This window comes from Vicia villosa, linkage group LG7 (assembly GCF_029867415.1).
Source record: "Vicia villosa cultivar HV-30 ecotype Madison, WI linkage group LG7, Vvil1.0, whole genome shotgun sequence".
NCBI lineage: Eukaryota > Viridiplantae > Streptophyta > Magnoliopsida > Fabales > Fabaceae > Vicia > Vicia villosa.
Genome location: NC_081186.1, coordinates 116,948,909 through 117,009,856, shown reverse-complemented (window position 1 = coordinate 117,009,856; position 60,948 = coordinate 116,948,909). Strand labels below are relative to the sequence as shown.

The 60,948-nt window shown below is 35.0% G+C and overlaps 4 protein-coding genes and 1 long non-coding RNA gene across 5 annotated transcripts in view; 3 read left to right on the top strand and 2 right to left on the bottom strand.

Annotated features, from left to right (window-relative positions):
* Nucleotides 1–1,518: 1,518 nt before the first annotated feature.
* On the bottom strand, nt 1,519–4,267 carry LOC131620060 (uncharacterized). The gene is made up of 5 exons (XM_058891085.1): nt 4,022–4,267; nt 2,939–3,967; nt 2,593–2,841; nt 2,411–2,481; nt 1,519–2,167 (listed from the first exon to the last, which is right to left on the bottom strand). The coding sequence occupies exons 1-5, from the start codon at nt 4,265–4,267 to the stop codon at nt 1,519–1,521; spliced, it is 2,244 nt and encodes a 747-aa protein (XP_058747068.1).
* A 16,887-nt stretch (nt 4,268–21,154) lies between these two features.
* Nucleotides 21,155–26,810, bottom strand: LOC131616684 (peroxisome biogenesis protein 16). The gene is made up of 8 exons (XM_058888089.1): nt 26,545–26,810; nt 24,300–24,357; nt 23,768–23,984; nt 23,398–23,660; nt 22,966–23,234; nt 22,563–22,630; nt 22,387–22,448; nt 21,155–22,279 (listed from the first exon to the last, which is right to left on the bottom strand). Exons 1-8 carry the CDS (start codon nt 26,611–26,613, stop codon nt 22,218–22,220), a joined length of 1,068 nt encoding a protein of 355 aa, XP_058744072.1. The 5' UTR covers nt 26,614–26,810; the 3' UTR covers nt 21,155–22,217.
* A 26,008-nt stretch (nt 26,811–52,818) lies between these two features.
* On the top strand, nt 52,819–53,160 carry LOC131620059 (uncharacterized). Its single transcript, XM_058891084.1, has one exon. It carries the CDS (start codon nt 52,819–52,821, stop codon nt 53,158–53,160), a length of 342 nt encoding a protein of 113 aa, XP_058747067.1.
* Nucleotides 53,161–55,016: 1,856 nt separating this feature from the next.
* Nucleotides 55,017–58,003, top strand: LOC131618379 (uncharacterized). Its single transcript, XR_009288821.1, has 3 exons — nt 55,017–55,521; nt 56,848–56,935; nt 57,681–58,003. It is a non-coding gene; the product is annotated as an uncharacterized LOC131618379 (long non-coding RNA).
* Nucleotides 58,004–59,585: 1,582 nt separating this feature from the next.
* LOC131620058 (uncharacterized) overlaps nt 59,586–60,948 on the top strand; it is a 2,556-nt gene continuing 1,193 nt past the window's right edge. Inside the window, exons 1-4 of the mRNA XM_058891083.1 lie at nt 59,586–59,696; nt 59,895–60,123; nt 60,220–60,802; nt 60,924–60,948. The exon at nt 60,924–60,948 is cut by the window's right edge and continues 437 nt beyond it. Coding sequence (XP_058747066.1) covers nt 59,586–59,696; nt 59,895–60,123; nt 60,220–60,802; nt 60,924–60,948 — 948 coding nt within the window. The remainder of the gene's footprint in view (nt 59,697–59,894; nt 60,124–60,219; nt 60,803–60,923) is intronic.

Below are 60,948 nucleotides of genomic sequence, written 5' to 3'. Positions count from 1 at the left end.
GTAAATCCTTTCCGTCTATTTCATGGAAACGGCCGTTTGGAGTTGCCATCGTGGCATATGACGTGGAGCTTCTTCTCCTTCATTAAAAGGAATGTTACAGAGAGTAACACAAACCAAATTGGGGGCTAGGGTTTCTTGATTAAGAACCATCGTGTGAAGAAATTAGGGGCTGCTAGGGTTTTATAGAATTCTAGAACAATGACATCGTCCACTTCTTCTTCATCTATGTTACAAGGAAGCCATGAAAGTTTGATCTCCCAGCTCTGTACGACGGCGAATCTGCCATGGAAACCAGTTTGCTATTGTGGAGATAAGCCATTCTACGAAGGGCAAAGACGGCTAAGAGTTTTGGAAGACAATTTTGGGGGTGCCCTCATTTTAAGGTACGTTATTTGTTCACAGAGTGTTGGTTTTTTAGATTTATGAAATTGAACATGAATGTGTGTGACATGTAGGGACCTGTGCATCCTGGGTGTGGGTTTTTCGAGTGGTTCTACGAAGAATCTGAAGATAACAAACGGCAAATCATGATGGTTAGGTTGGAAAAGCTTGGAAAGAATATTGAACACATACAAGAGGAGATTGTCAAAATGAGATTGTCAACTGAAGAAATAAGGAAAGAGACTGATCACATACAGAGTCAATTGAAGAAGATGATGAATTTTGGAAAATATTGTAGCTTGATGATTGTCATAATTTTGTTTGTAACCTGTTTTTTTAAGGATTAGGTTATGTGTTAGTGAAAGAGTATTAGTTTGTCTGGTTCTCAGTACCAGTTATGTACCACTGTTATGAACAAATTGAAAGCAGTATGGAATCAATAGATTTTGAACAAATTGAAAGCAGTTATGTACCAGTTTTATGAACCAATTATGTACCAATAAAGTCTTGTAATTTTGAACAAATGGAATCAATAGATTTTGAACAAATTAAAAGCAGTTATGTACCAGTTTTATGAACCAGTTTGGTACCAATAAAGTCTTGTAGTTCTGAACAAATGGAATCAATAGATTTTGTCTACTTATAATGCATCCAAAACAGTTCAAAACAGTTACGCATTAAACCAGTTATGCATTAAACCAGTTATGCATTATGTACCAATTAAGACTTGAAGATTACATAAGACTACTTAAGACTTGAAGATACGCGTTCAAAATAGTGATGCATTAAACCAGTTTGGGTTCCAACATTACTTAAGACTTGCAGATTACATGTTCAAAAAGACATGTTTATAAACAACATGTTCCAAAAGTGGTTCCAAATGTGCTAAATAATCAAAACAGACAAATTACATAAACCCACAAGTGGTTCCAAAAGTGCTAATTAACCAAAACAAAATCTAAAGTGCTAGACATTCTTCTTGGATGTGGCTCTCTTTGTTGGTGTTGTCCTCCTAGTTGTTGGCCCAATTTTTGATGCACCTAATCTAGTGGTTGGTCCTGGTGGTACCCAAGGAGTGTGTGGCCTTCTCACACCCATATTTTTTGCCTTGATTGTTGTTGCCTTATTTGCAGGCCCTTATCTTGTTCTGGATGTCTGAGAAGCTGGTTGACTCTGTTGTGCAGCATGTGAAATAGCTTGACGTTGTTGAGTAGCTGGCTGTGAAGTAACTTGTTGAGTAGCTGGCTGTGAAGTAGTTAGTTGTGATGTTTGTTGAGTACTTGGTTGTGCAGGCCCTTGAGGAGTCTGTTGTGATGTTTGTTGACTAGTTGGTTGTGCAGGGCCTGTCACCTTACATGTAGCTTTGTTGTGCCATGACTTCTTGCATCTACTGCATTTCACAATCAGACCTGTCCTCCTAATTTTTTTGTCAGTCCCATCAAGTTCTCCTTGTTCAAGATTCCTCTTCTTCTTTGGTCTTCTAGGCATCTTTCTGTACTTTGGAGGATGCACATCTGGGTATTGTGTCCTTGCCCATAAGTTTGAACCATTCACAGGATATATAACTGGTTTGTAGAGTACAATGTACCTACTCTTCCTATAGTACTCTGGAACGAAATCTTCAAATTTAAAGTTCCTACTCTTCATACATGACAATGCATGAACACATGGCAAACCAGACAACTCCCACTTCCTACATGAACATATGTGGTCTTTCAAGTTCACAGTGAACATGTCAGTTGGATCTTGCACATGCTTAACTTCAAAAATATGTTCATCAGACATCCTACACAATAGAATAACCAATTGTTACATTACGGCTCATGCATAATGAAATACAAAAATTAGGCAAACATATTTATACCTTACAATCCATGTGTTGATGTAGGTACTTATTTTTTCCACTTGTTTTCTGATGTTTGGCAGCACTGCATCATCAGGCAAATTCTCAAACCTCATCCTATTCCTAGCTCATCTCTCCATAAAATAAGTCCTGATCTCTTCCAGCATTGTTACTAAAGGCATGGACCTTGACTCAAGGATCACATTATTGAATGCCTTAGACATGTTATTGAGTAGAGTATCACATTTGTTAGTTACCTGATCACAGCATATGTGCATGTTCAAATTTCAAGTTATAGCAAGTTACATGTTTCATATTATCAAACAGGTTCATATTTCAAGTTATAGCAAGTTACAAGTTCATATTACCTTAAAGTGTGATTTACTCCAGAATCTTGGAGATGTCTTCATCATATGTAAATATGCCTCATCACTAATAAGTCTCATAGACCTCATTTCTCTCTCCCAAGCTTGTACATATGTTGACCTTGCAGCCTTCCAGATAGCATCTTTCAACATTTTACCAGGATATTTCTTCCTAAAGTTATTATAAAGGTGCCTCACACAAAATCTTTGTTCAACACCTGGCAAAAGCTCATCCATTGCTGGTAGTAGACCCTGAAATTTCACATAACAATATAATGCATAACTAAACAATATAATTCAGGACCAAAGACATAATTATGAACAAATAATATAAACCATAACCTTCTACAACTGCAAATGCAACTGGGAGCATCTGGTCATTTGGATCCCTCCCTATTGCAGCCAGAATCTGCCCACCACACAACCCCTTTAAAAAACAGCCATTTAGACCAATGATGTGTCTAGATAACTTGAAACTTTCCTTACATGGTGCAAAGCAAACATACAACCTTTTGAAATATGGTTTTTGGTCCTCATTACCTTCTGGGACTGGATCAACATTAATCTTGATAGTAGACCCTGGGTTAACTCTTAACAACTCATGACAATAATCATAAATCCTTGTATAATCCCCTAAGAAAGATCCATCAACCATGTCTCTAGCTTTAAATCTTGCCCTTATAGCCTTAGTCTTGTTAACACCCACATTCCACTTCCTTTGAGCCTTTGCCTTAATGTCCTTAATCTTCATCCTTGGATTGTTTTTCAGAGAATTTTGAATTCTCTTGCTCAGCCATTTAGTGGTCAACATTTTCACATTATACTCTCTACTGCACTCATGCTTGTCAACCAATTTACTTAATTGCCATGTTTCTTCATTTGGCAATTTAGCATAATAGGCTTCCCATTGAAACCCTTCCTTGCATTTAACCCTCACCCTCACTTTGCCATTCTTTATAAACCTCATATTTCTCCCACTTTGCACAACATATGATGTTATAGCTTCTTTGAAGTCATCCTTTGACCTAAAGTACACTCCAACTTCCCATTTGTAATCTGCCATGTCCTTCTTCATATTAAACATTGGGTAACTTTTCTTTCTAACATCACCATCTTCACTATCACAACCACTTTCAAGTTCCTCACTGTCATTTACTATTTCCTCTTCCAAGCCATCATTATCCAATTGTTGTTTGCTTTGTTCCCCCTCTAGATCTTCAAGAAGATCATCCAAGTCTTCTTCCTCTAAATCATCAAAACCATCAAATCCCACTTCCATAGCACTCCCATAATTTTCATTAGCACTATCATCTCCAGTATCAGTAGTAGACCCATCATTCACCTCTCCCACATTGTCCTCATCCCTCACAACATTAGCCTATTCCCTCACAATATTCTCTTCATCCCTCACAACAATGCCCTCTTCCCTCACAACAGTTCCCTCTTCCCTCACAAGATTCTCTTCATCCCTCACAAGATTCTCTTCATCCATGAAAACATTTCCCTCTTCCCTCACAACATTCTCTTCATCCCTAACAACATTAGCTTCATCCTGACCAACCACTTCCTCATACATTTTTGACATTAACTCTTCTTCATCATGTGTAATATCATCCTTATCCCTAACAACAGTCTCTTCATCCCTCACAACATTCATTCCTTCTGCTTCTATAGGCATATCACAAAATTCCGGCTCAGCTACTGTGTGTTGAATATATATGTCAACCCTTAAATGCACCCTCTAAAGATCAGCTATATCTAAGGCTTCTTTATCATCAACTAATTCAAGCATGCCTTCAGTAGGATCTCTGTACCAAATTCTCTCAAACTCTCTATAACCTAACTCCTTAAGAACACCAACAAATTCAAAATAACCCCACGTGTCTGCATCTATTCTCAACTTTGCAATGTCTCCTCCTTCATACTGACCATTGTTAATATCAACAAATCCACCACTATGGTGTATGGTTAAATTCAGGAACTCGTCCATTACACCTGAAGCAAGGCAACCCCTAAATAAAGATCGTGTTTTAAAAACCCTGAATCAGAACAAACAAACCCTAAATAAAAATCGTGTTTTAAAAACCCTGAATCAGAACAAACAAACCCTAAAATAACATCCCTGAGATACGAACGAACCCTAAAAGCGAACCCTAAATACGAACCCTAAATACGAACCCTAAATATGAACCCTAAATACGAACCCTAAATACGAATCCTAAATACGAACCCTAAATGACATACCTGTTATGATTCAGTGGCGTCAATCCTCACTCTTCCTTGAGATTACAATGTACAAATGGTTTTGTTCTCAGAGCTGGTTTTGTTCCCAGAGCTTCTTGAACCTTTTTATCTTCTGTGGAAAAGAGAAATGAGACTATGTGTAAACGAGACTGTACAAATGAGACTTGTATAATATAAACATGTAATACTGTATTATCCACATCAGCATTCATAAAGGCCACATAGATAATAAAATAATGAGACAACTAACAGAACCAAATAGAAGGATAAACGTGAGACCATTTTAAAAGATAAAGGAGTTATTTGAACTTTTTAAAAATTGAGGGACCAAAATGGACCCAGAGTCAAAGTTAAGGGACGAAAAATGGTATTTTGCCAACTAAATATTATTAAACATATTTGAATGTTTTTTTTTAAATCAAACACCATATTTATTTCTCAAAAGTGAACTAAATATCACATACACACTCTTTTAGAAAATGATAGTAAGTTTTTTAAATAAGAGGATTGAAGTTGCCCTTAAACCTATTAATCTTTAATATATTTATATTATATTTTATGGAAAAATTATTATATATATATATATATATATATATATATATATATATATATATATATATATATATATATATATATATATATATATATATATATATATATATATATAATTGTAATGGGATGTCTTAAACTAATATAAATTAAACGCCTTAAATTAGATCATATCAAATTCTTTATTCAAATCATCCCAATCGGACAACAGGAAATTTTATTTTTAAATTTATTGATTTTTTCTCAAAATTGTTTCAAATTGCATTTTTATAGTTGTTGAAAAAATAACAAAACATAGAAAAAAAGGAACAAAATAACAACACAAGAGATTAACGTGGAAACTCTAAAACTGGAGAAAAACCACGGCCGTTGTCAATAGACAACCAAAGAATAACACTATGTGAAAATTGTTACAACACATAATATACCCTCAAATACACCATGCCCCCAGTACATTCACACCCTCCAAAACAAATATTTAACTACATCTCACAACACTATAATACAAGAGCATAAGGAGAACAAAGAAAGTCAAATAAAAGCTTAAAGTGCTTTTGACTGGTGCGTTTTGTAACGAAGAACTTGAATCCTATATATAGCCTTGGATTCCCACTTTCATCACTAAAATAAGCAAAGTGGGACTTAGAAGAACTTTTAGTCCTATATATAACCTTGAATTCCCTATTCATTCACAAAACTAAGCGATGTAGGACTTCTTCAAACATGTATATTTTTAACCAACCCCAAAAATCTCCATCTTGATTGAAAATAATACATAAGATTTCATTGTCTTCACCGACAATCATATTCCACCATAAAGAGTATCAACATGAATATTTTCAATCAATCTCAACAATCTCCACCTTGATTGAAAATAATACATCAAGTTTCATTATCTTCACTGACAATCATACTCCACCATAAAGAGTATAGTCACTTGAAACTACACCACTCTAAGAATTTTCTCATTGTCTTAACCGACAATCATAGTTTTAAAAACTATCATACTCTCTCGTGAAGAATATATTTCACTTGAAGATAAATCACTTCAAGAATTTCACATTGTCATCACCGACAATAATATACTTTATCATGAAGAATAAATTTCATTTGAAGTTAAACCACTCCAAGATTTTCACATGCCGAAAACCAGGTTGAAAACTTATGGTGTAACTTCCTTGTTGGCAAAAAACTCTTCAACCACCGACATAATCTTGCACCTTGTGTAATCTTGATTGTAGCAACACATATTAGACTTGAACTTTCCACAAGTCAAAAAATAATTCTTCCATCAATTTTCTCTAATCCAAATTGCACATCGGAACTTATGACTGCAGCTCAACAACTGTTTCACAACACCACCCTTCTTTTCTGATGTGGAAGATCAGACAAAACTGCAACCATAGAGCATACTAAGAACTCTTATCCCCGGATCGAACCAAAAGCTTTGATACCAGTTGTTGGGAAAATAACAAACATAGAGAAAAAAGAGAAACAAAATAACAACACAAGAGATTAACGTGGAAACTCCAAAACCGGAGAAAAACCACGACCGTTGTCAATAGATAACTAGAGAATAACACTATGTGAAAATTGTTACAACCTATAATATACCCTCAAATACCCTAGGCCCCTGTACCCTCACACCTTCTAAAACAAATATTTAATTACATCTCACAACACTCTAATACAAGAGCATAAAAGAACAAAGAAAGTCAAAATACAAGCTTAAAGTGATTTTGACTAGTGCATTTTGTAACGAAGAACTTGAATCCTAAATATAGCATTGGATTCCTACTTCCAACATTAAAATAAGCGATGTGAGACTTAGAAGAATTTTTAATCCTATATATAGCCTTGAACTCCCTCTTCCTTCACAAAACGAAGCGAGGTGAGACTTTTTCAAACATGTATATTTTCAACCAACCCCAACACTTATTTCTTAAGAAATTTTGTTTGATCCCCCTTGTATAGCTTTTTCTTTGTCTTTCAATATACTTGATCTATTTTTTGGCTAAAAAAAATTCAAGTCGATCAAAATTAAAATTGTGAACCGATAAAAAAACCTAACATAAAACTAAATATCATTAAACATATTTGAATGTTTTTTTTGGTCAATCAAATACCATTTTCATTTCTCAAAATTGAACTGAATCACATAGAGACACTCGATTTTAAAAAATGATAGTAATTTTTTTAAATAAGAGAATTGAAATTGCACTTAAACCTATTAATCTTTAATGTATTTTGTATTATATTTTTTGGAAAAATTATTATATATATATATATATATATATATATATATATATATATATATATATATATATATATATATATATATATATATATATATATATATATATATATATATATATATATATATATATATATATATATAAGAAGTGAATTAATGTAATATACATTGTCAACTTTGAATGTAGTCTTTTATTTTTTCTTAGTTGTAGAATCATTTATATTAAGTTTGGCAAAAATATATCAGACGTATTTTAAGTTATTTTATTGTAATATCAGTGGCGGAGCCAAGAATTTTAGGAAGTCTAGGCAAAAATTTTACACTATTAATTATTCATCTGTTTTAATTTTCACACCCTATTTTTATTAATTTTGCCCCTGATTTTATCTAAAAATCGACTATTAAATTGGAGGGAATACAAAGAAAATAAGGCTTGAACCCGGACGCCAGCCTGGACTAGCTGGGCCTTGGCTCCGCCCCTGGTAATAGTGTGGTCTTTAAGTTAAGTAACGTGCGTGTACTAGTGGAATTTTTTTAAATCTTAGATAAAACCAATCACTTAAAATACATAAAATTACAACAAAATTTATATTTTGTCATTCTCTATATATAAAGTAGCATCTAAAAAATATATAAAATTAGATCCTAATTCAACTAAAAAATTTAAAGAATTAAATTGTTAAAAGAAAATTTAAAGGATCAAATTATTACAATAAAATAACTTAAATGACTCATACAATAATTAGACAATATCTCAATCTACTTCATAATACTCTTAGGTATCTAGCAAAATTTTATTTTTGTCCTCCGCTTTTGGAGGTGTATATTCGGAAGCAAATTTTTTTATTTAACGTTGAATTGTTTTGTAAGTACATTTATGGAGCCGCTTAAACAACATTAAATAAAGATTTTGTAGATGTACCTACGGAACAAATCAATGTTAAATAAAAATATATATTTTCGAAGATATACTTCTAAAAAACAAATGGTATTTTTAGAAATGCACGTGGCCGAAAGAAATCCCAAAAAATGGGATGAGAAATTGTCAAATAATTATGCCATTAAGTTTATATTTCTCTTATTTTTTATTGAAATTAGAATTAGACGGTTGGCGGTCACTGTTTTTAAGTGAGTAGTGATTGATCTATCACTTTTTCAACTTGTCTCTCTCTCTTTTTTTTTTTTTTTAAGTTTTCTTTTTTTACATTTTCTATTATTTAAAAACAAAAGAATAGTTTAAAATAATAAATAAGAATGGATAAATATTAGGTTTAAATTCAGTTTTAGCCCTTCAAATTTTCTAATTGTTTAATTTTAACTTTTAAGTTTTAATTGATTGATTATGGTCCTTCAAGTTTTTCAATTGTTTGATTTTGACCTTTCAAATTTCAATTGATTTTGGCCCTTGAAATTTGTCAATTATTTAATTTGTGCTTCTCAAATTTGTTTTTTTTTATATTTGATAGTCCTTTTTTTTTGAATCAAAGGATATATTAATTCAAAAAACTATTTACAAAAGGCGATCGCAACCGATCCAGCCCCAAAGACAAATCTACTAACGAAACCAAAAATCAAGCAACTAGACCATAAGCATGGCTAAGTGCTTTCTAACTTTTTTGTTCCCCAAATTCTATATACCAAGGTATCTATAATCTCTTTCACTATATTGTTACTATCTATATCCTTTCCAAAGACCTTCGCATTTCTGTATTTCCAAGTATGGTATACGGTTTTCGTAGCAGCACACTTGAGGATAGTGTCCTTCCAACCATTTTCTTTGCACCTCTTGATCAGGCAAACAAGTTTCTCCTTCCAATTAGACGGCGTATGCGGGATTTGGATCCAATTGAGAATATTATACCAGATCTGTCTTGTACCAGGGCAGGGAAAGAACAAGTGATTGGTAGTCTCTACCTCCAGACAGAACACACACAGGGGATTATCATTCAAGTTGAATCTATACATTCTCTCTTTTGTGGACAATCTATCGTGGCACGCAAGCCAGAAATTAAACTGGGCTCGGGGCCTCGCCATATTATTCCACATCATTTTGCTCCAAGAGACAGTGGGCTCATTTTTTATAGTAAGATAGACATTCTTCAATTTGAGTTTGTCCACCTGTATAACAGTATTCAAAAGTTGGTATTCATCCCTATGTTTGAGAATTTTCTTCATGATCCAAGAGAAGCTCTCCCTACTGACCATGTCCATCACATTCTTCTTCTTAACATAGTAGATTAAACTTCATCTTTTTTTTTCCTAATTTTCTTCTCTACAATTTTATTTTTTTCTGTTTTTAATAGTTAAACTTTTAACGAAATATCTTTAAAATTTTAATTATTTCATTCAACATATACTTAATTTTAAATTGTTTTGAAAACAAAAAACATAGACCACTAGCTAATTAAAATAAAAAAAATAGAATTGTAGAAAAGAAGAAAAAAAGAAAGAAAAAAAAACAACAAAAAATAGAGGAAATTAATCTATATACCATTAGGAAATTATCAAATATAAAATGAGACAAATTCGAGGGATCAAAATTAAACAATAAAAATTTAGACGTCAAAATCAAACAATTAAAAAATTTGATGACCAAAATCAAACAATTAAAAAAATTGAGATGCCAAAACTATATTTAAACCTAAATATTAATATAAATAAAATTTAATAAATAGATTAATAAATATACATTCACTTTAAAATAATTTTAAAATAATTTTTAATGTTCATTCAATAAAGACTAATACTTTGTTAATGTTATATTAATATATTTTAAAAATACATATATGGTTTGAATGAATACATGTTACACAATGGTTGACAATTATTTTACTGACAATATATATATATATTTTTCTCGTATAAATAAAACAATTTATAAATGAAACCAAAAATATACTATTATAGAACATGAAATTGGAGATTGGTTTTGATTTTTGAAGGAGGCTATTTAAGCAACTATAAGCGTCTATTTGGTAAGACTAAAAAAGAGTTTTTATCTTTTAATTTTTAGTTGTTCAGTTTAAATTAATAGAAAAACTCAGTTTGATAATAGTATTTTAGCTTTTAGTTTGTAGCTTTTTTATTAGCTTTAGTTTTTTATTCAAAAACTATTTGAAGTAGTTTTTGAGCTGGTAGGTTTTAACTTGTGATTTTTTTTCATTTATACCTTTATTATTTTAAGAAAATATTATTATTCTTATTAATTAAAATTATTTTTTGTGTTAGTTTGTATCTATTAGCTAATGAAACAGTTAATTCATCAAACACTCAAGTTAGCTTATCAGTTATCAGTCATCAGCTATAAACAAAAACTATCAACTATTAACTACCAACTATAAGTTACCATGCTATCAACTACTATCTAATTTTACCAAACTGAGCCTAAATATGCAGTTTGATAATGTAATTTTTGAAAATTATTTCCAAAGAGTGGTTTATGTTATTCACTCTAACAATAATGATAGCTTTGAATTTAGTTTAATCATCTTGCGTATTAAGAGTCCGTTACTTTGTTTTTATAACTTTGAACTGAAGTTTGTTAATTCGATTGTTTATTTATCAGTAAAAGTGACCAATTTTTAAACTACATGTAATATTATTAGTCTTATTCATTTTTGTATTAAACATCAGTTGTTATATATAAAAAAATACAACATGAAATTGAAAAGATTGCATGTTGATTGTATCAACTATTGCTCCAACAATTCATCTTGAAAATGAGTTTTTCCATGAAACGTGACTTTAATGATAAGCATTCTACGTTATGTTACTTTAATGATAAGAATTCAACTAGCTTTAAATGAAGAGTGTGTGTATGAGGAGATATTAAATTTCACCGATATAATAGCCGATATATATAATATTGTAATCAATGTTATACCGTTAAATAATATTTTACTCAATAAATATTTATATTTTACTCTAACTCAATACATATCTTTTAAATTTGATCGTTGAATTGAAAATTTATATAATATAAATTATTTATACAATTGTTTAGAAATATTAAAATTATTTAATACAACATTAGACTACATCAAAAAATAAATACAACGATTTTTTTTATATATTATCTATATTGATAACTTTTGAAAATTTCTTTAGCCACCTCCCTATGGGGTCACCCCCAGCGAAAAACTCAAATTACCCTTGCTTCGGAAATGAACTTCCGAAGCATTTTTTTTAAAAAAAAATTCCACAATTCGGAAGTGCATCTCCGAAAACACCTCATGGGGGTGTCTTCGGAGATGAACTTCCGAAAACACCTTTGTTCAGATTTTGAGGGGTTTCGGAAATGAACTTCCGAATTATGCAGAAACTGTGTTTTTTTTTATGTTTTTCTTAATAGTCTCGTATTTTTAATTAAAGGAAACCGGGAAATAAAATAAGCGACTTATAAACAGAAAAAACTAATATGATAAAAAAAGTAATATATACAAGCCGATCCAAATCCAAATAAAAATAGTGTGCTAAAGATACAATCCGAAAACAAAAAATAAATAAACCCGACCACTACTGGGTGTGCCTAACCCTCTCTCCCTGGGACCTCCTCTGCCGCCTGTATGTCGCCGCACGGCCCGCATCAGTGACGATCATCTCCATCACGGTGACTGCCTCTGGACCACCCTGATGAACGACACCTCGATCCAACGCGTCCCGCCCAAGCATCTCTATCCGCTGGCAGATCGGCATGAGATCAATGGCGTGGTCATCCTCGGCCTGCTGGTTCTCCAGGATCTCCTCGTGTGCTGGCTTAGAAGCGCCGGGAACGTCGAGTCTCAGCAGAGGATGTGACACCCGGTAGAACCATGTGACATATCCCTCCACATTGTGCCAGTCCTGTGTGACCCGAGTGCGACGGTACTCCTGCGGTACCACATGATGCTGCCAGTCCTCCCATATGGCAGTGAGCTGCACTCGGGTCACTGTGTCGGGAGCAGCCTCAAAGGGTGACCTGGGTATCTGCTGCACGAATCCGAACTGACGCATGCACCGCTCAGGGAGATACCGGACCATGATGTCGATCCCGCATGCCAACCAGCCTGAATATAAAGCAATGTCGTCAAAGGGGACAACCTGAGCGTAGTCGCTGAACGGCCTCCAGGTGACGTCGTCGTGCATCGTGCGGTCCAGGTATCCACGGTATGGTCCCACCGCATTGTTCCCCCTCTGGAGAACGTATCTGGCGGCCCTGGGCATGGCGTCAACGTACACAGGATCGATGTGGAAGTCGTGGATGCGGGAGAAGTAGGAGATGATCCAGCTCTGAAACAGAAACACGATAATGTATTATAAATAAATACGAAACATAAATAAATACGAAACAATTAAAATGAAACGTACCGTAAGTAGTGTGCAGGATCCGACCAACTGCCTCGTCCTCCAGTAGGAGGCCTCATTCAGCTTCTGGTAGAGGTATGCCAGAGTAGCTGCCCCCCCAGTTCCACTGGTGAACGGTATCCAGGTCCATGAAGTAGCGGAGGTAGGTCACGTCGACGTACCTTGCACTCTTGTCCACAAAGCATGCAGCGCCTACCACAAACATGTACCAGCACCGGAGAGCGCAACCGCGGTGATACTATGTGAATAGATCGTCACCCACCTCCTCGGGATCGGCCGCCACGTCCAGGTGGTGCTCAAAATAGCGGCTCAGTATGGTGAACCGGATATGAGGCCCATTTGTCGTGATGCACTCGAAGTCAGCAACTTCGGACTCCATGCCCAAATAGAGCGCCATCCACAGACTGGCCTCGACCCTCTGGATCCGGGAGTGGGTCAACAGCGGCCCCCTGATGGGCAGGTGGAGAAGACACTGCACATCATGCAAGGTGATCGCATCTCCCCAACCGGCAAGTGGAAAGAAGACGTCTCCTTGTGCCAGCGCTCCACAAATGCCCCCTGCATGTCGTGGCTGATGGTGGTGTACCCCGTCATGCAGAGCCCGCTAAGCCCTGAACCTCGCACCGCGTCGTTAAACCACTCAACTGCTGGTTTAAACAGACTGAAAATCTTCCGGGCGTGGTTCACCATTTTCAAAGGATCTCTCTCCTGTTACAAAAAAAAAACAAATAAAAGCATATGTTAAATAGACCGTTAAGAAAATATCGAATAAACGTCTAAATTATAAACGGTTAAATTAAAAAAAATACCTCTCCCTCCCAGATACGCTGAGCGACGTGATCGCGGTGGGATATCAGCACGGAAGTGTCAAAGGGCCCTCCCGGGTAGCTGTCCTCCTGCTCATCCTCCTCCCCGGATGGAGGGTCAACATCCGGTACCCCCTCCGGCTCGTGGTATGGCACTGCCACCTCCTCCTCCTGCTCCTCCTCCTCCTCCTCTCGCTGGCGGGAAGAAGATACCCGAGCCAGCCGAATCCTAGATCCAGATGAAGAGGTACCCTCTCCCACGTCCACGGGAACTCGCACACGTCGTCCCCGGCCCTGCCCCCGTCCTTGTGTCGACGCCAGCTGCGTCGCCGCCCGCTCGCATCTAGCCGACGCAGTCTGGGTCTCTCTACCCTGTCTGATGCGTGCTGGTTGGTTGCCTGACATGTTCCTGTAAACAATTGAAATCGATTAATATGCGAGACAAAAGAAAAAACTAAAAAAATTGCACTTCTAATACAATTCGGAAGTTCATTTCCGAAACTGGGATGAAGGTGTTTTCGGAAATGAACTTCCGAAACACCCCTGCGCAGAACTTCTCTGCAACCTCCAATAGCAGACCCCAAAATCAAACTTCAAAACAACCCATAATGCTTCTAAATAACCTAAATACTACTAACAACCTACCCCTATATCATTTATGCAATTGAAAACAACCCTAACATGCATTTGAAATATGGATCTAACAAATATAAAACTTACAAATTGAGTGATTAGAGGGCTTTTGAAAGTAGTATAGCAAGGTGATTGGAGCCTTTGATGCAGCCTTGGAAGTGGGTTTGCAGAAAATCTCAGAGGAGTTGAGTTTGATATTGGTTTAGGGTAAATGATTTGGGGGGAGGGGGCTGTTTTGCTTAATCTGCAAAACGCGCAATATTTCGGAAATGAACTTCCGAAATGGTGTTTTCGGAAATGCATTTCCGAAATAAGTCAAATTTTTTTTAAAAAAAGGCGCTTTCGGAGATGCATCTCCGAAAACACATTTTTCTTGCATTTCGAAAATGCATTTCCTAAGTCAGGGGTAGTTTGGGTTTTTCACCCGAAGTGGACTAGAATGTTGGGAGGTGGCCAAAGAAATTTCCTAACTTTTTAAAAAAATTCTACCAAGCTATCTCATTATTTGTAGGAAAACTGCAAGTTTCTGGTATAAGTTTCCTCAAAAATATTTATAAGTTCTTTTTGATTGTTCAATTAGAGAAGTTTATTATGTAAAATATTATTGATATGATTACATATTACTTTTTCTTTTATTTACTAATCTCTATTTTTTTTTTCTTCTCCAATGCTAATTTCTTTTTTCTTTTCATTTTTCTAATTACTATTTTTTATTGTTAATTTCTTATAGTTTAAAGTTCTATGCTTTTTATATTATTTAATATAATAATTATATTTTTATGTTATCGATATTATTTATAATTTTGTGATGTTATTTTCAATCTAGATAAATGACGTTTTTTTAAACTTTTCTGTACTTTTTTTTTTTATTAATTGCCCAATTTTTAAATCAGAATATTCTTTCAAATTATTTTTCACAGTCCTATTTATTTATACATGTGGTTTCCTTTTATTTTCAAAATTAGTAAAAATAAAATCAATTAATTTTATTATTAATTATTTTTAAAAAAATTAAATTGACTATACTAATTTAATAAAAAGTGATATAAGATTTAATCTTTTTTTAAAACACATTATTATTATAGGAATCAAAAAAAAAAAACACATTATTATTATACATGTAACATCACTAACACATGGAGTAGATTATTTGAATAACCTACTAATTAACAGTACAATAGGATAAACTCAAATTAGAATCCAACTTTTTTTTCCGATTATTATAAGAACAAATTTGGATGGGACTAGGCTTAAAAGTGTGATAAACACTTGGTCCATAGGGGAATTAAAACAAATAAATGTGACCATAACTTTTTATTCTTAGCTTGTCTCATTACATACGTATACATGATGTAGAAAGTGATGGGTGGCTCCACTTGTGCACCCACCCTTTTGAGGGGCCATCCAGGGTTTCATAGAAGGTTAGGATTGGGACCCTTTGTGTGTGTGGTGCGCACGCTAGGGATACTAGATTATAGGGCCACAACAATATATAAAGGTAAGTGATTAGGTCCACTTTATCATGTGGGTGCCTCTGGCTGCTCCCTCATCCGTACGACTTGTAATGTGGGTCCCACTTTTGATATGTCAATCCTACGGTCAGTTTCATTTCTTGTGGGGGCTGGGCCATTCACAAAAATGAATTGGATGAAATTAGAAGTGACAAAAACCCTCCCGCAAAAGTTCTGAAAAAAAAAAATGAATTTATTTGAAAGTGTAAGTTTAAAATTTTAATCCGTTCTATAAAAAAATAAACGTGAGGTAAGGATGAGCGCTTTGCATCTTTAAAGAATAAAAGTTGTGAAAAAAAATTGTTGATATCAATACTTACAAAAGTCTGAAAAAATTTTAAACGAGTTGGATCAAGCATACTAGAGTATGGAGCTAAAACTATAAAATACAAGTAAAATGGATATGTCCGACGATTATGATTGGTTTGCTACCCTAGATAAAACTTTAGATTAATGTTGTATAAATTTGGTCATGTTAATCTAATTTGATCGGTAACTTTAGAGATTCGACTGCTATGCGTGACTTTTTTTTTACTTTATAAACTCGTTATATATAGGTTTGAGATTGACAAATTCAACAAGACTAATTTCACTGTCCATTTACATAACCCATTTTCGTATGAATTAATCCAACACAGAAATTATTAACACCTAACAAGATTCAAATCTGAAATTTTAAGAGAAACACATTCTTAAGATTCAAACTTACACCAATAGACTGATTATCAAATTATCATAAGATTAACACATGATATCTCATTTATTCATTTAAAACGAACAAGATCCGTCATTACTACCGTGCTGGTTTTTTTGGTTGGGGTACCTCTCTTTTCCATTAGTGGACCACAAAGAAAAAAAATAGTGGCATGGTGGACCCTTAGCTAGGTCATGTGGGACCCACCATTACATTTTCACACTCCCCTCCATCCGTCCACCTATTGGGTTTTGGGTTGTTTTGGGTAATGGTTGGGACCCTCCAATTCAATGGCAAAATGGGTATTGACTATTGACCTAGATACAATTTTTTTTCCAATTGGTCCCTACTTGTTTTTCAATTTATTCATTTTTATTTTCTTATTTACCTCTTTTAATACTTGCTTCTGGATGAGGGGACCTTTTCTTGTGGGCCCTATTACCTGCAACCTATGGTGTGTAGGGTGCCCTCCTCTAGTATGTCCTACAAAGTCTTTTTTTAATTGAAAAAGATTAATGGTTTGTTAATTAGTTATTACCCTACCTACTCTTGTCTAGTGATAATGTGTAATAGTTTCATGACAAATATTGAAAATTTTGTTTAAGAATTTTTTATTTTTTGATAAGTGTTATTAGTTAGGTATTTGGTACTCATGCTTAGTTTGTTCAAAATTAAATGTTAGAGTAATTAGTTGTTGATATGGTGTGAGATAAGTGATATGTAGGGTGTAAATAAAAACTAAATTAAATTAAGGAAATTAATTCATAAAAAATTAATAATTGTATCTTAAAAAATGTTTTACTAATATTTTTTAGTATTGTATTATTTTTTTCATTGTACCTTATATATTTTAATATTATAGAAAATTTATATTGTTTTTAAAAATTTGATTTTTTATAATACTTTTCAATAAAAAATTAGTAAATGTTTAAGAATATTTAAAGAGAGTGCTTTGTTTATTAAGTTGATAGTAGTAAATATTGAAGTTATTTTTAGTTGTGAATAGTGGGAGGAACTATTCCATTGGATGAGATTGAGAGAATGAGTTTGCACTTTGCTATTTCTTTGAGGTGGGGGCCCTCCTTTTATTTTCTTGATTAACATGATTGTCGGTGAATGGAGAATGGTGATTGGTCAGGGAGAGAGTCTTTGTATATCTGTGTCAATGTGTGTGTTTGAGAGAGATGTGAATGGGGGCATGATGATGCATGGGCATGAATTCTTCATACTTACCTTTTTCTCTTACTTTTGCAAGTTGGATTTTGTTTTGTATGTGTTTATTTATTTATTCTTAAATAAATATCAATAGGTTGTACTATTCTCAAGTGGATGATTAATACATTATTTAATTTATAAGCCTTTACATTCTAATAAAAAGACATTAAGTCAAGAACTTTTAAAATTAGGGGTCTTTTTCTTTTTCGAAAACATTTTGTAATTATCAATTTGTAATAATAAAAAACTAATAACTTTAATGTAACTTTTCAAATTTGGTACTAGAATAGAAAAACAAATAGATGATCATATCATAATTAGGAAGAGGATATGTAAAAAGTTGATATAAGTTAATATTTGAGGAATATAAAATTATTGGAATTTCTAGGTATGACTTAAGATCAAAGTTGTCTCAAGTTTTTGGAGGCACTGTGTAGGTTAGTCATAGTTTAATCATGACAAAAGTATTATAGGCCCTGTTTAACCACAGTTTAATAGTGACAAAAATTTATAAGGTCCTATTTAATTATGGTTTAACTGGGAAAGTTTTGAGGCCCTGTGTGGTAGTTTGCATTGCACGCCCTCAAAGACGGCCTGCTTAAGATTATGCTTATGCATAGGAGATGGTTATAACGGTTCCCAATTTGTTTGGCTTGAAATGCGGACGACCCTTGGTTGTAGATCAATAATTGAGATGGAAAAGAGATCGTGCTCCTATGCGGTTTCCAAGAAGGAGGATCCATATATATATGTCAGAGATTGACATGCTCTTGTTGGATTGGGTGAGTCTTATCAAGCATTTCGTTAGTCTAAAATAGTTGTTCCCTAAGTCCTTGGTATAAGTCTTGAAGCAAGGATTGTAGATGGAAGAAGTAATGAGGTCGTCCTAGAAATATTGATCGTTGAGGAGATTCACCTTTTAGAATATTCCCTGAAAAGAGATTGCTTAATTATGGTGTTGAGAGGGAGTAGTTGGCATATTGAACATGCACATTTAATACTCTTCATGCAAACAAAATGTTGTAGCGGGGTAGACCTCCATGTACACCCATATGCATTGAGTAGGGGTAACGCGCCTAGGCCTGTTTGAGTGCACTCAAGTGCAGTTACAAATTTGAGACTTTCTCTAGGTAGTTGGATACGATTTTTGATCTTTTGATGAATCGTGGCTCTCAAACTCGCACGTCAAGGAGATGAAAAGAACAAACTATTCATGAGATGATGTAGAGAGTTATTGTCTTTCTTTTTCTTTGATTCGATATGTATGATGACTTATTCATTTGATTAATTTTGTAATATATTTAATAATTTAATGAGTAGTACATTTTATTCTTTTCATCTTCTTCTTCTATTATTTACTTGCAATTATTTTATGTAATCTATTTTGTTTTGAATTGTATATGACATATTAGTATTTGAAGGGAAGTATAATTGATAACTAAATCGGGACAGTATAATGTTAATGTTTTATTAGTCAATCTTTTAATTAGAAAAATGGGTTTTTAGTTTAAGATTCAAAAATGAGTTTTAAGTTTTGGGGAAGAAGATGAAGAATTAAATTCAAACTCAGAAAAAAATATAGCATTCGTTTTTTTCGTCGTTAAGGTTACCCGTCAGCAAATAATTAATGTCGTTAGTGAAATTTGGATGGAAAGGATTAACGTGACACTTTCTGAAAAGTTGAGGGATCAAAATGGTCGTTTTTGAAATTAAGGGACTAAAATGAACCCCAACCTAAAGTTACGGGACTAAAAAAGGTATTTTGTCAATATTCATTATCGGATTCAGAAGTATATACATTTGTCGTTTCATCTTTCTTACGTGCCATTAGACTTGCGTGGAATTCCATATGTCGGTGTGATGGGTGGCAATACATGGTAGGGGTGGCAAAATGGATCTGATCCATCGGGCATATCCTTTTTGCCTGCACTTTTTTGCGGGACGGACCAAAGTTTTAAACACACATCCTCTAATGTGTCCGCTCTGTCCCGTTTTTTGTGAGCTTTTGCGGGCACAAGCATTTACATTAAAATTTATAATTTTTAGACTTAAAAAAGTGCAATGTCTGCGGACTCACCCCGCCCCACATTCTGTTTTTTGTGCGGCGGAGCAAGGTTTTAGGCCCGCACCTTCAACAAAACTCACCCGCCCCGTCCCGTTTTTCTGGGCTTTTGCGAAGCCGTCTTAAATAGGACAGACATGCCCGATTTCCACCCCTAATACAAAAGCTCGTTGGACGGAGGCATAGTTGGAAAGCTTGTTTAAAAGTAGCGGTGTTATAGTTTGTCTGTGTGTGAAGCATTTGGAAGTCAATCAACGTTAAGATCTTACGTAATGAGGAAATTCGTGTTGAAAAAATGGTAGAAAAAGCATAAGTGTTTTCCTGAAAATGGCTCTGATTAAAATTAGCAGGATTATTTTTGTTAGAACAAGATTTGTTCTGATCAATATTCTTAGTTTTGATGATAACAATGTATATGAATTTTGCTTGAGATAATGTGGTACTCTAATCCTATGCAATTTCCATTTCAGGAATTATATAAAGGGTATGCACAAATTCAGCGCAAGAAACACTGACTCAGAAGGTTCAAGTATGCAACATCAGAACATGCTCTCGCAAGACATCAGAAGATGGTCAAGCAGAATCAGAACATGGTCTATTGAAGCATCAGAAGAACTTGAGATCAGAAGCAGAAGCACTAAAGTTCTCATGGTATCACGCTAGAAGCTCTTCAAGGTCAGAAGACAAGAAGATGCTCTGCACCAAGCTGTTTGACTATGATATATTCAAACGTTGTATCAACAAACATCAGATCAGAAGCAAGTACAAGATGGCAGGTTACGCTGACTGACAAAAGGAATGTTAGAAGCTATTAAAGGCAACGTCAGTTAAAGCAGGAAAAGCAAGGCTCGAGGTAGTTGACAAAAGAGTGAAACATTAAATGCAATGCTGTACGGATCACGCAACGCATTAAATGCTCCCAACGGTCATCTTCTCAAACGCATATAAATAGAAGTTCTAATGAGAAGCTAGATACAACACTTTGCGCAAACATACAGAAACGCTGTCAAATTCTAAAAGCTCTCAAACTTCATCTTCAACCTCACTTCATTACTGTTGTAATATCTTAGTGAGATTAAGCTTAAACTTAAGAGAAAAATCACAGTTGTGATAATAGCTTATTAAGAAGCATTGTAACTCTTATAAGAATTTGTTTACATTCATTTGTAAGAACTAGAGGAGATCAAGTTGTGATCGGATTCTCTAGAAAGTCTTAGAGGGTATCTAAGCATTGTGTTTCTAGAGTGATCAGGTTGTGATCAGAATACTCTAGAAGACTTAGAGGTTATCTAAGTGGAAAACCATTGTAATCTTGTGTGATTAGTGGATTAAATCCTCAGGTGAGGTAAATCACTCCAAGGGGGTGGATTGGAGTAGTTTAGTTAACAACGAACCAGGATAAAAATCATTGTGCAAATTGTTTTTATCTTAAGAGTTTTTTAAAACTACGCTTAATCAAACCCCCCTTCTAAGTGTTTTTCTATCCTTCAATTTTGTCAGTTCAATAGCTGATTTAGGTGGATTGGTCATGTTAGTAGTCGATTAGTAGGGATTTAGCATGGTGTCAGGCTTCGAGCGTTTTATCTAGGCACTGTGTCATATGTTTCTATTATAGTTTAGATTGTTGTTTCCATATTGGCTGGCCTATATTTTTTTAACATTATAGGAGTTAGCTCTTGTTTGGTCTGGAGGTTCATTTGATAGAGGCTGCGAGGGGTTGTAAAAAATTACCATATCTCTTAACTGGCAATAACAGACAAATGATAGAGAATATTTCATTGTGCACCAAACAAATGTAAAACGTACAAAGACGATGAATACTTTTGGTACACAGATATTGACAGATATCAAAAGGCTAAACTAAAAGCTAACATAATTTTGGTACACAGATATTTGACAGAAAACTTTGCAGCATCCCTTGAAACATAAAGACACAGCAAGGCATTAGAAAGTTTCTTATTCATTCACCTTCTTTTGGTGCAAATTAACATACATTCTTCCTCACAAGAATTCAAAGGATGATAAGCTTAATTTTCTAAGTTTAATAAACAGTGTAACTTTGCAATTTGGTATTTAGACTCTAATGTGTAGGAGTGAAACAAAATCTCCAAATTTATGTCCAGTTGTTGATAGTTGAACTACCTCCCAAAAAATATGTCCCACACTTGTTTGTTTCTTGCTTTTCTATCATAATGGTATCAAATGTGATATCTCTTTCATCATTTGAAAATCAGAAACAAAACTAAGTGTGGCAGCATAGTGAGAACATATTCCCTCAATTTTGGAGAGCAATAATGTCTTTCTTTTGGATTTTGTATCATGATCCTGACATGTAAGTGTACCGTGTTTGAGCTCCAATCGTAAGCTCAACAATTTTAGCTGCAAAACATATATTAAAAACATATCCGATGTTCAAAATAGTCTACTAACATAAAAAGATGATGACAAGAAACTAAGGCAGATATATAGATAAATATCAAGCGCACCTGTAAGAAATCCTATGATTGGTACAGGTTCCAAAACTTTCTCTGTGCTTTCAAGTTTTCGTCTAGAAAAATTAGGCCGGGAATTTTTAGTTTCATATTGCAAAATGTGGAGTAAAAAAGTGAAAGAAGGTTTAAAAAGAAAAAAAAATATGAGTAGAATGTGAAATCATTGGTACCTAGTATATTTGCTGAAAAATGGATCTCTCATTAGGTAGAGTACAAATAACAGCTTCCGTCGTTTAACCTGCAGCAAAACTATTTCAGCAGTGGCTCTTTAATGGACAGGTAAGGTTAGTCCTATGCCGAGAGCATCTGATGTCGTATTTTGGATAAAGAGCTTATTTAAATGCTTATAGCATAAACACTTATAGTAGTTAAGTGTTTATGCCTAAGTTATTTTTATAACAAAAGATAAAATACAATTAAACTGTTTTCATATAATAAGCTGAAGTTAAAAACAACTTATAGACAAGTCATAACATAAGTTGTTTTCAGAAACTCTCTCAAACAGTTCAAATGCTTATGTTAGTAAACAAGTTCAAATAAGTCAATCAAAATAAAGTCAAGTGAAACACAAACCTCATCCTTTTCTGGGGCAGAAATATGAATCATTTTCTGATTTTCACCCGCCACTGTCGTTGTAATAATTGAGAGAATACTGTTTGATATGGTATCAATAGCCAGTGAAAGGAACCAAGGGGTCCATGACCGAATGCCGTATTTTCGAATAAATAAAACATAGATAAGTGGTCTAATAATAAATAGGACTTCTCCAATCAAAAACAAAGCTCCACGAAACCCCTTTTTGGACAATATGGTGGAAAGTGTAGGTTTCACTACCCTTGAAGCTGTAACAATACAGTGGAAAACAAGTGTTAGTGGAATTTCACATGTATAATAATAAGACATTAATTTCAATGCGCTAAGTGTACATTTATTTTTCCACATGTATCCAATCAAAAATCTGTTCCATTACAGAATAAAGCTAAATGTATCTTTAGAACAGACTACCGGCGGGTTCCATGATTGCTTGCTGGTGTTGAACCCTACGTGCCCACACCGGATCTGACACCATCCTCGCTTTTTCTCCAAATTGACTTAACGCAGACAGTGCTCTTCCTTCCAGATTCCACGGGTTTGTTCCAGGATTGTAACGCCCTTTTGGGTTCGCGGCAATTTGATGTTGTGAAGTAGAATCATCATTAGAGGTCTCCCCTCCATGTAACACCATTTTATATCCACTCTTTCGGAACAAAGACAACCGAACCAGTACCCTGAGTAAGAGTGACTCAAGATAATAAGAAAAAAGAGACGGATGATTACAGATATAAAATGACATCTTCAGGAGAATATGCCAAACTAATTGCATTGTGCTGCTTACTTGATTCCTTCGGTAACAGCAAGGAAATTCCATTTCTTATCATCGCCATAGTAATGTTGTGCCACGACTTCAACTAATGTTTCCAAATCCTTTAATGCAGATAAGCATAATGGAAAAGGGAATGAATTAGGCTCTACAGAGCCAGTAATATTTTGGCTAGGAGAACTATCAATTATATGTTCATTGATAGCTGTGACGATTCCCAAAATGGTTGTCACTACATGAAATCATATATCTTTTCAGTAAGGTATATATGTCTATAATAACAGAAAAATAATTTAAAAAAATTTACTATAAGACAGACAGACACAACTAGTTTTAACTTTAAAGACGTATCTGTAAACTACTAAACAAGGAAAATGTAATATGATTTGGAAATTCGCAACAGGAATTAGCACAAGGCCCATTCAGCTAAGTCATTTATTTTCCTAGTCAGTATTTTGAAGATCAACATTAAAATTTAATTGTTGACAGAAGCTTCTACTTTTTATATCAAAAGAAGTAGCCAAAAGTTACCAAAAATTCACAAAACCTGCTTCTGGTCCAATCTCTGATTCAGAAAATCGTTCAGGAAGAAGCCATGTCATTCCCTGTCCACATATTCAATCAAGAAATAAGATAACAAGTGGTGTGCAAATGCTCATATACAACAATATTCTTCATAGATTTATTTAAACAGACAATAACAATCTAGCACGATCACTACGCATATACTGACACGCCAACACATAATAACTTGCGAAAATGACATAATTCAATGTAATCATATACTCCCTCCGTTTCACAATGATTGTTGTTTTAGCAAAAAAAAATTGTTTCTAAATGAATGTCATTCTCACTTTCAATGTAGTAATGATTGCCTATGAAGCACGGACTCCGACACGGACACCGGGACACGACACAACACGGACACTCCGACACCGATAATCTCAAAAACATAAGACACTGACACGGCTACATATATGATATTATTTGACCATTATTTATCCATTTATTACTAAAAGAATTACAAATATTTTAAGGCTATGTTTGGGAGTTTGGAGGGAAGGGGAGGGCTTTAAAAAATAAGAAGAATTGGGTGAAAAAAATAAAAGGATTTTGAGTAGGAGGGTTTTGGAGGGTTTGGTTTTATCCATAACACCAAAAACCCCATAAAATGGGGGAACTCAAAAATTGTATTGAAGGAGGGTTTTGGAGGGTTTTGAAGGGCTTATATAAATTTTCCAAATATCTTTTAGGTTGTTATACTATTTTGAAAATTAAAAATTTTGTAATGATTATGACTCTTTTATCATTCTAAACAAAATCATTTTTTCAAAAAATGTCAAATATTTTTCTATATTTTTTTAAAAATTCGTTTTCGGAAGCCTTCCCCTCCCCTCCCCTCCAAACTCCCAAACATAGCCTAAGGGTCTTGCTAAAAAGTGCCCTCGAGGCAATGGTTAAGCATTCCTAAAAAAGAAAATATTTTATAGAAATTTTAATATTTTAATTTCCAAAGTAATAAATGCGCAGATTAACGAGATAAATTTACTATTTTAAAGTCTTAACCATTGCCCTGAGGGCACTCGTTAGCATTTCCTATATTTTAATCAAAATTAATGTTATAAATTCTTCAGTGATAACAGTGCTTCAATACATGGCTACCGACTTTGGCTAATATGCACAAGGATTTACTTATGCACCATGCATAAGCCTACATAAGTCATTGAATCATGTTTTTAATCCAGTATTGAGTATTGAATATTGAGTATTGAGTGGTGAGTATTGAGTAATAACAATTGATGTTTAGAATTTGATCTAAGGGTCCATAATAATCTATGCATGGTGCATAGATTTTTATCTATGCACGGTAACTACACCCCATGGCTACCCATTTTATATGTGTATGAGATTTATTTGAAAATACATAAGGTGTGTTGAAGCAAAGAAAATAAATAACATTTTTTTGAAACACCTGTGTGAATTGTCCGACAAATTCTGAATGAGTGTCATATAGGTGTCGGACACCAATTCAAAGAGTGTCGAACCAAAGAAAATAATATTTTTTTTGGTGACACTTGTCTGACTTTTCCAACACTTGTTTGACTTTTCCGACACGTGTCGTACATGCGTCATACAAGTGTCGGACACTGACACGTGTCAGACACCACGACACACCAGCTCCAAGAGGTGACTGTGCTTCATATTTGATTGCTATTTTTCCAATTCTATCCTTCAATTATTACTCTATACACTATTTCCAATACATTTATAAGGTTAATTTAGTAAAACTACAATGTCACATGACAATATTATTATATTCTTTACTCTGCGTGCAAAAACCTTAAACGACTCTCAAACGGAGGGAGTATGTAGGTGCTGTGTCAGATGACTTCGAATAAAACTGTAGTGTCGCAGAAATGACAATCACAATCACAAAACAGGTTGTTTAATCTGTTTTAAGATTACATTTTTCAGTGCTATCATATGAATATTTATACCGGTAAACGCCAATTAGTGCGACTTGATGAAGGAAATAGCAATATTTCCATTATCAGCAAAAGAATCATAACATAGCACTTAATGCAACAATGGCCAAAACTAACTAACAACAAAATTCATAGCAGAATCACCATTTTCCTCTAATTTTTGGATTACTCTTCACCAGTCATAGATATTGCAACAAGTAACAACCAGCTAGTATGTCGTTGTAATTGATAACAACACAAAAACATGATCAATCTAAACAATTCACTACAATACCGTAAAACTGTTAATCGAAAACACAAACTTACATTGGCCAAAGATTCTAACGAGTGCACATACTCTTTGTTCTGTCTCACCCATCTCTTATAAGCCTCCATAGCTTCAAACTCAGAAGGTACTGGAAGCGATCCAGTTGATGAAGATGCGTGAATTGGAAGATGGGTTTCGATTTCAGGAAAACACGGAACCGAAAGAACGAACCCTAACGAGGATCTATTTCTAACCGTTGATCTGTGACCATGCACCGTTTTGATGAGAGGTGATTGAGATCTTAAAGAATGGACGGTTGTGATTTGGTGATGGCTTTTGAGAATGTGCAGTTAAGACAAGATTCATGTTGTGGATTTTGATTATTTGATCTAGATGGCTTAAAATTGATTTTGGGAAGGAGTGATTTGAGATGTTTGATTTAAATTAATTGTGTTGAAATTACCTATGTTGTGTAAATGTGTGAGCTCTCATTTTTTGGACCTTTTAAAATTGAGCTTCTTAAAATATGGGATTAAAATTTTTCACATTTAATGAGTTCCAAGTTTTTTTCAAAATTGAAGTTGAATTTATAGACTCTAATTTGTTTAATAGAAAAATACCTATAAATTTTTTTTAAGAGAAATATAATGAGTGTTAAATTATGCAATTTAAGTTGGGTGACTGAAACGAACGAGAGTTTTTGGGATTTCATGTCATATAAAGATACCGTTTAAGTTGAAGAGAAAATTTTATCAGATTGCACTAAGATATGTGATGTTGTACGAGACATGATATTTGACGGTTAAGAATTAACACGAGAATAAAGTGTAGTAGAAATGAAGATTTTGTTTTTGGATGTGTGATAAAACTAGATAAGATAGGATTGAAAATGATAATATTAGAGAAAATGTCGGGGTAACAACTATAGCAGAAAAGATGGTGAAAAATAGACTTAGATAATTTTGACACGTAGATTGGCGGAAAAAGAAAGTTAATTTTTAGGGCTACAACTTTCATGAATAATTAAAAAAGTTTAGTTTGGAATGTAAGATGACATAAAATAGCGAGTGAAAATCTGACGTTTGTTGCACCCCAAAATTTGCCCATCTGATTTTATTCTAATTGGCGTAAGCTTTACATTTCATACGCATACTTTCATTAGGTCTTTCACATAACACATGCATCATTAATCAACAATTGACATTGGGATCAAGGATTTTGGATTATTAAGGTTTCATATTGATTTTGAGGTGTACATATCAAACAAAGACTGATTCATTTGGTTCTCCTGTGCGATTTGAACTGGAACTTAAAGAGTTTACGATTGTTCTTGTGGATTAAGGATTTCGAAGAGTTGGAATTTTACTATTGTTTCTAGGTCCTCATTTAAGGTGGATTCAAACTATTTCTACATCATCCAAATTCTATATTCTACATCATTCGTCATTGTAAAAAATGTAAACACGCTCATTGGTTCAAATACTAGCATTATCCACCAACCATCATCATTCAAGTGTCCAAAACACGCATCCATTACGAAAAAATTCATATCATACTTCAATCATTCACATTACATCAAAGTCCACACATTTCGAATACATATATTACAAGTAAATATCCAAAGAGCTTCACTCAAAATTCATTGCTCTTAAAGTCACAATAATTACCAAAAAAAAAAAACAACAACATGTTCTTCATCAAAAAGGCCCATTGACTTATCAAGTTAAACCCATTCATTACAAACTTCCCCAAACTTCATTACAAGAAAGTTCTTATAATGCATTTGTTACAAGTCTTCATCTTACATCATTCACGTTTTTTTGCTTACCAAGACCATATGCATTATAACCAAAAAATACAAGAAATCATTACAAAAATCAGACTTGGAATTACATTGAAAATCACACACTTTAATCTAAGTTAACTTGTAGTCAAACTGTTGACTTCTTGGTCAACAAGTCAATTCCCACCATAGACTTGCTTTTCTTCAGCTCTTTCCACATCTTCACACTTCCACCAAACATTCCATGCACCTGTATGATCAAACCTGTAAAAGAGTGAATTACAATTAAACATATGCATTCAAGAAGTCATAATCCATAGCATGCGCTATACTGCCGGACTCGGGATTCATTCACTTATAAATCAGAATTCAAATCCAAGTTTCAAGTAAATGACAAAAAAAGAAAAAAAAAACAGTTCAAACAGCAGCCAACAGTCAATGCATAACTTCACAAGTTCAATGAAAAATCTCCCGTTCTGGACAGTACCTCATATTCAAGAAAATTTGCTTCACATATGCAAGCTCTCTTCATAACAGAAGTGCACTAGTCTAATCCTAACAGCTTGCAGCATACCATCATGTTTGGATATTTTAGTGTCACTTCTGTATGGTCGAATGCGATGCAAAAAGGGAGAGGATCACACAGCAGGTTCAGATTCAGCAAGATAAATTCAGAACCTTTCTATGCTGCCCATAAATATGCATAATTCCCTAATTATTCCTCACATCTCGACTATCATAACTACCAAACCAACATAACAGTTTTTTTACTAACAGTTTGTAACCAATTCCCTAACAGTTCTCTAACCTTCCTAACTGTCCCTAACTAACTATAACAGTTTATAACAAACTTTAAACCACTTTCAAAACAGCTATAACAGAACTTAACTACCTGCCAGCTCATCAAACAGAAACTTAACCACCTAACTGACTCAACCAACTCCTAACATCCCTATAACTAACTTCCAAGTTCATAACAGAATTCAACAGAGTGTAACCGAAAAAATCAGGGAATTCACCTCTATAAATCAGGATCACCACACTTCAAAGAGCTATCCACCATTTTCATCACTCTTCATCTCTGAACTCCACCTCATTCATCATTTTCAATCCTCCATCATCTTCACTTCAACACAGTCTTCATTCTCTCTGCAATTTCTCTCGATCCACTCTCTTCATCAATCATCATCATCTTCGCATCGCCTTCATCATCTTCGTCACAGTGAACAACAACAAACTCATCACCTTCAATCACCATAACCTTCGCACACTCTATTCGATCTTCATCCCTGAACTCCCTCCGCTACACTCTCTTCATCAATCCTCATCACCCTCGCATCGCCTTCATATCTTCACCGGCAACAACGACATCACGCAACCAACGAGACTCAATTCAGAATCGTAAATCAAAAGGCAAAAAGAAGAAATCGAAGAAGAACGAAGAAGAAGATAGCGCAAGAAGGAGCAGAGTAAGCAAGCATACCTAACGTGAAGTCTTCCTCGCGTTTATTTCGCCAATAGTGACATAACCGTGACCTTCGCTTCAGGTGAGTTCTACGAACACTCATTCTTCGCCTTCTTTACTCGTTCTCGATACTGTTGTGAAGAGTAAGGATTTATGAGCATTTCCCCCATAGTTTCGCTCTTCAATTCGCCTCCATGACCGTTTGATTGAGCCTTCAGTGTAACTTAGGTTTTCAGATGTTTACTTAGATCTAGGTTAAAACAAGTGGAATTGAGATGAATTGAGGGCGGATTCGGAACTAGCTGAAGGAGATGAACAAGGTTGTGCTAGGTTTCGGTGTTTGGAGGCATCTCCGCCGTGGTCGCCGCCGGGAGGCGACTTCCGGCGAGATTGTTCGAGAACGAGAGAGTTGAGATTAAGAAGCTGAATCGTCCTAAACAAACCCTATTCCCCTTTCAATTTTTCCTTTTTAATTAATCTTTATTTTTTTTTATTTTTTTTGGATGATTAAAGAAAATAAGGTAAAACGAATTGGATCATAAAATCTGCACAGAACAAAACGCTTCTTGGGCCTTACTGCTCTTTGCACCCCCTTAGGCCCACGTATCTTTTTCTTTTATTACAAAAAAGTCTGAAAACAATTCATTCTGGGCCTGTTCGCTATTCACACCTCTCCCTAAGGCCCATGTTGTTTTTGGCAATTCTGAACAGCAATGAAACTTTCTGGGCCAGACTCAGTGGGCTCAGCGCCCTTACTCCTTACACCTTGCAATTCAGGATTGCACCCCTGTTCACATTTTTATTTTATATTTTATTAGTTTTTTCGCCATTTCTTTTAGTTGATTAATTGCTAATTTTTCCACTAATTCTTAGATTTCAATACATGATTTTTGACATATAAAAATAATCATAAAAATAGTAGTTTTTAGGCTATTTGTTTTTAGTCTTTTTACTTGACTTGTAATTCAATTTCTCCCATAAAAATCAATATAAAAAAAAATAGTAGTATTTTTAATTCATTTTGTACTATGTTTTTTACTTGCTAATTCATACTTGTGTATAATTTTTGTACCATTGTATCCTTACTCAATTTTGCTCATGATATGACTTTAATTTTCATGTTTCTTTTAATCCTAACCTTAGGTAGAAACCATGATAACATTAGGTAAAAATTCCCTTCATATTAGGCTAGTTTGCTTAGGCTAGTTTCTTTTCCTTTTCAACTTTAAAACACTTAACAAATGCTTGATTTTAATTCCCTTAAAAGATACAAAGAAAACACCTTAAAAAATGACTAATAAATGCTTGACTAATAAAAAGGGAATGGAAGCTTGAATCTCCCTTGCTTTAGGGAATCATTCGAGTGCTTGGATCTCCCTTGCTTTAGGGAACCATTCGAGCGTAAGTTCCCAACGTTAAAATACACAAACCATAGAGCAACTCGAGTCTCCCTTGCTTTAGGGTGCCACTTGAACGCTCAAACTCTCTTCTCTATCTCGCCTCCGAGGCATTCTTTAATCGGACACGTTATTTCCGCTCCATTCCCAGCTTAAGACTCCAGAGGTCGAGCAGCGGAGTGCGAATGTAACTTCGTCCACTAAAAAACACAAAAACAAACAAAACCTAAAGAGCCGAACTATGGCGCTCTGATTCCTGAAAAGGATACGTAGGCATTAGGTCGCGGGGCCTAAGCGAGCATAATTATTTATAAACCTTATTTTCCCCGTGTTTCTCTTCTTTCATTTGCATGCATTCCCTTAGTAATTAAGCTTTAGATTTGTACACCCTTTAGATAGCAACAAACATAGGTGGATACCATCGAGTACGATGGGCGTGAGGGGTGCTAGTACCTTCCCCTTGCGTAACCGACTCCCGTACCCTATCTCTGGTCGAAAGACCTTGTTCTTATTCATCTTAGGTTTTCTGATATTCCTTTCCCTCAATGGGATAAATATATTGGTGGCGACTCTGTTGTTCATTTTCGCGAGCGTGCGACAGCTGGCGACTTTGCTGGGGATGTTGCTAGACCTATTGCGGGTCCATTCTCAGCGAGTCGATCCTAGCCTGCGTTTGTTTGTTTATTTACTGGGTGTTTACTTGTTTTATGTCTATACCTTGTATATATGTTTGCATGCTTATTCTTTGCCTGCATATCATGTTTATTTCTGTTTGCACATCATGCATATGGATTATATTTTGTGTTCCCTGGGGTCTTCTGTTCTGTTTTGCAGGTGGGGGGTTTGTATGAGGTAAAAGGCCCACTACCCAGGCCAGTGACACATAGGATTAGCGTGGATGCTCATGTCGACTCCCGTAGCCCTTGCTACGATCGAGCTTGACATGGGGTACCACAACTGGGCGAGGTTCTTTCATGGAACACTGTGTCTGGCACGCTTGTTGCCTCAAACACTTTGTACCCCATGGGAACTGTAGACCCTGGTGACCATTAGGGACCACTTGTCCGTGTCTAGACTACATACCCGTGAGATTGGGGTGGGACAGGAAACTTGACCTCCATCATACCCGGATTTCTGCTATTCAATAAAAGACGTCGAACCTTTGATCCTGGGACATTTGACTTATACAGAAGTTCTACATCAGTTATCTATCAGAATCAACGTCGAACCTCTGAATCTGGAGGGTTCGACCATCTTTGACTTATGCACAAGCTATTTATCCAGAGAGCAACGTCGAACCTCTGAATCTGGAGGATTCGACCATATCTTATTGACCATGAGAAGTTGTTATCCAAGAGGCCTTGATCCTTGATCCTGATTTATGATACATTTGCATCTTCATTAACATTTTTGCATTCATGCATGTGCATCCATGGTTATCAAGACTCTTACCACTCTTCCTCTCCATCAGATCAGTCAAGACGATTCCTCCACACCGATATCTGACAAGAGCTCACAGAAGAAGAATCATGGAGAACTATGAACAAGATCAAGCTGCCATTAGAGAAGAGATGGACCAAATGAAGGGCAAGGTTGATGCTATTTTGGAAGCCCTCCAAGCTTTGAGGAATGAAAGGATTCCTGTTGCACAAGAGGTTCCCGTTGATGCTAATCAAGCTGCTGCTAGTCAACCTGATGTCATTCCACCTTCTACTAATCCACCTGAGTTCCAACCAAGGACTAATGCTACTCTTGGGATACCATTTAGCTTCATGACTGCTGATACTCTTGGAGCTTCAAACCAAGGAGGGTCCATGCCCTTAACCTCTGGAGTGCCAACTATGAATGGGCCTGTTTTCCCATTTCCTACTCCACTTCCTCATTCAGAAGTTCCTCAACCTGCTTTTTGTGGTCCTCAGTTTGCTAATCCAGAAATGCATCCAATACCAACTGCTGAAAGAGCTCAACCTGTTGAGAGATCTTCTGAGAAGTATAAGATTCTTGAGGAAAGGATCCGAGCTATCGAAGGTTTTAGTGCCTATGGGATGAACGCTGAAGAAATGTGCTTGGTTCCTAATCTGGTTATTCCTCCCAAGTTCAAGACTCCCGACTTTCAGAAGTACAAGGGTTTAAGCTGTCCGAAGAGCCACATTATCATGTACTGTCGTAAGATGGCTTCTCACATTCACAATGAACCATTGCTCATCCATTGCTTTCAAGATAGCTTGTCTGGGGCATCTCTGAACTGGTATATGAATCTGGAGCGTAATAGGATCCGATCTTGGAAGGATTTGTATGATGCCTTTCTCAAGCAATACCAATACAACATCGACATGGCACCGACTAGGTTGCAACTTCAGAATCAAGCACAAAAGACCAATGAGACATTCAAAGAATATGCCCAAAGGTGGAGAGAAATGGCTGCTCAAGTTAATCCACCACTTTCTGAATCCGAGCTGGTTGATATGTTCATGAACACTCTTCAAGGACATTACTATGAAAGGATGGTGGGTAGTGTTTCTTCTGGCTTCTCCGATCTAGTTAGGATTGGTGAAAGAATTGAGAATGGCTTGAAAATTGGTAAGATCCAGAATCCCGCCAATGCTACTACTGCTAATCCATATGGGTACAAAAAACCTCAAGGTAATTTCATCAAAAAGAAAGGAGGTGAGACTAGTGCTGCTTCTGCTCAAGATCAAGCTCCCTACTATCAAGTGAACGCCACCGCTCCTCAAGCTTATGTGGCACCTGTTGGTCAACAACCTTGGGTTCCGTATCAGCAATATGTTCAACAACAACAACAAGGTTATCAACAGAGACAAGGTCAACAGAGACAGAATAGGCCAAAAAGGGTGTATGATCGTGTGCCAATGTCTTATAGCCAACTTCTTGCTACCTTGCTCGACCTCAAACTGATTCAGTTAGCAGAAGCGAGGCCTCCTCCTGATCCTCTCCCTCCGAATTACAAGATCAATGCCAAATGTGAATTCCACTCTGGGGGATCTGGTCACACTACTGAAGAATGCAGAGTTCTCAAGGACAGGGTTCAGGATCTGATTGATGCAAAAGAGATTACATTCGCACCTGTGGCACCTAATGTGGTCAACAATCCCATGCCACCTCACAATGGAGCTTCCACCAGTGGACCATGAAGACTTTATGTTTGTCAGAGAACATTTCATTTGCATTAGAATAAGGCCAAGCTTGCCATTGTATATATTTCTTTAGCACTTTCAATTGTATTACTTTTGTTGTTATCAAGTACTTCCCATTGTAAGAAATCCACTCTATTTGAATAAATAAAAATGTAATATACATGTTTTTCTCAAATCATATTCATCTTTGTCATTATGTTCATTGATACTTCATTCATTTGTCTTAAGCAACTAAAAAAGGAGAATGATGAAAAATGAATCAAAAACACATGAATCACTAATTGTATGCTTTTGGAACAAGATCCTGCTGACGATGTACAGGCATTGTTTCAATTCCTAAACACTGGAGTTATAAGGGAGTGAAACCTTCGTCAACCCCTTTGAGCCTAAGGAGTAGAAGTTTCTTTTCAAAAGATACAAAACCCTCAATCTTAACCTGGGGCAGGGTAGTCTTCAGTTAGTGCGACAGAGCGCTCAACTTTCAGGTATTCCATCAGAGGGTCAATCATATCTCAGATCTCACAACAAAGAAGAAGAGCACAATCCACAATGGATGTCTCTCATTCACCAAGAAGAAGGCAGTCACAACCTTTTCATCAAGTCAATCACAAATGTCATACAACTTGTTCCCGAACGAGACGAAAAGAATGAAAAGAAAGTTATGAATCATGATAAAAAAAAAAAAAAAGAAGAAGAAGAAACAATAGCCCGCTAAGTCAAAAGAAAAGTCAAAAAGAGAAAAAGAGCTTTTAAGCAAATGACTTAGGCAAAAAATTAGGGCATACCCTGCTGGACAACGGAAACCAAAACCAAGAGAAACTTTTTGTCCAGGCAAAAGTTAGGGAATGCAAAAGACAAAGCAAAAGAAAGGAATCCTCCAAGGGACAAGTTGTTGTGACCATCAACAAAAGCACCAAAGGGTGACTGCCACCTCCATCAAAGCTAGATCCTCATTCATCACAACCTTCCTGAAAGACGAATACTCGTGTCAAACTAACTGAACGTAGGACTGGAGGACATCACGAAGAAGGGGTGGGTTAAGTAGAACTTGAGCCTTTATCCTTTGTTTCTCAAACCGTGAACCCGGCCACGTTACAACCCTCAAAAGTCCTAATTGAAGTAGGGTTCGTTCCGAAAGCATACAAACTGTAAGATCATGTCAAACTGACTCCTTATGTTGCTGTGTCATTTGTGTTAGTATCAATACAACATTTTGACAAATAAAAACTTTTCTTTGAGAGTAACATGTGCATTGCATTTCTCATTATCTCTTCCAAAACAGAGTTGTCTCCAATCTGAAAGCAAGTACTTGATACCAAGGAAAGTTCAACATTGAAACTCCATCGAGTAATCTTACAAAGGCAAAGGTTGGTCATCTGCAAAGCAAATATATGAAGCATCCATTTAGTGGAATAGTTCCTTTCAATTTGGGGCACTCACTCCATGATCAACACTGGGGCAGACCATTGCAATCTCCATCATTCAAGCACTATCAAAAGTTCTATCTCAAAAGATCACGCAAGCTGGGGCAAGATAGAAACAAGTCGTTTCTTCATCTTCAAGCAAGTGTCAGATATGTGTCGAGGAGTCAAGCCAAACACCTCACCCTCAGGAGTCCTGTACTTCAAGCTATGACCTTTCCATAAAGGCATTCTCCATCCACTCCTTATATCCTGGAAGCAATCATTCCATTCATCATCATACATGCATCATGCATATCATTGCATTCTCATTGGCATATCTCCCTCAATAATCCAATCATCAACAAAGCTGGGGCATCCACCCTATCTTGAATCAAGCAGAGTTCAGAACTCCATCTAATCTACACCATACAAAGCAGAAACCCTGAACATCCAATCAGTACACTGCATATAGCAATCATTGCATAGCATCTCCAGAAGTGCACAAATAAATCAAACATTTGCATGTGAAGCATAAGCCAAGTTACTCATCAGATGAGGTCCCTACAAGCAATCAATTGATATTCCACTGGATCACTCAGAGTTACCATTGTGGTGTCATCCCCCAAAGTCAATCATGTTCATCTTTCTTCAACCCAGAGTTGATACTTTTGTGTTCAACCCAGAGTTGACTTTCCATTCATCTTTTAACTCCGAGTTAATTATCTTTTCCCTCTCGACCCAGAGTTGATGGTTATCTCTTCTTTTATTCAACCCAGAGTTGATCTTTTTCTTGTTCCTTTCTCAACCCAGAGTTGAAGGATATCTTTTCTTTTATTCAACCCAGAGTTGATCTTATTTCTCCTTCCCACTCAACCCAGAGTTGACGGTTACTCCTAATTGTCTATCTTCCCTCTTTCAACCCAGAGTTGAATTACTTTCTCTCAACCCAGAGTTGATCTTCTTTCTTTCTCTCAACCCAGAGTTGATCTTCTTTCTTTCTCAACCCAGAGTTGACTTCCTTTTCTTCTTCAACCCAGAGTTGATACCCTTGCTCAACCCGGAGTTGATGCCTATATCTCATCCCATTAATATTGATTTCCTTTTTCATTCTCAATCCAGAATTGATGTTTACCTCTTATTCAACCCAGAGTTGACTTTCCTTTATTCTTCAACCTAGAGTTGACCCACTTGTCTTCTTCAACCCAGATTTGACGGTTATGTTTTTCTCAACCCAGAGTTGACGGTTATCTTTTATTCAACCCAGAGTTGATCCTTCTCCCACTCAACCCAGAGTTGACGGTTATCTTTTATTCAACCCAGAGTTGATCCTTCTACCACTCAACCCAGAGTTGATGGTTATCTTTTTACTCAACCCAGAGTTGACGATTATATTTTTCCTTTCCCACTCAACCCAGAGTTGATGGTTATCTTTTTACTCAACCCAGAGTTGACGGTTATTTCTAATTGTTCATCTTTCTGCTTTCAACCCACAGTCATTATCCAACTACCTTCTCTCAACCCAAAGTTGACTTTCTTCCTTTCTTTCTCAACCCAGAGTTGACTTCCCTTTATTCTTTGACCCAGAGTTGCCTCCCTTTTCTTTTTCAACCCAGAGTTGATGTTCAGTTCATTTCTAACTCAGAGTTAATTTGATCAATCCAGAATTGATACATTCTTCCTCAATGGAGTTGACACCATCTTTTCCTCCAGTGGATTCCATCTTCCTTCAAGCAAATTTTCAGGTTCACTTGGTATTTAATCATCTTCTACCTTGAATGTTCGAAAGGCTAGCGCCAATCTCACCTTCAGGTTTAAGACGATTAAATAGGGGCAGCTGTTGCACCCCAAAATTTGCCCATCTGATTTTATTCTAATTGGCGTAAGCTTTACATTTCATACGCATACTTTCATTAGGTCTTTCACATAACACATGCATCATTAATCAACAATTGACATTGGGATCAAGGATTTTGGATTATTAAGGTTTCATATTGATTTTGAGGTGTACATATCAAACAAAGACTGATTCATTTGGTTCTCCTGTGCGATTTGAACTGGAACTTAAAGAGTTTACGATTGTTCTTGTGGATTAAGGATTTCGAAGAGTTGGAATTTTACTATTGTTTCTAGGTCCTCATTTAAGGTGGATTCAAACTATTTCTACATCATCCAAATTCTATATTCTACATCATTCGTCATTGTAAAAAATGTAAACACGCTCATTGGTTCAAATACTAGCATTATCCACCAACCATCATCATTCAAGTGTCCAAAACACGCATCCATTACGAAAAAATTCATATCATACTTCAATCATTCACATTACATCAAAGTCCACACATTTCAAATACATATATTACAAGTAAATATCCAAAGAGCTTCACTCAAAATTCATTGCTCTTAAAGTCACAATAATTACCAAAAAAAAAAACAACAACATGTTCTTCATCAAAAAGGCCCATTGACTTATCAAGTTAAACCCATTCATTACAAACTTCCCCAAACTTCATTACAAGAAAGTTCTTATAATGCATTTGTTACAAGTCTTCATCTTACATCATTCACGTTTTTTTGCTTACCAAGACCATATGCACTATAACCAAAAAATACAAGAAATCATTACAAAAATCAGACTTGGAATTACATTGAAAATCACACACTTTAATCTAAGTTAACTTGTAGTCAAACTGTTGACTTCTTGGTCAACAAGTCAATTCCCACCATAGACTTGCTTTTCTTCAGCTCTTTCCACATCTTCACACTTCCACCAAACATTCCATGCACCTGTATGATCAAACCTGTAAAAGAGTGAATTACAATTAAACATATGCATTCAAGAAGTCATAATCCATAGCATGCGCTATACTGCCGGACTCGGGATTCATTCACTTATAAATCAGAATTCAAATCCAAGTTTCAAGTAAATGACAAAAAAAGAAAAAAAAACAGTTCAAACAGCAGCCAACAGTCAATGCATAACTTCACAAGTTCAATGAAAAATCTCTCGTTCTGGACAGTACCTCATATTCAAGAAAATTTGCTTCACATATGCAAGCTCTCTTCATAACAGAAGTGCACTAGTCTAATCCTAACAGCTTGCAGCATACCATCATGTTTGGATATTTTAGTGTCACTTCTGTATGGTCGAATGCGATGCAAAAAGGGAGAGGATCACACAGTAGGTTCAGATTCAGCAAGATAAATTCAGAACCTTTCTATGCTGCCCATAAATATGCATAATTCCCTAATTATTCCTCACATCTCGACTATCATAACTACCAAACCAACATAACAGTTTTTTTACTAACAGTTTGTAACCAATTCCCTAACAGTTCTCTAACCTTCCTAACTGTCCCTAACTAACTATAACAGTTTATAACAAACTTTAAACCACTTTCAAAACAGTCATAACAGAACTTAACTACCTGCCAGCTCATCAAACAGAAACTTAACCACCTAACTGACTCAACCAACTCCTAACATCCCTATAACTAACTTCCAAGTTCATAACAGAATTCAACAGAGTGTAACCGAAAAAATCAGGGAATTCACCTCTATAAATCAGGATCACCACACTTCAAAGAGCTCTCCACCATTTTCATCACTCTTCATCTCTGAACTCCACCTCATTCATCATTTTCAATCCTCCATCATCTTCACTTCAACACAGTCTTCATTCTCTCTGCAATTTCTCTCGATCCACTCTCTTCATCAATCATCATCATCTTCGCATCGCCTTCATCATCTTCGTCACAGTGAACAACAACAAACTCATCACCTTCAATCACCATAACCTTCGCACACTCTATTCGATCTTCATCCCTGAACTCCCTCCGCTACACTCTCTTCATCAATCCTCATCACCCTCGCATCGCCTTCATATCTTCACCGGCAACAACGACATCACGCAACCAACGAGGCTCAATTCAGAATCGTAAATCAAAAGGCAAAAAGAAGAAATCGAAGAAGAACGAAGAAGAAGATAGCGCAAGAAGGAGCAGAGTAAGCAAGCATACCTAACGTGAAGTCTTCCTCGCGTTTATTTCGCCAATAGTGACATAACCGTGACCTTCGCTTCAGGTGAGTTCTACGAACACTCATTCTTCGCCTTCTTTACTCGTTCTCGATACTGTTGTGAAGAGTAAGGATTTATGAGCATTTCCCCCATAGTTTCGCTCTTCAATTCGCCTCCATGACCGTTTGATTGAGCCTTCAGTGTAACCTAGGTTTTCAGATGTTTACTTAGATCTAGGTTAAAACAAGTGGAATTGAGATGAATTGAGGGCGGATTCGGAACTAGCTGAAGGAGATGAACAAGGTTGTGCTAGGTTTCGGTGTTTGGAGGCATCTCCGCCGTGGTCGCCGCCGGGAGGCGACTTCCGGCGAGATTGTTCGAGAACGAGAGAGTTGAGATTAAGAAGCTGAATCGTCCTAAACAAACCCTATTCCCCTTTCAATTTTTCCTTTTTAATTAATCTTTATTTTTTTTTGGATGATTAAAGAAAATAAGATAAAACGAATTGGATCATAAAATCTGCACAGAACAAAACGCTTCTTGGGCCTTACTGCTCTTTGCACCCCCTTAGGCCCACGTATCTTTTTCTTTTATTACAAAAAAGTCTGAAAACAATTCATTCTGGGCCTGTTCGCTATTCACACCTCTCCCTAAGGCCCATGTTGTTTTTGGCAATTCTGAACAGCAATGAAACTTTCTGGGCCAGACTCAGTGGGCTCAGCGCCCTTACTCCTTACACCTTGCAATTCAGGATTGCACCCCTGTTCACATTTTTATTTTATATTTTATTAGTTTTTTCGCCATTTCTTTTAGTTGATTAATTGCTAATTTTTCCACTAATTCTTAGATTTCAATACATGATTTTTGACATATAAAAATAATCATAAAAATAGTAGTTTTTAGGCTATTTGTTTTTAGTCTTTTTACTTGACTTGTAATTCAATTTCTCCCATAAAAATCAATATAAAAAAAAATAGTAGTATTTTTAATTCATTTTGTACTATGTTTTTTACTTGCTAATTCATACTTGTGTATAATTTTTGTACCATTGTATCCTTACTCAATTTTGCTCATGATATGACTTTAATTTTCATGTTTCTTTTAATCCTAACCTTAGGTAGAAACCATGATAACATTAGGTAAAAATTCCCTTCATATTAGGCTAGTTTGCTTAGGCTAGTTTATTTTCCTTTTCAACTTTAAAACACTTAACAAATGCTTGATTTTAATTCCCTTAAAAGATACAAAGAAAACACCTTAAAAAATGACTAATAAATGCTTGACTAATAAAAAGGGAATGGAAGCTTGAATCTCCCTTGCTTTAGGGAATCATTCGAGTGCTTGGATCTCCCTTGCTTTAGGGAACCATTCGAGCGTAAGTTCCCAACGTTAAAAAACACAAACCATAGAGCAACTCGAGTCTCCCTTGCTTTAGGGTGCCACTTGAACGCTCAAACTCTCTTCTCTTTCTCGCCTCCGAGGCATTCTTTAATCGGACACGTTATTTCCGCTCCATTCCCAGCTTAAGACTCCAGAGGTCGAGCAGCGGAGTGCGAATGTAACTTCGTCCACTAAAAAACACAAAAACAAACAAAAACTAAAGAGCCGAACTACGGCGCTCTGATTCCTGAAAAGGATACGTAGGCATTAGGTCGCGGGGCCTAAGCGAGCATAATTATTTATAAACCTTATTTTCCCCGTGTTTCTCTTCTTTCATTTGCATGCATTCCCTTAGTAATTAAGCTTTAGATTTGTACACCCTTTAGATAGCAACAAACATAGGTGGATACCATCGAGTACGATGGGCGTGAGGGGTGCTAGTACCTTCCCCTTGCGTAACCGACTCCCGTACCCTATCTCTGGTCGAAAGACCTTGTTCTTATTCATCTTAGGTTTTCTGATATTCCTTTCCCTCAATGGGATAAATATATTGGTGGCGACTCTGTTGTTCATTTTCGCGAGCGTGCGACAACGTTATTACAAATATTGATGGGTAAAATTAGACTATTTTTTATATTGTAAAATCTCATTACAATTACTATTTAATGAGAAACAATACAAGGGTTTTCATTGTCTAATTTTAGAAAGAATTTATGTAGTCCAATTTTGTAAATAATTTAAAGTCCAATTTTATATTGTCTAAGAGAGATTTTTGATTTAAAGGAGAGTGAAAATGAATCAAGAGAATGTCGTTCTTCATCATGTAAGTTTCATTATTTGTTTTCTAATTGTAAAAGTCATGAATCCTCTAAGGATGAGTAACTAATTCTCTTTTTAATTATGAGGTTTTTATAATTATGAATAAGAGATTCGTTTAGTATTGGGGAGCCTGCAACCCATGTAGATAAGGTTCGAGTAATATATTTTGAACTTATATTAAATTTGTTTAACCCATCCCTATAAAGTCAAGGCCCGTGTATGGTGGGGTAGTCCGTTTTGACAGATAAAAAAATATGGTACATAGTCTTTGAAGTATTGGGTACGTAGAAGTTTATATAGTCATTACGTCGTTTGGATTTGTAATAATTTTTATATGTTATTGATACTTTTCCATCTAATCTACTTAAAAATAATAAAAGTGCATGCTAAAAAAAATATATCATTCATACAAATCATCTTCAACGATGTTAGCCCCTTATGGGCGATAATACTGGTTTTTAGCTTCTACCACCTCTTAGTTGATATAGTTTTAAATGTGCTTTGAATAACTTCTTCTAATTGTTAAGTAGCTTATTTGCATAACATACCAAAAACTCATATTTATTCTTTCTCTCAGGTTTCAAATTTGGAGAAAAGAATTTATTAGAATGTGAAGCTAACATCAACTTTAGCTTTATACCTAGCTCTTGTAGGCCTCAATTGACACTATAGGTCTAATTTGTGGTTGAGGGTCACAACTTCTTTTTTCTTTGGGGGTTGATCAAATTGATCAGATCAAAATGAGTCTGACCTCTCTTGATTCATCGTGATTGGGAATACAAAATGAGAATAAGTAGTTGTTTCCATATACGACACTAATGTTTCGATATAGGAATCATGTTCACTCAATGACAATGGACCTGCGAATGATAATTGTGCTTGACGGAGAGGACCTGGACAATATCTACAAATACTCTAACACCCAACTCAATAACATACCGAAAGTGTGAGGTTTTAGGTTAAAATAGAGTGTACCCGAATCTGAGGCATTTGTTAGAATTTATAGTTAGTGTTTAATGTGCGGAGGTCCTAGAACCTTCTTAAGGACAAATGTTAGACAATCTTGCAAATTCTTGATATCTGGTAGTCTACGAGGGGCCGATTAGCCTTAATCAGACGTGTCTCTAGCACGTGCTTATTTCTTGAACTATCCAGCGTACTAGGACCTGAATGAGTCGGTTCTTTGCAGATTGATCATTGGTTCAGGCACATCCATCTCTTGGATCGTCTAACATACAAGAACCTAGGTGATCCAATTCTCCATACATCGAGACTTTTCTTACACAGAGACATATACATATACAAACAAAGAATATAATTTCCAAGTTTAACAAACTATACATATGTAATAATTGACGTAATAAAATAGTTAACAAAAAATTAATATGATATTATTTACATTAGCATAACTTATTCCATGAAAATTAAATAGACTAAAAAATAAAATATAAATTAATGAAAAATATTTTTAAAATATTAACATAAAATAATGTTAATTGAACTTTTTTTATACGAGAGACCACAACGTATAATATTTTTCCATCAAATATTTAAGTGTAAACGTTAAATAGGAACAATGGTTGCTGGTGCCAGAAGGAAAATGAAGGCTTTAATGATGCAATGTGAAGGTGCGAGAAACACAAGAAAGGGGATTTCAATTGAGTTGTACCAAATATAATCTTTTCGCAACTCAACCACAAAGCTAACGAGTGAATAAAAATAAATGAGCACAATTATTTTTATCCTGGTTCACTGTTAACTAAGTTACTCCAGTCCCCCCCCCCCTGCGCAAGGTAATTTGCCTTATCTACAAGGACTTATTCCACTATAATCAACCGATTACAGACAACCACAATAAGTCTGATTAACCTTGTTTATAAGTCTAACAAGTTCGTTGATCCTTATTTCCAAGCCACATACAACCACACTAAGTCTGATCAACCTTATTGACAACCCCAATAAGTTCAGATGATCTTTAATGTCAAGCTGCAGACAACCACAATAAGTCTGATCAACCTTGTTGAAAACCCTAACAAGTTCACATGATCCTTACTGCCAAACCACTATGACCGCAGCCAAAGTCTTCTTGAGAATCCTAACTAAACCTAGTCTCTCAAGGAACATATCAACGACCGTTGATTACAAAGATGTGTATACAGAGAAGCTTCTAACAAGAAGATTACACAATGTTAAGTACAACAACACAAAAGTGTTGATAGCAAGATATGAACAAAATCTCCTTACTAAGAATATAAAACTATACAAAGAATATCAGAGTTTGTGCAGCGCTTTGGTGTAGTTTTGTAGAATAGATTCGTTGTATTCAAGTTCTTCCAAGTCTTCCTTTTATAGATGAAAAATAGATTCGTTGAAGGGTAGAATATGAAACATAAAACCGATTGTTTTGTCCCCAACGTTCATGGTGGGAATGGTAGACAACAAGTACAAATAGGACTATCCTTACGCAACCCTATTAATGTAGTGGTCACTGTGTGCTATGTACTTTTATTCTCACCATATCACTAAAGTCAATCTTGATCTTTATCTTCTATTTCTTCTGAGGCTTCTGATGTATGTTGATTCAAGCATATTGTAGAAGGATCAGAACCTGAGTCTTCTTTACCTAAGTCTTTGGAGTCTTCAGAACTCGTTCAACAGAACCTTGTCTTTAGAGTCTTCAGAAGTAATGTCTTCAGATCTTCAAAACTCGTTCAGCGGAACCTTGTCCTCAACATCTTTAGAACCTGGAACAACAGAAGCAAAGCTTTAGAAGGCCTCCAAAGCTTCCTTGCAAATTCACGATCAGAAGCTCCTCTACTAACGTTCCTTAGAACCATTGCATAAGAAGCATTCCAGAATCTTGACTTACTTTGTAACATATCAAAGTACTCTTCTAGAGTGTTCAGTTCAGAGCCTGATGACGTCACTCACCTTCTTACCAGAGTCAGAACCTATTTAGCAAAAATTACACATTAGACAGAACCATTAGAGTACACAATTGTTCTCTAAGATAACATGTAAAGTTATCATCAAAACTCAAGGCCAGATGCAGAACCAATCTTATTCTTACATAATGATCGTTAAATCTCAAGCTTTGATCAACGCCATGGATTTTGTGAGGGATGAATACTTTAATATGGTTTTGTTTGAATATGAATGTGAAGTTTTAGTAAATTACATCAACAGAGATGAAAACCTTAGATCTATTTGGAAAATGATGATGAAGAGATAAAGACATAAAATACCTTATCTCAAAAGAATATGTTTCACTTGGTGTTTACCAGTATTTTTGACAAACAATCAGTGGTCTTCAAAAAATGTTACTTGCAAGATCAACTAGGTCAAAAAGTTAGGGGGATAATATTTACAGTTTTTATTTTTGGGTTATTTTCACCAGAGAATAAGGTGGCGCCACCAAGGTTGTCAGACTCACGAGTCTACTCAGACTCATAAAGGATCCGTAGACTCGACTCGCAGACTCGACTCGCAAACTCGTACGAGTCTATGGACAATTAAAAATGACTTTCAAAAACTTGTACGTGACACATATAAACACACACATATATTCATAAACTTGGAAATACCTCATATAGGAAATAAATATATATAATAGAATGTCAATTAACACAAAAAAAAATTGTACTCCATATAAAACTTCTTAAATAAAAAACTCGATAATAAAATAAACAAAACAGAAAATATGTAGTTAAAGACTTAAATATTAATTCCTTCTTTATTGAATACTACATAAAGTAAAAAAACATATATGCTAATGGCTTGAGATATCCTTACAATACTTGTACATGGAGGTTCTTTATAATTATTATTAATAATTAATTAATTAATTAGTAAAACAGGTAAAAAAATATACATATTCTTGTAAGCATACATTTTTTCAATACAACCAAAAAGTGTTCTGCCGTAAATCATAAATCTTCTACACCATTTTGTCATGTGCAAATTAATACACGGGGATTGGCAATTAGCCGATTTAATTGAAATGAAATGGTGCATCATCTTTATACAAGAGAAGTATCCATGTGAAATATATAAGAGGACACTTACACAATGAAGGATTAATTTACTGCAACAAATACAAACACAACAAGAGACGAGCAAAAGTGACCACCCCATTGATGAAGGGAGGAAGAAACTTTATAATAAGAAAAGACGAGGTAATAAATGTTTCTAATTCTCATACAAGCAATTAAATAAGGTTTTATTTTTTTTAAAAAAATAATTTCTTTTGGTATTTTGGTCCCTTTTTTTGTGTTTTTTTCAAAAAAATAAGGAAAACTTAGAAAATCTTATAAACTCGCCATAGAATCTCGAGTCTATACGAGTTTGTGCGAGTCTACCCATGTGTACTCGAGTCTATAAAAATGAGTCTATGTGCGAGTTTACTCGTTTTTGCTTCCTAGACTCGTAAACTCATACAAGTTTACGAGTCTACCCGCGAGTTTGACAACCATGGGCGCCACCACTGCCGGCCAGCCCGCCACCATCTTCTTCGGCTAGAGGTGGTGGAGTTTTTTCCCTGTATTTGTAGAGTTTCTCTGTTTGGTTTAGAGTGGGAAGAAATGAGAGAGAGAGAGAGAGAGAGAGAGAGAGAGAGAGAGAGAGAGAGAGGGTTTTTGGAATGAGAGATCTGAGAGTCTTTTATTTGAATTTTGAGCTAATGTTGATGACCGGTGCGGTGGTGACAAGTGTCTCCTCTATGAGATAATTGTCACCAATTTGATGGTCCTTTAGTTCTCGTCCCGCGCGTGCATCCCCATCCTTTTACCATGCCCATGAGCAATATACACCTCTGATCTTGTTGACCAAGTTAGATATCTAAATCTCATGATCCTTGATCGTTCCCTGAGGTCAATGGTTGACTTGAGAGTCCATTGGACTCTCACATTTAAGCGTTGGGCTTCTTATATTCTGGGCCTAGGGTTTTTCATATCCACACCCCCATATTTTCTTTTTTTTTTTGGCACAATTTCTATTCTTTATTTTTGTTTTGTTTAATTATTAGTTTTTTATCTATCTCCAAAGATTAATAAAAATAAATATTTTAACATTTAGTTACTTTAAATATTTTTATTTAATATAATTAATTGAATTATTAATTAATTGTTTTATTTGATTGCATTATTTGAATTTTGATTATGTATTTGAATCATTTAAACCATGCTTGTTTGTGTTTGTCTTGGTTGATATCATCCCCATTCGATAAAATGTATCCCATTCCCCATGTGATGTAAATGATTTTTACCGCTTGTTTTTATTGTTCTCTTTGCTTTATTATTTATGTATCATCAAGCACTTCACGCATCAAACCTTTTTCAAAGAACTAATACTCAATGGCGAGCCATTTTCTACCATAAGTCGATCTCTTTTTAATCATCGCAATCAACCACACATACACATATTCACAGCTTGATCCTGGGATTTCTTATAGTGAGACCTAGTCGATTAATTGTTCAAATTAGTCGTCTAGAAGACTATCCCACTTTGCTAATACATTATCACTTTCATGTTATATCCATTTGTGTGCGCAACCTTGTATGGGCTTATTGTTTATTTCCTATCATTATCCCTATGTGATCAAGTGTACCCGCTAATCCCATTGAACTTGTAATAATTTTACTGCTTTCTTTATCTTTAGCTTTATTTACTTTTCTTAATTTTGTGCTTAAATAAAGTCAACCTTCCACGTTCTTGGTCCATATACCAAGCCCTACCCCACTTCTTGTAAGTCGACCGCCTTGTGCATCGCCATCGACCACACCTATAGCATACTCAATCCACATATTGAGCCACACCCAAAAACTTGTAAGTTGATCACTTCATGCATCGCCATCAACCTATTTTGTTCTTAACTAAGACTTTTTCATAATAAATTCTCAATCCAACGTCGATTTTCTTTTCAAAATTTTTTCTTAATCAAATAGGATTGAATATATGAGTGGGAAGCTTAGTTCCTACTTATTATTGAACTAATTAAATACAAGTATTTTAAATTGGCCATTTAAATGGTTAAATCCAATTAAAATACTTTTAAATAAATGAGGATAGTTTGACTCAATAAATGACAAAACAAGCAAGCGGGAAGTTAAGTTCCTACCTTTCCCACGAGTATCCAATACTCATCTGTTCATAACGAGTTAAAACTAAATTTGTCTCACTTCTTTTCAATAAAAGGGTTAAATGGGAAAGATGGAAGTTGAGTTCTAATATCTTCCTAAGTGTTGAATATTGGGTAGTAGGACTCAAGTATTTGATACTCGTACCCTATAAAATCAACTCAACTAATCAAACTTGTTTTTCCGCCCTTGTGCAAATATTCAAAAGCCTTTTCATAAACGAATGTGTCTTAGCCATTTTGATATGGAACGAATACAAAGACTTTGCCTCTCAAACGAGCAAAAAAGTCAAAGTTCAAATGTTGGAAATGTCTAACGCATCATTCTTCTTAAAACTGGCCAACAAACTCGTGGTTTTCTACCACGAACTACGGAGCTCTGATTTCTCCATTGCACTATGGAGATACATCGACACGGGATTTCAAAATCTTGGCGAGCACAATAATAAAAAAACTCAAAACTCTTTCTTTTCTCTATACTCGATTAATAAGTAGAAGATCAGAAACTATCACGCTAGCACTCATACTCAAACTAACTAAATGGGTACAGTTGAGTACAACGGATGTGAGGGGTGCTAATACCTTCCTCTTGCATAATAGACTCCTGAACCCGCTTTTGGTTGCCACAAACATTTCTTTTATCTCATGAGTTTTATTCGATATTTTCCTTTTCCTTTTGGAATAAATAAAGATCAGTGGCGAATCTGTTGTATTTCGAGCGTGCGATGCGCTCGTGGTATTTTTTGCGCCGCGACAACCTCCATCTTTTGGAAAATGTAACTGCCTTAGATGAAGAAATTGAGGACATCACTACTAATGTTTCACTGACTGACATTCGACTCGAGGAAGCAAAGCTCACTTTGAGACACTTAAAGCTACTCTTGCATTTTTAAGTCTGTACTCCATTTTTGTTGTTATGAATCTATCTTTCGACTAATGTAATTTCTTTTGTAATCCTAAGTATACCATTTCTGGCATTTTGACATTTGGAACAAAAACCTCAGTCTTTAAATTGAAGTATGATTTCTATTATCATTTTATCTATATTTCCTGTAGTATGGGCCTGTACTTTTTCAAGTACTTTCCATTTATTGGTTAATTTCTTTAATGTTGCAAAGTAGTGGATATATTCATCGCTTACTCAATATTGTAAATAGGATAATGATGCAATTCTTCCGCTCAACTGTTGAACCTCATTCACCAAAGTCAGGCTCCTCATGTCTATGATTGCCTTACACTTATCAAGGTTTGCTTCAATTCCTTGGTTTGTCAGCATGAAGCTCAAAACTTCCCGGCTTGAAACTAGAACAACAAACTCTTGCTCAGATTTAACCACGTGTTGTACTTTCTCACGGATGTCAAAGTCTCCTTCAAATATTCATCATGTTTCCCTTCATTCGGGTTCCTGAATACCATGTCATTAATGTATACTTCCAAACTTTGACCTATCTGTTTAGCAAAAAGGGTGTCCATTGGGCTCTATTATGTCACCTTTTCATTTTTCAATCCAAAAGGTATAAAATCATAGTAGAAGTCACTGTGGTTTGTCATGAACGCTCATTTTTGTGTATCATTATGGCTCATCATTATCTGATTGTAATCCTAGTATGCGTCCATAAAATTTAGTACTCGGAACCCTGAGGCGTCATCGATTAACCTATCAATGCTTGGTAGCAGTTATAGATATTTGAGACATGATTTGTTAAGTCCGACGAAATCTACACACATTCTCCATTTTCCTAATTTCTTATGTACCATCAAAATGTTATCTAGCCAAGTTGGATATTTAATCTCCTAAATGAACATAACCTCCTTCAGTTTCATCACCTCATTCGAGATGGGTGTTTTTTTTATCTTTCCCGGCTTTGTGCTCCTATGAGCGACCAGTTTCAACCCATGTCTTATAGATAAATGATGACATAGTGTATCACGATATTCTGGGTATATCGGTTTATGCCTATGTCAATAGATCCACATTATCTTGTTGTAGTTGCACAAATTTGGTTTCCTCGCCCTCTAATAACATGGTTATGACCTTTTTAGTTTGATAGAGTTTAGGGCCTATTTGAATGGTCTTCAGTTCCCCTGTTGGTGGCAGCCTGTCCTCCAAATTGCCAGCCCATGGATCTAAGTCCACATAGTTGACTTTATGTGAGCAGGATGAACATGTGCGCTATGTATTTCCCTTTTTCTTTATCTTGAAGTTATTCCTATAATATCTTACCATGGATTCCTTATCTTCTTTTATCACCTTTACACATCTATTACTTAACGAGTACTTCATGGTTAGATATAAAGTTGCTAATGCGACCTCCAGAGCATTGAAATTTGGTTGGCCGATGCTAATATTATATGGAGACAAAGCGTTCACCGCCAAATATCTTACGTTTACAATCTTTACGCTTTCCCCTTTTCCAAAGAAACCGACTAATGAGCCTTTAAAATGCTAGAGAAGCTCTGCATTTATTTTTAATCCTTCAAAATCATTCAAGTGGAGAACGTCGACCAAACTAGCAGAATCCATCAAGACTCTTTTGACTTTCTAGTAGTGAATTTGAAGGTTGATTACCATGGGATCATCCTTGTGGATAATGATTCCTTCTGTGTCCCTACTAGAGAAAATGATTTATAGTGCTGGAATAGCTTTTTTTAAGGGCGGTGCTCTGGTGATGTGTATCACCTGCTTGACATACTTTTTCTTGGATTAGCTGGAATCCCCACCTCCCGCGAAGCTTCCTACAATTGTGTTTAAAGTGTTGTATGGTATGGCGGGATCATGTCCTTCCCTAGTACTCCGAATTCTTCGGGGTTGGGGAGTTCTTTATTTGGCTTGTTTTCATGGAGAAATCCTCTTTTCTGAATTTGAGCATTTCTCTGCACGTACCTCTATAGGAGACCTACTTGAATTAAATTTTAAAATTTTCATTTTAGATGAAGATAGTTGTCGGTATGTTGACCTTGTATCCTTTGGTAGTTGCGCCATTTTTTGATCATTTCCCATGGAATACCCCTTAGGAGCATGAGGCCCGGGAATGATTTTGTTGTGGTAAAATTTTTGTAGGATCTGCTCTTTCCAAGTATTTATGGGGTGAAGCGTTCAAAGAGCTTTGCGGTGGGCGTGAAAGTAACTTTCTCGCAGACCAGTATTGCATTCTAGTTTTTCTGTTGTCTGCCTACTACTTTGATCTTTCGCATCTCTGGTTCATTTCTCTGCATTAATTTATTCTCCTTTTACTTAGCACAATGCCTAACCATGATATCTTCCATCGAGGACACCGACTTTTATTCCATGGTCTTGTGGAAGTATCTCGCTTTTAGGCTGTTCTAAAATCCCTCCACAGACATTTACTGCTTCAGATGAGCGACCTTGATAGTTTCTTTACTAAGAAGTGCCAAATATTCTCTTAAGGACTCGGTATATCCTTGGAAAACATTGAAAATGTTCGTGGTGAAAACCTTATGATGTTTACTAATCTATTATTGGTGGAGCATCTTTTTTCTCAAGTCTTATTAATTAATTATGGAGAACCTTGGAAGGACTATACACCGTCAAAGGGATGATTTCTTCAACGTTCCAACCACCAATTTAAATTTGAGAGAGTAAGTATCCCAAATAAGGGACATTTGCATATTGATAGCAATGATGTGCTCCTAAGGATCACTTTGGCCATCAAACATCGCCAGGGAGGGCGGTTTGTTGTTGTCTATGACCTGTGCATCCTAAATATCTACCACTAACAATTGAGGATCCGCAAGGTCTTACTAGTCGTCAAATACTAGATTTAGTCGTCTAATGTCTCGTTCTGGCAACGCAGTTCCTCCATAGCAGTAAGCATCTCAGCTATGAAAGCTCAATCACTGTCAGTGGTAACGGGGGTCACCCTTATCATCGAGTGACGATAATGAGTTGATGTTTAGATATGATTATGTGGTCTAAAATAGTTTTTACCAAGAATCACCGTGGGTGTCAAATATACACGCAAGGTACACTAGTTGATAAGTCCACCAGCGCAAAGCCAATAAGAGTTTCAAAGCATTTATCTGAGTATGAGTCGTATAAAAAATGTGTCTTTTATGTTTAGTGATTGTCAATTTATATAAGGTCTCTAATGCTCTAATTCTTTTGTGACCAACTTATTTGTCATTATAATACAAGTCTCATTGCCTAACCGAAAGCACTAAAAAGAATCAAGTCCCGTGTGACTTTGTCTAAGGTCGCTCATTTAAGTTATTTAACAACTTAAATGCTCTGTCTGCATGTATAAAGGACAAATGATCAAAAATGAATTTGTATTTTAACGTGAGTCGGAGTGCTTGACCTCACCCAATAGGAGTGACTTGACTTGGTCCTTCTCAATAAATGAATTAAGTCGAGGCATGTTTTATTACATCACAGTTTGGATTTATTCTAAATCGTCAGAATATACACAAACTCTCATGCACGAGATATATAAGAACAAGAAAATTTGAAGATGTTATAGCTTATATGTACAAATTAATCTAGTTATTACATTATATAATATTTTTTTGAAATAATTACACACAATATTAAAACATGAAAATTAGAATTAGTAAGAAGGTAGTTTAGCCTAGATAAGATTGTGATTGATTGACGTAAACCCCATCTTCCTCCCATTTTTACTCCCCTCAACCTCAACTTCCTTTTCTTAGTAACCGCCAAAACTGACCCTTACGCACACATCATGTCCCATTACTTTTTTTCTTTTTAACTTTCCAAACCACCATCTTTTCTCTCATCAATCTTTCCTAGTTATTTATCATCATGGCTTCCTTCAAGTCAAGAAAGGGACGAATCTCAAGTTCAAAAGGCATAGCTGATACAGCTTCATGGTATTGCGCTATTGTTCTTGTAGCACTTATACTTGTATGCATATTTCGAGAGAGCTCTATGCTTCATCAAAATCACGAGAGCAACTTCGTATTGTACAAACGACCATATTGTGATGAAATCTATGTGGTTGGTGAAGGTGAGACACTTCATACAATTAGTGATAAGTGTGATGACCCTTTTATTGTTGAGAATAATCCTCATATTCATGACCCTGATGATGTGTTTCCTGGCTTAGTTATCCAGATTACACCTTCTTCACGTCATCATAACTAGAACTAATTAGTTTTCTATGTTTTTGATTCTTATGGACTCTTACCTATTGTTGTTAGTGGGTAATTTTAACCTTCAAGTTCAAGTCATGGAACATAGCCATTTTACTTTCTGCTTCTCTTGATTCGTGTAATAGTTATAATTTTTTAGTTATGTAAATACATAAGTGAACATTTAGACTATATATTCTACAACTATATTAATAGTTATAATTATGGGGATATAGAAAAAAAATTTAGTGGTAAAAAATAAATAAAAGTATTATATGAACAATTAGGGCATACGTGTATATATCACATACGTATTTAAATCTTAATTATAAAATAATAACTTAATTAATGAGTACACCAAGCCAAAATACCAAATTGATAGATTTGGTGAGTAAGTGACAATTTGTTAACTTATTGGTGAACACTGTGATATTTTTTGTTTTATTAATACGTATTATTTAGGATAGCATAATATAATAAATTTCTTTTCAATAATTTTATTATTAATCATTTTATTAAAAAATTATTCAACATTACAAATTATTAAATATTTATTCTAATATTATAATAACTAATTAAACTTAAGTAAATATAAAGTTTTGGTTAAGTTTTAGAAGATCTTGTTTCAAAATTTATTTTATGCTTCTAAATTTGTTGAGTCGGCACTACCTATTATCATTCTAATTATGGAACTTGTTGTCGGTTGGAGTATTTATTAGCTTAATGTGCTTGCTTAATAGTAGATTTGTGTCACCAACGATACGTGGACGTTTGTTATGAAAAGAATGAAGAAGAAGCTTTCATTGTCTATGTCAACGTACCATCCTCATATAGACTTCTATATCTAGGCGTGCAAGTTTTGAACAGTAGTCGTTCGTAAGTCAATATAACATTTTTCTTTTAATAGATTATTTTGTTTTTTTATAAGTTGAGCTTTTCAAAATAAAATTAAAAAATAAAAAAAATATTTACATTGTAATCAATGATACCCTACAAGCTTAAGAAAGACAAATTAGATATTCATAGATCCAATGTGATTAGTGTAAAGACCCGTAAAAGTACGTTAGCATAAATTAGAATTTGAGAATATTAAATAGTATTATGCTATTTTATTTTATCGATTTTTTATATATATAATTGTCTATAAATAACACATAGTTATTGAGACCATGCCGAAGTACTACGAAAACTCTATTAATATTAGCACCATATTCTCATAGTTTTAATTATCTATGCAAAATATTTTTATTTTGTCAAAATTTAAATAGGAGTTTTATAGACCGACACGGTGTGAAAAATTAGCATGCAAAATATTTTGAGATTTGACTTGTACCAGAATATTTTATTAATCTATGTTGCGCGTAAATCGTGTTGGTAAGCTCATTTTATTTTTTCGAAGGCTTTTACGGTCATAAATTTACCTGTCAGAGCCTTTTTAACTGGATATTTTTATTTTTGATTTTGATCATTTTCAGTCTGTTTTAATAAACTTCGTACCGTATAGATCATTTTAATATGTTCATTTTTATTTTTTGATCAAACGCGTGTTCGATTGTTAATCGTTCCGGATATTTTTTTATGTGTATATTTCAAATAAAATACAATCCTTTCCAAATTTATTTGCATATGTCGGCATCAGTTAAAAATAAAAGTAAATAAACTAATATCACTTCCATGTGATAACTAAAAATATGATGATATTTTCTTTCTAGTAATCATGACTTTGGCATGTGAGAGAGAGGGATCTACTAGTTAATGATCAACCTTATCACATACCAAAATTCAATCAATGGTTAGAATTATTTTAGACTTTCTATATAAACAAGTCTTAAGACTCATTCTATTTCATTCATTTATCTCCTCTCACGAGTAAAAACTCTTCCACCTGCTACTTTCTTTCATTTCTTTGTTTGTCAAAAGAGATTATGAAGAAAAATGAAGTGTTAGTGAGATATGAAGAAAAAAAAAAAGCAATTCTTATTCTCCCTCACTTTTGTCACACGGCCAAGACTTGAACAACCACATAACCTTCACAAAAGTTTCCTCTTTCCACCATTTTTATCTATTGGAAGATTGATCTTGAAATTAGAAGTTAGGAATTATATAACTAAGATAACATGATATACCTTTTAAAAAAAACAAAAAAAAAAACCTTTATTAAATCTTCATGATCTTTGGACTGGAAACTAAGAACTTGTTACTATGTGAGAAAAAAGGAAAATAAACCTACAAATCTTTTTATCTGGATAACACATACAAAACCCACAAATGAAATTCATGATCGGACAACCTTTTACTGGAAACCATTGTATCGAAAATCTCACAACCATGCCGAAAATCATAACCGCCACTTCTGTCATCTCTGTGGTAAAGGGTGAGTTTCTTAACCTTACATTTTTCTCTCTCTAAGAATATCTCTAAGAATATCTATATCTCTAAGAATATCTATATATCACTAAGTTTCTATATATCCAATATGAGTTAAAAATAAATATTTGAATATGATTGTTGGTCATGGGAATTAATATTTTTCAAAGGTGTTATAAATAATTTTGAGTTAATAGGTAGTGCATTGACAGTATAAAATAGTTTTACACTGTCATCCAATAGAAAGCTATCAATTAGCCATGTTATTAAATTATTTTTTAAATAAAAGAGTGGTTTAATTGGATACATGGTGGTGATTGATTGACAGTATAAATATTTTTACACTGTCAGTGCATCACCCCTTTTCTCAATAATTTTATATTTATATATATGTGATTTTAAGTTAAAGACGTCTAGAAAAAATAAAATGAAGTTTGAGATAGAAATGTATATTTAATCATAAATTAATTTATCATCATTTTAAATAAAAGATTTGTATTTATTGTTTGTATTTCAAAATTTAATCAACTTGTTATTATATTCAATTTTAATTTATTTCTGAATATTTATGGTTGGTAATAATTCAATAACAATTTAAGAACAATCAATAAATTTTGTTTAGAAATAAAAATGTCAGAACTCGTTTTGGTTAGCAGAATCAAATTACTGGAGATTGAAATTGAACTAATAGTGTGTATATCAACTATTATTCCATTTCTATCAAATAAAAGAATATATTTATAGTTTTATTCTAGTCTAAATAAAGGTTAATTTTATTTTGGAATATGTTTTAAAAAGAGAGTTATGATGTCTAAAGATTTAAGAACGAAATAGTTTATTATTTTAAATAAGAAATACTATTCTTATTTTATTATTATTATTATTATTATTTTTATGATATTGGATTTCATAATTTGGACTAAATATTTGAAGGTTAATAAAAATTATTGATTTTAACTTTAATCTCAATCGGTATGTTTATATTATTATAAATAAACCTTATTCAAAAAAATATTCAATATTATTCTCTTGTATATTTAATAATTTATTTTTAATAATTTTAATCAACTATAGTCAAAGTATTTAATTGTTCAAAATAATAAATGAATTTAAACTAGTGTTTTAGAAACTCCTTTGAATTTGTATTTTATATTCTATTTCATTTTACAAGAGAAGAACCATTTTCTAATTGAAAGGATTTTTTTATATAAATGATTAGGTAAACGGTAATAAAATCTAAACCTAATTGATTAGGTAAGTGGCCTAGATAAAGCCATAATTATGGATGTAGTTGGATTTATATTAACTTAATTAAGTTATGTATTTTAAAAAGGTTGAAAGTGTGAACCAGACATGAGACTTTGTCGAGAGACAGGTTGTGCTCGCATAACGTAAGTTGAACGTGTGGAAAGCTTGCTAAGGTTAGGGCACTCTCTAACTATCTCATGTAGACCGGAAATGCCGAATACTTGAATGTATGTGTAATTGTTTTTTATGTGAAATTGTGAGTTGTTTGCTTGATTGTGTGATACTATTTGTGTGCCCAGTTGGGGATGTGTGTTTGTATTATGATGATAAATTTGTGACTGTTCTTTCATATGATTTTGGATAAATATATGAATTGATTATTGAGAAATAATGATGTTGCATTTGTATATATATGTGATATGTGTATGCCAGGTGGACTATTTGAGATGGATCAGTTATGACCATGAAATACCTAAGTTGTGATACATATATATACTCATGCATTTCATAGTTACGTGGCTACCGAAGAGGAGTCACGAGGTGCACACCGGAGAGGTGGCACGGGGTGCGTGTCCAAGAGGGAACCACCTTATCCCGAAGTGGATCATTGAGTCTGATTGATGGGTAGATACCTATCACCTTAGTGGTGCTAAATCTTAAAGCGATACCACGACCCTTTGCGAAGGGATTGAAATTCCGGAATCATGCATGTGAGGAACCCGGTTAGAGTGATCACACTCATATAGAGTCTGCATTGGTAGGATATTTGTGCATTTGATATTACACTGGTTTGAATTGATATGTTGTTGATTATATGTTGCTATGTATTGCATATCTCGTATAGCGTATTCTTGGTTTATATGTTGTATTTAGATGGTGACCCTCTACGTTATCCATGATCTGGTGCTGGACGCCCAGGTTCTTTTTAGATTGTGAGATTCACTGGTATCGTGGTGACTTGGAGTCATATCAGGAAGACGACCAGTCTGGTGTAGATAAGTGGGAGGCTTGAAGTTGTTTGTGGGTCGTCGTTACCCAACCATCTTCAGTTAGAGTCCAATGATCAGCTTAGAGGCTGTTGTTGAAGTCTTGTTTACTCTTCCTTACCGTTTTCTCTGTAACTTGTAATTGTGGTAAACTCTGTTTATTTATTTGTTGAAATAAATATTGTCATTATGTTTGATTGTGTTTTTAAACATTTCATTGAGAAAATAATTTATAAAAGAGGCCTAGTATTCTAATCACTGTCTTACAAAAAAATTTACTCAGATCTATATCAAAAATGATCACAAATGTTTTTATTTTTAAAAAGAAAAAAAAATACACTCCCGCTGTAAAAAAAATCAGGGTGTTACAATTAGCACTTAAATTATGTTGAGAATCAAATGTGAGGAAGAAGTTTTATATTAGTTTAGAAAAGAGAAAAATGAACACTTTATAAGTGAGAGAACCCACACAACTATCACCTTAAGGTTTTAGATGGACTGGTGTGTCTCTCACAAAGTGTGTCTCAAATTTAAAGTGTTCTCTCGTTTACTCCCTCGAGTTGCCCCAACAGTGGTATCAGAGTCTTTGGTTCGAGAAAGTGATCGGCTTACTTGTAATTGAAGAAAGTCAACGAATACAAGTGAATGTGGAAAAAAGAGCTTTCAAATGAGGGGGAGCATTGTATAGACTCACGCTTAATAAAAACTAATTCCTATTAATAAAGCTGGAGTCGACTAATTCCTATTAATAAAGCTAGAGTCTCAGTATGTAAAATGTTTGACAAGCACACCCTATCATAATAATTAAAATTGAATCGGTCATTTAAGTTGCGCACTAGATCATCATAACATGATTGTCTCGGGTTTGTTAATGCACTACCATCAACATTTAGAATTCAAATATTAATATCACCATGTTGCCAACACACTTCCTTTAAAATCCGCAGAGAGGGAGAGATATTTTGGTTACTAAATGCTTGTTGAGACAAGTTTATTTCTTATGCACCACGAGCTCCATATAATCAAAGGATCCATGTTACCTACCTCATTAACCATACTTTATATTGAAATTAAATTCACATTATCAAATCTAAGAAACCTTGTAAGGATTTATGGAAAACCACACTCATGAAAAATAGATGAGGCTTACAAGGAAAGTAGTAAGCATTGAGTAATATTGTTGTCATTGAAACCGCAGTAAGAACATGTAGAAGAAACATTAACACCTAGATGTTGCAGAATAAACTTAGTTGGAAGAGGGTTATGATAAACCTGCCAAATAAAAAATTGAACGCTTACTATAAGAGGTACCTTTCATATCCAATATTAATGATCATCATAATTGTAATCATGATGTATAGATGAGTCTCATAAGCCTTATGGGTGCATCGAGCAGCTTGAAACACGGTCATTCGCTTTGGATGGAATTCCTATACAACATTGAAGTAAAATGGGGTTATTATAATAATAGCGTCAAACTAGGTGTTCAATTGTGTCCTCTAGGAAATAGATACACAAATCTATAATACAGAGACCTATATCCAATTTCTAGAACATTAAATGACCGCCTCTACATTATGCTTGCTAAGTGAATATGCGAGAAATCCAAATCCATGTAGTTATAACTAGGAAAAATATCCTTTTTGGTCCCTTAAGTATATCCCCTGGTTCACTTTGGTCCTTCAACTAATTTTCGTGTCATTTAGGTCCTTTAAGTTTCCAAATGTATTCACGTTTGTCCTTCCGTTACTGAACTGTTAGTCAAAGTTCAAAAAAAAAAGAGCAAGCTGGCAATTTGTTTAATGACGTGGTCAAGTAGATTCCAGATGGCATAAAAATGCATATGTGTACACCTAATGATAATGTTATCCTCATTCAGTGGTCTGAAAATGCAAAAGTATCCTCATCTATGAAGAAGAAGGCGATTGCGAATGAAGAAGAAGAGAAGGTGACTACAAAGAAGAAGGAGCGAAATACAACGGAGAAGAAGACAGACGACTGAAGACAAAGGCACTATACCAGGTAAGTAATTTCTGCACGTTATTAGGGTTTGTTATAAATTTGGGTTTAACTAGATTTAGGGTTTTGTTAGTTTTGGCGCTTTCTGTAGATTTAGGGTTGAAAATTTGTTATTGAGCTGTATTAGGTAACCATGGACGAAATTCTGGAGCTAAAAATTCACCATAGTGGTCAATTCATTGACTGTGATCTTAGTGTGTATGAGGGAGGTGTGGTAGATACGTTAAAAGTAGATGCTGATAAGTGGAGTTATTTTGAGTTAGTAGGTGTGTTGAAGGAATTAGGTTATAGGGACTTTGAGAAAATGTATTACAATGATCCACAATTTGGGATGAATGCCCTAGTTGATGACACAGGTGCTTTAGAAATTGCAGACCTTTACAGGGTGCACCAAAGTGTTGACATTTACATTGAACACACACTGTCTTAACCTGATTTTTGTGATGGACCAGTGGTTGATGTTGTTGTTGAGCATGTAGATGAGGTTGAAGATTTTCTTAATAAGTTACATGATGAAATAGCTGATAAATTGGATAAGATGAATGATGCTAATGTTGTTGTGGAAGAAGGAGAAGTTGGGTTGAATGGTGATAATGTTGTGGAAGGAGGAGAAGCTGGACTGAATGGTGGAAATGTTGTTGTTGAAGAAGGAGATGCTGAGATAAATGGAGGAAATATTGTTGTGGAAGGAGGAGCTGAGCTAAATGGTGGAAATGCTAATGTAGCCTCAAACAATGTTGAAGTTCTGTCAAACAATATGGGTGAGGTTCATGATGAAAGTGATGATGATAGTGAAGATGAGAGCTTTCAGTATGACAGTGCCCTTGAGGTATCATTTGAGGATGAATCTGATGGGTATGATGAGATGGATGATGATGAACTTGCTGATCTCATAGAATATGAAACTGATGGAAAGTCTAGTGGAAAAAAAAAGCAAATAAAAGATACAGGAGAGTGTAAGGGGAGTGATAATAACAGTGATGATCTTCAAAGTGGCTGTGATAGTGATGACAATAGTGGAAATAATAGGAAGAAGTACCCAACTTTTCAAAGAAAAGAAAGATATGTCCAACTACAAATGGGAGCTTGGTATGTATTTTACCTTCAAAAATGACATTAAGGATGCAGTCATATCATATGCTGTGCAAAATGGTAGAGACCTGAAGTTCATGAAAAATGAC

Coding starts and splice junctions, on each gene's coding strand:
- LOC131620060 (XM_058891085.1), bottom strand. CDS start 4,267: ATGCCTATAGAAGCAGAAGGAATGAATGTTGTGAGGGATGAAGAGACT. Junction 3,968..4,021: donor TGAGGGAAGAGGGAACTGTT/GTGAGGGAAGAG, acceptor GTGAGGGAATAG/GCTAATGTTGTGAGGGATGA. Junction 2,482..2,592: donor GGAGTAAATCACACTTTAAG/GTAATATGAACT, acceptor TGCTGTGATCAG/GTAACTAACAAATGTGATAC.
- LOC131616684 (XM_058888089.1), bottom strand. CDS start 26,613: ATGGAGGCTTATAAGAGATGGGTGAGACAGAACAAAGAGTATGTGCAC. Junction 22,631..22,965: donor CTGCCCCAGAAAAGGATGAG/GTTTGTGTTTCA, acceptor GTTTTGCTGCAG/GTTAAACGACGGAAGCTGTT. Junction 22,280..22,386: donor AATCATAGGATTTCTTACAG/GTGCGCTTGATA, acceptor TATGTTTTGCAG/CTAAAATTGTTGAGCTTACG.
- LOC131620059 (XM_058891084.1), top strand. CDS start 52,819: ATGGCTTCCTTCAAGTCAAGAAAGGGACGAATCTCAAGTTCAAAAGGC.